A 60,948-nucleotide genomic window follows, 5' to 3' on the forward strand; every position below is an offset into this window, starting at 1 on the left:
CAAATCAGAAGGACAAGCAAACAATGCCTCATGCGTGGCAGAAAGTAAATCACCAAGTTTCACCTTCCTGGCCTCAGTTTCTCCCTCAAGAACTGAAACACTGGCAGAGGTCTTAGACTGTTTTCCTTCCCACGTGCAGTGACTTAGGCTCAAAAGGGTGTCACAGAGCAGGCCACGGGAGGTTGTCACGGGAACGACTGCAGGTCCAGGGCTTCCTAAGACATCCCTGGCCAGCCTGGTAGGGCAGTGTGCCCAGGGAAGTCACCTGAAGTGGCAACTGCCCACTGTGCTTGTGGGCAGTGGACAAGGTCCGGGATGAGAGCGGACGACAGGAGCTTCCATTCTGAATGGAAGAGACACCATTCTCCACTGTCCCGGGACTCAGCAGGTCTGGGGGTCCTGCCAGGTCATCCAGGAAGATGGGGAAGGGTGCACTATTTGGGGAGAAGTCCAGAAAAACCTGCACTCACTGGTGCCTCGGCTCAGCAGCTGTCCTCCGGAGCTCAGACTCAGACCGTCTGCTGGCAGGTGGCACTGCCTGCCCCCCACAGGGGCAAGGAGGCAGATTCACTGATGGGGTGGCATGGAATGGAAGTCAGGGGTGGAGTGGGATGAAGGGGCCCCCGAGATCTGGAGGGAGGGGGTGAGACATAGAAAGCCCTCACCACCAATCCTCTACCCACCCCGCCTCTGGGTCTGTGCTTCCAAAACCCCTTTTCCTCTGTGGGTGGGGTGTCAGGGGCCCAGGGCCCCCTGAGCAGTGCTTCTTGCCCCACCCCCACCTCCCTTATAAGATAAGATGTCCCTCCCCTTGATCATTCCAATGCCCCCTACTCTCTGGACTTTGCCACTTCTGTGACCCCAGGGGCAGTGGAGAGCAGACCAGGGTCAATTAGACTGTCCTCTCTCCAGATCATGCCTCATTCTACCCCTCACCCTCCGCATCTCAGGGGCACCTTCATCCCACTCCACCCCTGATTTCCATCCCACGCCACCCCATCAGTGACTCTGCCTCCTTGCCCCCATGGAGGGCAGGCGGTGCCACCCCCTCTACTTGAGTTCCCTGCCTCACCCCCCGATTCATTTTCAGCTTTTTAAGAAGCCAAACAATTTCTGCGTCTGGTTTCCTCACCTCTGTCTGATCTCCTCAGCCCCTCAGATGTCCTCAGCTTGAGCTGGTCCTGAGCACAGGCTTCTCCTGTTTCCACCAAAGGTCCCCTTCAGACTAAGTCAGGGCAGAGCATGGTCACGGAAAATGTGGGCAGGACCCTCTGAAGCGGTGCCCCTCAAATCTGAGGATGTTACACCTCGGCCACCAGGGGGCACCAGGTACCTGGCATCCAGGGTGACTTTGGCACTTCCTTCCTCCCGGCCCCTAGAGGGGAGCAAGTCTGGCTTCTGGATAGACATAAGAGCCAGGTGGCTGAGGATTCTTGCCTGGATGGGTTACAAGCCAAGCAGAGCCCTCCTCATTCATGCTGGCCTGGGGGGGCCTCCTTTGAGTCCTCACTCATGCCTAGAAACCCTTGGCATCCTCAGACAGTGAAGCTGTGTTTTTCTGAAGGTGGGGTCTGGCGCTGTGTCCCTGTCATCCCAGAGACCCTAAATCTCTAACCAGAGGCCATTGGCAGCTCCTGGTGGCTAAGAGTAAAGGCAGGGCAGTAGGGATGGCTGTTTTTCCTGGCTCTCCCTGCCATTTCGCCAGACATCCCTGTGCCTGTGAGCTAACAGAGCTTAAGGTGTCCAGCTACACACATGGATGGAAGGATGGATGGATGAATATATTGTTGTTGTTCAGTCGCTAAGTCACGTCTAACTCTTTGTGAACCCATGGACTGCAGCTCATCAGGCTTTCCTGTCCACCACCATCTCCCGGAGCTTGCTCAAACTCAAGTCCATTGAGTTGATGATGCCATCCAACCATCTCATCCTCTGTTGCCTCCTCCTCCTGCTCTCAATCTTTCCCACCATCAGACTCTTTTCCAGTGTGTCAACTCTCTGCATCAGATGGCCAAATTATTAGAACTTCATCTTCAGCATCAGTCCTTCCAATGAATATTCAGAGTTTATTTCCTTTAGGATGAAATGGTTTGATCTCTTTGCAATCCAAGGGATTCTCAAGAGTTCTCCAGCACCACAGTTTGAAACCATCAATTCTTCAGCGCTCAGCCTTCTTTAGGGTCCAACATTCATGTCTGTACTTGACTCCTGGAAAAGCCATAGCTTTGACTATACAGACCTTTGTCAGCAAAGTGATGTCTCTGCTTTTTAATACATTGTCTACATTTATCATAGCTTTTCTTCCAAGGAGCAAGAATCTTTTGATTTCATGGCTGCAGTCACCATCCGCAGTGATTTTGGAGCCCAAGAAAATAAAGTCTGTCATTGTTTCCTTTGTTTCCCCATCTATTTGCCATGAAGTGATGGGACCAGATGCCATGATCTTAGTTTTTTTGAATGTTCAGTTTTAAGCATCGTTTTAAGCATACTGTTGTGCCACCTGGACCTAGGATTGTCACCTGGAACAGAGCTGATCAAAACTCAATGTTTTCATCTTGGAACAGGAGGCTCAGCCCTCCCCTCCTTCCTCTCATCCAGACTCATTCAACAAACATTTGTCCTTGAGCGGCTGCTGGTGCAATGGTCAAGAAGGTATGTGCTCATAAGTTTTAGGGTGGAAACAGAAAAACACCAAAGCAAAACCAAAACAAGACCATGGTTTTAAAGAGTGAGGTTGTAACTGATTCTCTGAAGAAAACAGAGCGAAGAACGCCTCTGCGGGACTTGCACTGGAAAGGGGATCCCTTCAGCTTTGCCCATCATTGGCCCCGGAGTCACCTCTCTTGTGCTTCTGAAACGCGTGTGCCCCTCGGTATAAACAGCTGCCTCACACGTGACCTGGCGCCTAGGCTGTGGGGTGAATTATACTGGGTGAGGGTCGGTCCACCTGGTGGGGCAGGTGATACATCCCATCCCGGAGGGAGTTAAAGGACAAAGAGACACGAGTTTAGAGGGGATTGGGGCAGGGAGGGCGGCGGGGGCGTGGTGGGGGCGGTCTGGTACTGAGCTGGGCGGGAAGGGGAGGGCAGGAGGGAGGGATTTCCAGCTGCCACTCAGCTGCCTCCCTGGGCTTGGTCGGCACCGTCTGCAGCCACCAGGGGGCAGTAAAGGCCAGGATTTGGGGAAGGTTCTGGGGGCTTATACTGTCCCACGTGAAGGCTCAACAGGCTTCCCCAGTGGTTCAGTGGCAAAGGACCCAGCTGCCAGTGCAGGAGACTTGGGTTCAATCTCTGGGTCAGGAAGACCCTCTGGAAAAGGAGATGGCAACCCACTCCAGTTTTCTTGCCTGGAAAATCTCATGGACAGAGGAGTCTGGTGGGCTACAGTGCATAGGGTCGCAGAGTTAACACCATATAGCGACTAAACAACGGCAAATGAAGTTTCACCGGCTGCTTCTCCCAGATGCCTTTTTATGTCCCAAAGCATTTGCGCGCCAATAAATTACCTTCAGAAGTGCGAACAAGCGGCCAATGTCTCAGGCTCGGGTCTCAGACTCAGAGCACTGCCGAGAGGGGATGGAGGGGAACACGAGGACTCTCCCAAGAGACGGGGACAAGAAGGAGTTGGGGGTCGAGGAGGAACCCACTGGGAGTTTGGGACAAGTAGAACAGACTATTATCCACTGGATGGATAAACACCAAGGTCCTATGTACAGCACAGGGAATTGTATTCAATATCCTGTGATAAACCGTGTTGGAACAGAACATGAAGAAAGAACGTGTCCGTGAGTATAACCGAATCACTGTCTTCTACAGCAGAATTAACACTACATTGTAGATCAACTATACTTCAATATAATCTTTTGCTTTTTTCTTTTACTTTTTCTTGTTGGCTATGCCTCGCAGTATGCAGGATCTTAGTTCCCAGACCAGCGATCAAACCCGAGCCCCATGCAGTGGAAGCTCGGAGAGCTAACCACGGGAGCACCAGGGAAGTCCCTTCAGTAACAGTTTTCTAAAACAGAAGGAGCTGAGGGGTAATGGTCTCCAGCTCTGCGTGTGACTCCTGGAATGTGGGACAGCTGGATCTTTGAGCCAGCGGGGCCCCAGTTCTCTTCTTTGCAGATCAGCCAGCCCACTGGACGTTCTGGGATTTCTCCCTCAGGAACCACGATGACTTGTGGAAACTTGTGGGGTTCATTCCCCACATCCTGTCATGGACTTGGTCTGTCCTCACTCAACATGTGAAAGAGTTAAATCTCAGGAAGTTCTGCTGTCCGGGGAGGGAGAAGTATCTAGAACAAAGGGCCAGGTCAGAGAGGGTGAGCAGAGGGGGTGAGGAGGGGCAGGAGCAGGAAGCAGATTTGCATGGGGACCCCGCCCTCCTCTGGGGGAGGGGATAAGAGGGATCTGAGGACCAGGCCCAGGGCTGCGGGCTCAGAAGGCAGCGTCTGGAGCGTCTCCACCATGGTCTGGGCTCTGCTCCTCATCACCGTCCTCACTCAAGGCTCAGGTGAGGCCTCCAGGGAAGGGACCCCGGGGACCTGACTGATCCCTGGTGTCTTTGTTCTCAGGGTGACCTGGGCCCCAGCAGGGAACTGACCAGAGCGTGTTTCTCCTCTTTGCAGGGTCCTGGGCACAGTCTGGCCTGACTCAGCCTTCCTCAGTGTCTGGGAATCTGGGACAGACGGTCACCATCTCCTGTGCTGGGACCAGCAGTGATGTAGGGGCTTATAATGGTGTGGGCTGGTACCAACAGCTCCCGGGCTCAGCCCCCAAAACTCTGATCTATAACCTCAACAAACGGTCCTCAGGGATCCCTGCTCGGTTCTCTGGCTCCAAGTCCGGGAACACAGCCACCCTGACCATCTCTGGGCTCCAGGCTGAGGACGAGGCCGACTATTACTGTAGCTCATATAAAAGTGGTGGTACTGTGCACAGTGGTCCAAGCTTATGAGGAAGTGAGACCAAAACCCACCTGAGGTCACAGGCTCCCTGTTGCTCTGACTCTGCTGGCAGCTCGTCTGCATCTGATGTTGAAATGTCAGCAGCTGAGAGGGCACCTGAGGACCCTTCTGAGGGATGAGGAGAAGAGGAAGGGGTGGTTTCATGGTTGTTGTCCCTCCTCTTTAAGCCCCATCTCAGTGGGAGCATGACCCAAGAACATAGTCACGGTTCGTGAGGAAGCTGCCACGTGGGCCTGTGCTGATTCTCCACTGGGCCCCCACCTGTGTTGCCCCTCTTTGCTTCTAGACCAACAACTGCGATCAGCCTCAGCACGTTCCTGGGCTGAGTAGAGAGTATGACCCACAGGAGGGACACTGCACTGCAGGAACTGCTTGGTTCTCCTATTTCACAGGGACAAAAACCCCTAGACCAAACGGGGAGGGGACAGGAAGGGAGGTGGTTAGTGGTGGGTGGAGCATAAAGCTGGATCAGCTGGATTCATTGAGCTGGGCTCCCTTCACTCAGACTCTGCGTTTCACGTTACCTGCAGCTGGCAGGGGTGGCAGAGGGTACAGGGAGTCCCAGCGGTTTTGTTGATTAGTTACTGGAAGCAGAGTCCAAAACGTGATCCTTAGTGAAAGGTTGTTGCTGAGCCATGAAAGACGCTGGAATTGCTGGCCTCCAGAGGAGAGGAATTCGATCCGGGGCCAGTGACGAGGCTTGATTGCTCAGAGCTTTTGAGTAATAAAGTTTTATTAATGTATAAAGAAATAGAGAAAGCTTCTGACATAGACATCAGAAGCAGGCAGAAAGAGTGCCCCGTTGCTAGTTTTTAGCAAGAAGTTATACACCTATGAGCAGGCTGCTAAAAGGAAATGTCTCAAAACTCAGAGAGTGGCACCAGGCCCCTCAACCACAACATGCATTTTGAGATAATATTGGCACAAGGTAAGTCACCGCAGGCCGTAAAACATTTGACGTGATTCTTAAAGAAAGCTAGGTTTCCAGGCACATACACAGTCTCATCAATATAGCTTAAGAGAACATTTGCATGAGTAAAACAGACTGGTTTGTTGAGCCATTACGGTTCTGAGCCTTAGGCGGAATCAACTTGAAGAAAAACAGAGCATAGGGCAAATATATAGTTCATTAACGTAACTTACGAAAAGCATTTCCAGAGAAAAGTTCTGGTGGAACCAGGTGTCGTCATGGCAACATAGATTGTAAAAGAAACCCCCTTATAATTCTGTATAGAGAAGGGAAAACATCGGACATTTGCCGTTTGTTTCCTCCTGGCCCTTAAGAGAGAGAGAAAAAACGCCTGACGCTTGAAGCCATTTCCCCCATTTGGAGACCCACGCCTTCCTTCCTGTTCCCCTCTCACTACTGAGTGAACTAGAAGGCCCAGACCTGTCTGCCTGAACACAAAGGGACTCGACACATAAGGAGATTGGAAGGTTGGAGTAGGTTTGTGCCTTGAGACCTGCTGCCCACCCTTGGAGGGTGTTCCAGGTGGTGCAGTGGTAAAGAATCAACCTGCCCAGCAGGAGACCGAGTTCACTCCCTGGATGGGGAAGATCCCCTGGAGAAGGAAATGGCAACCCAGTCCAGTATTCTTGCCTGGAAAATCCCACGGATAGAGGATCCTGGTGGGTTACAGTCCATGGGGTCACAAGAGTAGGACACAACTTAGCAATTAAACCACCAGCAAACTCCTACTTTGCCCCAAAACCGTCTAGGTCAAGTGAACAAAAGTCTAACTCAAGTCACAGCACCTGGATCAATTTCCAGCCTTGAGCCAGGTTGGTGGTGGTGGTGGTTTAGCCGCTAAGTCGTGTCCTGCTCTTGCGACCCCATGGACTGTAGCCCGCCAGGCTCCTCTGCCAACTTGCCAAAACTGGAGAAAGCCCACTCCACAATGAAAACTTGGTGCAGTCAAGAAGAAATATAAATCAATAAATTTTCTAAAAAAGGGCTAAAAGTGCTTTAAAAAAAAAAAAAAGGCTGAAGCTTATTTTACAGGGAATCAACCAGAGGCCCATGGTCAAATCTATCAGGCCTGGAGTCTGGGGAAAGGAGACTTTCAGACTTTTGAGTAGCAGGGGGCACTGTGAGTCCCTGTTTCCTTCTGTGGGAGCTGGCCCAGCTGAGTGTCTTTTCATCTGACGCCATTTTCATTTCCCTTAAGTGGTCCTCACGCGTGCGTCAGGAGCCATGAGGGCCCTCATGCCCGGGGACAGAGGGTGACAGCCGAAGGAAAGCAGACATGAAGCCCTCACCACGCCCCTCCGCCCACCCTTCATCGGGCAGGGGTCCTCAGCTGGCACCCAGGCCTGGTGCAGGCAGGAGGCTGGGTGGGTGGGGGATGGGCCTGAGGGCCGCTCCTCACTGAAGAGACAGGGGAGAGTTCAAGGTGCAGGAGACCAGCCCCAGCCACGAGGCCCTCAGGAAGCAGTGCATGTAGAAGCATCAGCAACATGTCTTGGACCACTGTCCCCTTCATGGGCCTCTGCACAGGAGAAGGCAGACTCCCTGGGCAGTGCGGAGGGGGCCTGGGCAAGGGGCCTTGTGGAGGAGTTGCCCTAACAGTGGTGCCCACGGGCGTGTCCTGTTCTCTTCGGCCATCAGCTCCCAGCCTGTGGTGACTCAAGACCCTTCCCTACGCTGTCATCCAGGCCGACAGTCAGCCACCTGCATCCACCCCCGTCACTCTTTACGCTCCATCATCCAGGCCGACAGTCAGCCTCCCCTGCATCCACCCCCGTCACTCTTTACGCTCCATCATCCAGGCCGACAGTCAGCCTCACCTGCATCCACCCCAGTCACTCTTTACGCTCCATCATCCAGGCCGACAGTCAGCCTCACCTGCATCCACCCCCGTCACTCTTTACGCTCCATCATCCAGGCCGACAGTCAGCCTCCCCTGCATCCACCCCCGTCACTCTTTACGCTCCATCATCCAGGCCGACAGTCAGCCTCCCCTGCATCCACCCCCGTCACTCTTTACGCTCCATCATCCAGGCCGACAGTCAGCCTCCCCTGCATCCACCCCCGTCACTCTTTACGCTCCATCATCCAGGCCGACAGTCAGCCTCACCTGCATCCACCCCCGTCACTCTTTACGCTCCATCATCCAGGCCGACAGTCAGCCTCACCTGCATCCACCCCCGTCACTCTTTACGCTCCATCATCCAGGCCGACAGTCAGCCTCCCCTGCATCCACCCCCGTCACTCTTTACGCTCCATCATCCAGGCCGACAGTCAGCCTCACCTGCATCCACCCCAGTCACTCTTTACGCTCCATCATCCAGGCCGACAGTCAGCCTCACCTGCATCCACCCCCGTCACTCTTTACGCTCCATCATCCAGGCCGACAGTCAGCCTCCCCTGCATCCACCCCCGTCACTCTTTACGCTCCATCATCCAGGCCGACAGTCAGCCTCCCCTGCATCCACCCCCGTCACTCTTTACGCTCCATCATCCAGGCCGACAGTCAGCCTCCCCTGCATCCACCCCCGTCACTCTTTACGCTCCATCATCCAGGCCGACAGTCAGCCTCACCTGCATCCACCCCCGTCACTCTTTACGCTCCATCATCCAGGCCGACAGTCAGCCTCACCTGCATCCACCCCCGTCACTCTTTACGCTCCATCATCCAGGCCGACAGTCAGCCTCCCCTGCATCCACCCCCGTCACTCTTTACGCTCCATCATCCAGGCCGACAGTCAGCCTCACCTGCATCCACCCCCGTCACTCTTTACGCTCCATCATCCAGGCCGACAGTCAGCCTCACCTGCATCCACCCCCGTCACTCTTTACGCTCCATCATCCAGGCCGACAGTCAGCCTCACCTGCATCCACCCCAGTCACTCTTTACGCTCCATCATCCAGGCCGACAGTCAGCCTCACCTGCATCCACCCCAGTCACTCTTTACGCTCCATCATCCAGGCCGACAGTCAGCCTCACCTGCATCCACCCCACTCACTCTTTACGCTCCATCCTCGGGGGCAGAGCGGCCTCACCATCGCTGGGGACAAGGCTGAGGACCCTTGTATAGTCTGGTCCAATGCACCGGCTTCACACTCACAGCTTCTCACGGGAGCTGGATCAGCCTGGCATAGCCCACTCCATCTTCCTCCCTGCCTGGTCCTTCCAGAGCCCAGAGCCTGAGTCAGCTCCACAGACAGGGCGTCCCTTCCCCATAGGAAGAGCAGCTCCTTTCTCAGCTGACTGTGGGCAGAGCACAGCGGGGACAAAGACCAGATCAGAGGCTGAGCCAGTGATGACCTTCACAGGTCCGTCCAGCCATGCTGATCCAGCGTTTTCAAGCAAGACCTCTTTAACCTGAGACTTCAGGAGAATGCTTTTCAAGGTCCACCAGAAAGAACCTCTTCCTCCCTAAGGGAACTTGGCATTGTTATTCGCTCTCTCAGCCCCTGCCTTTCCCCGTCAAGGCCGCTCCCTAAATCCTGTGCTGCACGCACAGCAGAAAATCTGCAGATATCTGGGGAAGGCATCAATGGTCAGCACAGGGGACAGTAGACAGCGCTCAGGCCCAGAGGACCTTCAGCCACACGCAGCAGCTGAACCTCCTTGAAGATCTTCAGGCCCCGGATAAAGTAGTGAAGGTCAAGGCTGGCCTCAACCCACCTGTGGCAATCCTGCTCCGCTCCTCGGGCGCCATCCTGGGCAGCTGCAAACACCCAGATTTATTACCCAGAAGCTCCCCCGTGCCACTACCTGACCACATGTCACTCCTGCCCTTCGAATTCTTACCTCAGAGGCAATATCACACTGGCCCTGAGCTGCGTCTGAACTCCAGACCCCTCAGGATGTGCCTGTGTGTGGGTGCTGTAAGCGACGAGGGCTACCAGGAACACCTGTTCTGTTTCAAAGTGCTGCCCCAGCCTTGAGAGCAAACACCGCAATTACACCGAAGGCTTGTCCTCCTCTGAGACAAGGTCCGGGGAGGAACTGGGTTGCTACCTGGACAGCTATTGACCCATGATTTGTTGGCCCATGTTTCTCCTTTTGACCTATGTTTTTCCATCACATACAAAAAGAAAATCCAGACCATCACATACAAAAAGAAAATCCAGACCATCACATACAAAAAGAAAATCCAGACCATCTCACTGGTTTGCTCAACAAGCCACTGTCCAAACTCTTAGAGGTGCAAGAGGAAATTTCTGGGTGTCCTACAAAAACAGTGAACTTTCATCCAAAGAAGATTTCCCTGGAGAATATTTGAATCACCATGTGAAGACCTGGACCAGGGGATAAACCTCCTACTTGACCCAGAATTCCAGCGGCTGCAGGGGAATGTCCACATCAGAAATAGAAAAATGTCACCTGTGAATTGCTTTGAAAAGAAAAGGCAGAACTTTCCTCCAGGTACACCCCTGTCTAGCTTGAGAGCTGACGTCTAATATGGAAGATGGAGGCAAAGTGAGGGAAAACTGCCATCAAGAATATTGACAATTCAGTTCAGTTCAGTTCAGTCGCTCAGTCGGGTCCGACTCTTTGCGACCCCATGAATCGCAGCACGCCAGGCCTCCCTGTCCATCACCAACTCCCGGAGTTTACTCAAACTCATGTCCATTGAGTTGGTGATGCCATCCAGCCACTCGTCCTCTATCGTCCCCTTCTCCTCCTGCCTTCAATCTTTCCCAGCATCAGGTTCTTTTCCAATGAGTCAGTTCTTCGAATCAGGTGGGCAAAACGTAGGAGTTTCAGTTTCAGCATCAGTCCTTCCAATGAACACTCAGGACTGATCTCCTTTAGGATGGACTGGTTGGATCTCCTTGCAGTCCAAGAGACTCTCAAGAGTCTTCTCCAACACCAGAGTTCAAAAGCATCAATTCTTCAGCACTCAGCTTTCTTTATAGTCCAGCTCTCACATCAGGTGGCCAAAATATTGAAGCTTCAGCATCAGTCTTTCCAATGAATAGTCAGGGTCGATTTCCTTTAGGATTGACTGGTTTGATCTCCTTGCTATCCAAGGGATTGTCAAGAGTCTTCTCCAGCACCACAGTTTGAAAGCATCAATTTTTGGGGGCTCAGTCTTCTCTGTATTCCAGCTCTCACATCCATATATGACTACTGGAAAAACTGTAACTTCAACTATATGGACCTCTGTTGGCAACATGATGTCTCTGCTTTTTAATATGCTGTCTAGGTTTGTCATAGCTTTCCTTCCAAGAAGCAAGTGTCTTTTAATGTCATGGCGCAGTCACTATTCACAGTGATTTCAGAGCCCAGGAAAATAAAGTCTGTCGTGTTATCACTTTTTCCCCATCTATTTGCCTGAAGTGTTGGGAGTGATGCCAGGATTTAGCTTTTTTAATGTTGAGTGTCAAGCCAGCTTTTTCACTCTCCTCTTTCACTCTCATTAAGAGGCCCTTTAGCTCCTCCTCACTTTCTGCCATTAGAGAGGTATCATCTGAATATCTGAGGCTGTTGATATTTCTCCCAGAAGTCTTGATTCCCGCTTGTGCTTCATCCAGCCCAGCAGTTTGCATGATGTGCTCTGCATGTAAGTTAAATAAGCAGAGAGGCAATATACACTTCTGACGAGCTCATTCCCAATTTGGAACCAGTCCATTGTTCCATGTCTGGTTCTAACTGTTGCTGCTTGACCTCGGGTGACCTGACGCTGGGTTGACCCTGGCCTCTCTCACCTTCTTATCCACTTCTCTTCCCCCGAGCCCTCCCTCTCTCCGGCCCCTCACCCTCCTCCCCTCCCTCCCGTCCCCCTCCCTCGTCACCTCCTTCTCCTCCTCCTTCTTCTTCCTCTTCTTGCCTTCCTCTCTCTCTTCTTCTGAACATGTTTGGATCTCTCCCCAAAGGTTACAGTTTTATTTAAATCTTGCATTACATTTGCATGTTATACATCTGTCCTCTACTCATAAGCTGATCCTCATCGTTTTCCCCTGTCCATTGTGTGTCTGTCTGTCTTTATTCTTTAATGGCCATAACACCAGAAGTAGCCGTGCTGTGACCATCACTGCCCCAGGTGTCTCGTGTGGCAGCCCGAATCCAGCCCGCCAGCTGCAGGACTGAAGCCCTCATTTCCCCAGACACGGGGGTCCACAGCCCCAGATCCCGGTCTTGCTTCTGCTGTAGTCTCTGGCCCCGGTGACTCTCCCATCCCAGTGGCAGGTGCAGCTATGGACCTGTGTGTGGAGCGGGGGATAGAGGCAGGGCCCCTGCCCCCGATTTGAAGGGCTCTTAAGAGCTCACTGGTCGTAGCAAACACCTTCTTCCAGCAACACAAGAGAAGACTCTACACGTGTACATCACTAGATGCTCAACACTGAAATCAGATTGACTATATTCTTTGCAGCCAAAGATGGAGAAGCTCTATACAGTCAGCAAAAACAAGACCAGGAGCTGACTGTGGCTCAGACCATGAACTCCTTATTGCCAAATTCAGACTTAAATGGAAGAAAGTAGGGAAAACCACTAGACCATTGAGGTATGACCTAAATCAAATCCCTTATGATTATACAGTGGAAGTGAGAAATAGATTTAAGGGACTAGATCTGATAGATAGAGTGCCTGATGAACTACGGATGGAGGTTCGTGACGTTGTACAGGAGACAGGGATCAAGACCATCCCCATGGAAAAGAAATGCAAAATAGCAAAATGGCTGTCTGAGGAGGACTTACAAATAGCTGTGAAAAGAAGAGAAGCAAAAAGCAAAGGAGAAAAGGAAAGATATTCCCATTTGAATGCAGAGTTCCAAAGAACAGCAAGAAGAGATAAGAAAGCCTTCCTCAGCGATCAATGCAAAAAAATAGAGGAAAACAACAGAATGGGAAAGACTAGAGATCTCTTCAAGAAAATTAGAGATACCAAAGGAACATTTCATGCAAAGATGGGCTTGATAAAGGACAGAAATGGTATGGACCTAACAGAGGCAGAAGATATCAAGAAGAGGTGGCAAGAATACACAGACGAACTGTACAAAAAAGATCTTCATGACCCCGATAATCATGACTGTGTGATCACTGACCTAGAGCCAGACATCCTGGAATGTGAAGTCAAGTGGGCCTTAGAAAGCATCACTATGAACAAAGCTAGTGGAGGTGATGGAATTCCAGTGGAGCTATTTCAAATCCTGAAAGATGATGCTGTGAAAGTGCTGCACTCAATATGCCAGCACATTTGGAAAACTCAGCAGTGGCCACAGGACTGGAAAAGGGCAGTTTTCATTCCAATCCCAAAGAAAGGCAATGCCAAAGAATGTTCAAACTATTGCACAATTGCACTCATCTCACATGCTAGTAAAGTAATGCTCAAAATTCTCCAAGCCAGGCTTCAGCCATACGTGAACCATGAACTTCCAGATGTTCAAGCTGGTTTTAGAAAAGGCAGAGGAACCAGAGATCAAATTGCCAACATCCACTGGATCATGGAAAAAGCAAGAGAGTTCCAGAAAAACATCTATTTCTGCTTTATTGACTATGCCAAAGCCTTTGACTGTGTGGATCACAATAAACTGTGGACAATTCTGAAAGAGATGGGAATACCAGACCTCCTGACCTGCCTCTTGAGAAATCTGTATGCAGGTCAGGAAGCAACAGTTAGAACTGGACATGGAACAACAGACTGTTTCCAATTTGGGAAAGGAATACGTCAAGGCTGTATATTGTTACCCTGCTTATTTAACTTATATGCAGAGTACATCATAAGAAATGCTGGGCTGGATGAAGAACAAGCTGGAATCAAGTTTGCCAGCAGAAATGTCAATAACCTCATATATGCAGGTGACACCACCCTTATGGCAGAATATGAAGAACTAAAGACCCTCTTGATGAAAGTGAAAGAGGAGAGTGAAAAAGTTGGCTTAAAGCTCAACATTCAGAAAACAAAGATCATGGCATCCAGTCCCATCACTTCATGGGAAATAGATGGGGAAACAGTGTCAGACTTTATTTTGGGGGCTCCAAAATCACTGTAGATGGTGATTGCAGCCATGAAATTAAAAGATGCTTACTCCTTGGAAGGAAAGTTATGACAAACCGAGATAGCATATTAAAAAGCAGAGACATTACTTGGCCAACAAAGGTCCGTCTAGTCAAGGCTATGGTTTTTCCAGTGGTCATGTATGGATGTGAGAGTTGGACTGTGAAGAAAGCTGAGTGCCAAAGAATTATTCTTTTGTACTGTGGTGTTGGAGAAGACTCTTGAGAGTCCCTTGAACTGCAAGGACATCCAACCAGTCCGTTCTAAAGGAGATCAATCCTGAGTGTTCATTGGAAGGACTGATGCTGAGGCTGAAACTCCAATACTTTGGCCACCTGATGTGAAGAGTTGACTCATTGGAAAAGACCATGATGCTGAGAGGAATTGGGGGCAGGAGGAGAAGGGGACAACAGAGGATGAGATGGCTGGATGGCATCACCGACTCGATGGACATGAGTTTGGTTAAACTCCGGGAGTTGGTGATGGACTTGGAGGCCTGGTGTGCTGGGATTCATGGGGTCGCAGAGTCGGACATGACTGAGCGACTGAACTGAACTGAACTGAGCTGAAGAGCTCACCCGTACCAGAGCTCCTCAGGTCCTCCTGCAGGCCTGGCTGTAATGGCCCCCAGGTCACCGTCCTGCCTCCTTCATCCCATCCTTTCACGACAGGCTGGGAGTGGGGTGAGGTGAGTTGTCTTGTATCTAGAATTTCTGCATGCGACCCTCAGAGTGCAATTTAGCTCCAGAGAACTGAGCTCCAAGAGTTCATTTTTTCCTCTTCTTCTTTATGATACTACCCTCTTCTGAGCAGAGACCTCATGTCAGGGAGAAGGGGACTCTGCCTTCCTCAGCCTTTTGTTCCTCCAAGACCCACACGGGGAGGGTCGCCTGCTTCACTGAGCCAGAAGGTTCAATTGCTCATGTCCTCCAGAAACACCCCCCGCCCAGAGACCCCCAGAAATAAATGGAACGGCACCTTGTTTCCCAGACAAGTGGGACACACATTATGAACCACCTCAGTGATTAAAATAGTAACCTCTGTGTATGTGTATTTACTGGAGAAGGAAATGGCAACCTACTCCACTATTCCTGCCTAGAAAATTCCATGGAAGAGAAGCCAGGCAGGCTACAGTCCACGGGGTCACAGAGACTGAACATACACAAGCACATGGAAGTGTATTTTGCAGTATTTTTAAATTTGTTCAGTTCAACATGGAGTACAAGAATTCAAATCGTGAAGTCAATTGACCAAGAAACCAGAAGAAATCACTGTGTTGTGATCTCTGTGGAGGTAACATGGGTACCTGTGCTCTGACCCTCACAGCCTCTGGCTCTCTCTCTACATGTACATACACATATATTTCCATGTATGTATGTATTCGGAAGATTTCACATACGTCTCACCAGTCCACAGCCCCCGCGTTCCCTGATGCCCAGAACATCTGTGATAGCTGTGAGTATTGTCACCAGATAAGATCTTCCAGGTTCCTGCGCTCACATTGGTTATCAGGTCTCTCTGATCCAGCATTTCTCAGCTAAGATTCCTTGTGACTCCTGGCTGCAGAATCTTCTGCAAAAGTCCCACAGAGAGGAGTGTGATCACTGTACACAGGAGGACCGTGGTTCTCTAGTGTGAGAAAAGCTAACTCAGCCCGTCACAGGGACGTGAATGTACCTGAGACAGTAATCAGTTATGCTGAGAAATCAGAGCTCTACTAGAGGCAGCACATGGGGTAGCCAGCAGGGGGCAGCAGAGCGCGGCCAGGAGCCGCAGGTCAGAAGCTGGGCCGCCCAAGCGGGGCTTCAGGGGAACCAGCCCTGCGGGTCCACAGGTGTCCAGGGAGCAGCGCTTGGCAGGAAGTCAGGACCGGACAGGCCATCCCCTCAGGACTAGTGACCACCTCTGAGGGTCACATCCACAGTGAACCCCAGAGCACCATGCCTCAGTCCACGGCCAGGACGCTGCCAGGCTGACCGCCCCACTGGGGAGTCCAGGGGAGACCACAGGCCGGGGGGCTTGGGACAGTGATCATGTGGTCAGACACAGAGAAGGTGACAGTGACCTCAGTCCCTGAGGACAAGTCTGATGTGCAGACGTGAGAAGCCGAGGAGGAAGCTGGGGACAGACAGGGCTGATGGTGTGGTGACCCCGCCTCTCAGTGAGGGGCCCCTGGGGGTGAATTTGCATAAACCCAAACCCTCACTGCCCCCGCAAAGCTCTGAGAGGGAATAAAGGGGCTCGGAGAGCCCAGCACTGCTGCAGGCTCAGAGGCAGAGCTCGGGGCGCGTCCACCATGGCCTGGACCCCTCTCCTGCTGCCCCTCCTCACTCTCTGCACAGGTGCGGCCCCCCAGCACTGCACCCCGGCCCTGGTCCCACAGCACTCAGGACTGGGCCTGCCTCAAACCCAGAGCTCATCCCAGACACAACCTCAGGGAGGCGCCCTTCTCACTTGGGGAAGGGGTCATTCCTTCTCATCCCCTCTCCCTCCTCTCTTCCAGGCTCCGTGGTCTCCTATGAACTGACACAGTTGACTTCAGTGTCAGTGGCCTTGGGACAGACGGCCAAGATCACCTGCTCGGGGGAGCTGCTGGATGAACAATATACTCAGTGGTACCAGCAGAAGCCAGGCCAGGCCCCTAAGCTGGTCATATATAAAGACAGTAAGCGGCGCTCAGGGATCCCTGACCAGTTCTCTGGCTCCAGCTCCAGCAAAACAGCCATCTTGACCATCAGCGGGGTCCGTGCCGAGGATGAAGCCGACTATTACTGTCTGTCGTGGGACAGTGGCAGTTACAATGTTCACAGTGACACAGACAGACAGGGAAGTGAGACACAAACCCTCCTGTCCTGCTCACACTCTCCTCCAGCCCCGGGAGGACTGTGGACACAGCAGGGACAGGCCTGGCCCGGTTCCCCCGGAGCTGAGCCCCCAGGCGGCCCCTCCTCCCGGGCCTCCAGGTAGGCTCTGCACAGGGGCGTCCGCAGAGCATTATGGGCTGGCGGGACCACGGTGTTGATGTGGGGAAACTGACAATACAGACCCATCCATCTTATCATGGCCCCTGGAGCTCTCTCTGTGAAGGACTTGTCTAGGCCATCACCACCTCTCTGTGGCCCTCACGTCCTGACCTAATCCCCGAAACTGCCCTGTGAAGTCTGGGATTCTGATGGAAGACCCAGTGCTGTGGGCACCATTGAATCCCCCAGACCCCTAGTCGGCCCTGAGTGCCCTGCCCGCCGCCACTAGACCCGGTGCCAGCTACCTGCACACGCTGTTGGTTCTAGAATGCTGCCCCCTCACAACCACACCTCTCCTAGAGGATTCAGTTCATCAATCTTGTGGAGTCCTGCTCCACTAGAGATGACCTTGCAGGGCCTGCAGGGCCAGAGTCTCCTAGAGGACCCCAAAAACTCAGTCACAACCCGAGCAGGTCAGGGTCTCCTCCCCTGAGTGTGGCCTCCCGAACCCCCTCCTGACAGCCAGGCCCCAGCTGTCCTCCTCAGAGTCCACGTCCGGGGAAGCTGTGACTGCCCAGGGGAGACCACAGAGGAGGCCAGTCCCCAGGGGTCAGCTGGGCTCCCGTCCTGCCCTCTGACCCCCAGGTTAGGACCCAGCCCTCCGTCCCCAGGGATGCAGCCACCAGCTCTGAAAGTCTGACTCAGACCATGTGCTCATCCCGGCTCTGACCCTGGCCAGAAGACACCTTAGGGGACCCCTCGGAGACGAGCCCTGGGTCTCAGACAAGCTCTGTCTCCCCCTGGCAGCTCTGAGCGCCCCTGGGGCCGCTCCACTGCCGGGGTGCAGACGCCCCTCCAGCTGCTCAGTTCCAGGCAGGAAGCCCCACTCGGGCCTGGACCTGCAGATCCAGGTGGGGCCAGGCGAGGTCCGTCCTGAGTGGCGCCTCCACAGGGATTTCAGACAGACGCTCAGACACTGTGTCCAGGATCACTGCCCCCGACCACCAGCAGGGCCAGGCTGGGGTCAGGGGGGCTGACCACACAGCTCCAGGTCACGGCCACGAGGACTGGAGACACAGCTCTGTCTCCGCCTGGCTCAGGCTCTCCCCTGCTTCGGGACACACCCGTGGGATTGGGCTGTGAGTCCAGACTCTGATGAACTCTGGCCTGTCTCTCACTGCACTCCCCTTCCTCCCTTTCCCCTCGGTGTCCTCCCCTCTGTCTCCCTGCCGCCCTCCCCCTGTTTCTCTACTCTCCTCCTCCTCCTGCTTCTTCTTCTTTCCTTTCTCTCCCTCTCTCCCTCATAAGATGTTTGGATTTCTCCCCATAGATTATATTTAATTTAAATTTTCCATTATATTTGTACTGTCAACTAAACACAGATGCACAGCTGGAGAGCTGCAAGTTAACTTTTATTGGGGGCAAAATGAGGAGTGCAGCCTGGGAGGCGGCATCTCAGACGCTTCGAGAGGTGCCTGGGGCAGTGGGGGGAGGTCAGTCATAAGGTCTTGGTGACAGGGGAGCTCAATACCATGAAGCACTCATCTTACAAAAGGCCATTTGTTAGTCATGAGGATCTGACGTCACCATGAAGGGAGTTAGTGCTTCTCTAGATATAACGAGATGCAAGGATGGAGATCATAATATCTGTTCCTAAGAAGAACTATACAAAAAGATCTTCATGACCCAGATAATCACAGTGGTGTGATCACTCACCAGAGCCAGACATCCAGGAAGATAAAGCCAGGGGGGCCTTAGGAAGCATCACTACAAACAAAGCTAATGAATGGAATTAGCTAAAGTGATAGAATTCCAGTTGAGCTATTTCAAATCCTAAAAGATGATGCTGTTAAAGTGATGCACTCAATACGCCAGCACATTTGTGGGGACTGCACTGCTGCCCTGTCCAATTAAAACACAGTTTCAACCACATATGTGATTTTAAAGTTTCCAAAACACACTTTTGAAAAAGTAGGCAAAATAGATGCTGTTTCCATGATAGATTTTGCTTACTCAATGAGTTGAAAATATCATTTCAAGAGCTTCCCTGGATCATCGAAAAAGCAAGAGAGTTCCAGAAATGCATCTACTTCTGCATTATTGACTATGCCAAAGCCTTTGACTGTGTGGATCACCACAAACTGTGGAAAATTCTTAAAGAGAAGGAAATACCAGATCACCTGACCTACCTCTTGAGAAATCTGTATGCATGTCAGGAAGGAACAGTTAGAACACGACATGGAACAACAGACTGGTTCCAAATAGGGAAAGGAGTACATCAAGGCTGTATATTGTCACCCTGCTTATTTAACTTCTATGTAGAGTACATCGTGAAAAATGCTGGGCTGGGTGAAGCAGAAGCTGGAATCAAGATTGCTGGGGAAAATATCAATAACCTCAGATATGCAGATGACATCACCCTTATGGAAGAAAGCAAAGAAGAACTAAAGAGTCTCTTGATGAAAGTAAAAGAAGAGAGTGAAAAGTTGGCTTAAAGCTCAACATTCAGAAAATGAAGATCATGGCATCTGGTCCCATCACTTCATGGCAAATAGATGGGGAAAAAATGGAAACAGTGACAAACTTTAATTTTGGGGGCTCCAAAATCACTGCAGATGGTGACTGCAGCCATGAATTTAAATGACATTTGCTCTTTGGAAGAAAATTTAAGACCAACCTAGACAGCATATTAAAAAGCAGAGACATTAATTTGCCAACAAAGGTCCGTCTAGTCAAAGCTTTGGTTTTTCCAGTATTCACATATGGGTGTGAGAGCTGGACTATACAGAAAGCTGAGCGCCAAAGAATCAATGCTTTTGAACTGTGCTGTTGGAGAAGACTCTTGAGAGTCCCTTAAACTGCAAGGAGATCCAACCAGTCCATCCTAAAGGAAATCAGTCCTGAATATTCATTGGAAGGACTGATGCTGAAGCTGAAACTGCAATACTTTAGCTACCTGATGCAAAGAACTGACTCATTGAAAAAGACCCTGATACTGGGGAAGATTGAAGGCGGGAGGAGAAGGGGATGCCAGAGGATGAGATGGTTGGATGGCCTCACTGACTCTATGGACATGAGTTTGAGTAAACTCTGGGAGTTGGTGATGGACAGAGAGGCCTGACATGCTGCAGTCCATGAGGTCGCAAAGAGTCGGACAAGTCTGAGGGACTGAACAGAACTGAAGAGAATAATTACACTCACGCTTAGGATAGCTCAGTTGGTAAAGAATCTGCCTGCAATGCAGGAGACACCGATTCGATTCCTGGGTCGGGAAGGTCCCCTGGAGAAGGGAAAGGCTACCCACTCCAGTATTCTGTCCTGGAGAATTCCATGGACTGTATAGTCTGTGGGGTCGCAAAGAGTAGGACAGAATTGAGCGACTAAACTGAACTGAAGACAGTAATTACAGTCATGCTGAGAAATCAGAGCTCTACTAGAGGCAGCACATGGGGTAGCCAGCAGGGGGCAGCAGAGCACAACCAGGAGCAGCAGGTCAGAGGCTGGGCTGCCCAAGGTGGGCTTCAGGGGAACCAGCCCTGCGGGTCCACAGGTGTCCAGGGAGCAGCACTTGGCAGGAAGTCAGGACTGGACAGGCCATGCCCTCAGGACACACAGAACACCCAGGGCAAGGGGCACCGTCCATGCCTCAGCCCATGGCCAGGATGCTGCCAGGCTGAGGGCACCTCTGGGACAGCCCAGGAGAGACCACAGGCTGGGGGGCTTGGGACAGTGGTCATATGGTCAGACACAGGGAAGGTGACAGTGACCTCAGTCCCTGAGGACAAGTCTGATGTGCAGACGTGAGAAGCCGAGGAGGAAGCTGGGGACAGACAGGGCTGATGGTGTGGTGACCCCGCCTCTCAGTGAGGGGCCCCCGGGGGTAAATTTGCATAAACCCAAACCCTCACTGCCCCTTCAAAGCTCTGAGAGGGAATAAAGGGGCTCGGAGAGCCCAGCGCTGCTGCGGGCTCAGAGGCAGAGCTTGGGGCGCGTTCACCATGGCCTGGACCCCTCTCCTGCTGCCCCTCCTCACTCTCTGCGCAGGTGCGGCCCCCCAGCCTCGGCCCCCAAGTGACCAGGCCTCAGGCTGGTCTTAAGCTCAGCACAGGGGCTGCTACAGGGGTGGGGGCCGCAGGGAGAAGACCCTGTTCCTCACACTCCCCTTCCTCTCCTCTCTTCTAGGTCACCTGGCTTCTTCTCAGCTGACTCAGCCGCCTGCGGTGTCCGTGGCCTTGGGACAGACGGCCAGCATCACCTGCCAGGGAGACGACTTAGAATTGCTTAGTGCCCACTGGTACCAGCAGAAGCCGGGCCAGGCCCCTGTGCTGGTCATTTATGCAGATGACAACCTGGCCTCAGGGATCCCTGACCGGTTCTCTGGCTCCAAATCAGACACCACGGCCACCCTGACCATTCGCGGGGCCCAGGCCGAGGACGAGGCCGACTATTACTGTCAGTCAGCTGACAGCAGTGATAATCCTCACAGTGACACAGACAGACGGGGAAGTGAGACACAAACCCTCCCGTCCTACTCACGCTCTCCTCCAGCCCCGGGAGGACTGTGAACACCACAGGGACAAGCCTGGCCCGGTTCCCCCAGAGCTGAGCCTCCCAGGGCGGCCCCTTCTCCTGGCCCTTGGGCAGGCTCTGCACAGGGGGGTCAGGAATGGATTTAGGGCTCCCAGGACCAGGCTCCATGGTGTTTTCTTGACAGTGGTGTGAAATGTAGAACTCAGGTCTCATTTAAAGTCAGGCAAAGACATATGTCCAATGTGGTAGGTTTTTTTAATTTTATTTTTAAAAGAAAAGCTTGGCATTTTTTATTATGTGGGGTTTTAGTTGAATAAAAATACATTTGAATGGTTAGCAACAAATGGGAAGGTCTCAGGAGCGCTCCTCCACCATCAGGAGCTGGAAAGAAGTGGAAGCAAAGCAAGGAATTCGTGTGATGGCCAGAGGTCAGGGGCAGGGAGCTGCAAAGACTGCCGGCTGTTTGTGACCGGCCGTCTCCGGGTGCATTTCTTAGCAAGGAGGCATTACACTCATGTCTTGGTTTGCTAACTAATTCTTACTATTGTTTAGTTGCAAGGTCATGTCTGACTCTTTGCAACCCAGGGACTGCAGCCCGCCAGGCTCCTCTGTCCATGGGATTTCGCAGGCAAGAATACTGGAGGTGGTAGCCATTTTCTTCACCATGGGATCTTCCTGAGCCAGGAATGGAACCCGAGTCGCCTCCTGTGCATGGGGCCTGCTGCCTAACAGGCAGATATTTGACGTCTGAGCCAACAGGGAGGACAGACGGTAATTATACCAACCATTGAAAGAGGAATTACACACTAATCTTTATCAAAATCTTTCAAACAGTAGAGGAGAAAGGATACTCTCTAGTTTATTCCATAAAGTTGGAATTATGCTTATCAATAAAGACATTACAAGAAAAGAAAGTGAAGCCCCAAATGCCTTATAAATATACAAGAAAAAATCTTTTAAGATATTAGCCAACTTAATCAACAAAAAATGTATCAAAAGTCCAAGTAACATTCACCCCAGGAATGCAAGTGTGGTTCAGCCTAAGACAATCAGTCATGAGTATACCACGGAAACAAATTAAAGAGAAAAGACATTAAATCTCACAAATGGTGCAGAAAAAAATTTGGCAATATCGAACATCTTTTCATGACCAAAGGGAAAAAAAGAAACAAAACACCAGAAAATTCTGTGTAGAAAGAATATATCTCAACCCAATGAAGGGCATTTATGAAAAACCCACAGCATACATCACACTCCATGAGAAAGACTGAAAGCTTTCCCCACTGCCATTGAACTCTGTCCTGGAAATTCTAGTCACAGCAACAGAACAAGAGAAAGAAATAACGGCCGTCTAAACTGGTAGGAAGAAATCAAAGCGTCTCTATTCTCTGGGCGCATAATACAATATAGACAAATTTCTAAAGTCCACAAAAATTACTAGAGCTCATAATGAATCCAGAAATGCGTCAGGGCTCAAGATTCAGATGCAAAAATCATCTGGGTTTTGATGCACCAACAAACAATTCCATTAACAATAGTACCAAGGAATTAATTTAACTTAGAAGAGAAAAGACCTGTTTACAGAGAGTTATAAAACATTTGGTGATGGAATTAAATAAGAGTAAATCATATAGAAACACCGTTCGTGTTTTGGAGACCTAATGTCATAAACGTGGCAACACAGAGACGCCTCACGGGGAACCCTGAGCCTCCTTCTCCAAACAGGCCTGCTCATCATTTCACAGGTAACCTGAGACCCTAAAGCTTGACTCTGAGGCACTTTGAGGGCATGAAGAGAGCAGTAGCTCCTCCCATGGGACCGACAGTCAAGGCCCAGGGAATGACCACCTGGACAGATGACTTCCTGGCCTCATCAGCAGTCGTTGCAGAGTGGCCACCAGGGGGCATCAGAGAGTCGCTTAACACTGCACCTGGAGATGAGGCAACCTGGGCATCAGGTGCCCATGCAGGGGCTGGATACCCACACCTCACACCTGAGGACAGGGGCCGGCTTTCTGTGGTGTCGCCCTCTCAGGATGCACAGACTCCACCCTCTTCGCTTGCATTGACAGCCTCTGTCCTTCCTGGAGGACGAGCTCCACCTTCCCCATCTCTCCCCAGGGGGCTGGGGCCAACAGTGTTCTCTCTTGTCCGCTCCAGGAACACAGAGCCAAGAGATTTATTTGTCTTAATTAGAAAAACTATTTGTATTCCTGCATTTCCCCAGTAACTGAAGGCAACTTTAAAAAATGTATCTCCTGGACTTGCCTGGTGGTCCAGTGGCTAGACTCTGAGCTCCCAGTGCATGGGGCCTGGGTTCAATCCCTGCTCAGGAAACTACATCCCACAGGCTGCAAATAAGATCCTGCATGCCACCCGATGCAGGCAAAGAAACAAGTGTTTAGTATGCATGTATTTCACGTGAGGTGTTTCTATAATTTACAGCCAGTATTCTGTCTTACACTTAGTCATTCCTTTGAGCACATGATCGGTCGATGGCCCAGACCACACACAGGAATACTGAGGCCCAGCACCCACCGGCTGCCCAGAACCTCATGGCCAAGGGTGGACACTTACAGGACCTCAGGGGACCTTTAAGAACGCCCCGTGCTCTTGGCAGCGGAGCAGTGTTAAGCATGGCTCTGTCACTCGGGAGCTGTGTCTGGGCTGCGTGCATCACCTGTGGTGTGGGCCTGGTGAGGGTCACCGTCCAGGGGCCCTCGAGGGTCAGAAGAACCTTCCCTTAAAAGTTCTAGAGGTGGAGCTAGAACCAGACCCACATGTGAACTGCACCCAGAAACAGTGAAGGATGAGACACTTCAAAGTCCTGGGTGAAATTAAGGTCCTTCCCCTGAACCAGGATGGAGCAGAGGAAGGACTTGGCTTCCAGGAAACCCCGACATCTCCACCGTGACTCTGGCCACGTTCATGGCAGGGCCCAGGATCCTTTGGTGCAAAGGACTCAGGTTTCCTGGAAAATACAGTCCCCACCTCTGAGCCCTCAGTGAGAAGGGCTTCTCTCCCAGGAGTGGGGCCAGGACCCAGATTGGGGTGGAGCTGTCCCCCCAGACCCTGAGACCAGCAGGTGCAGGAGCAGCCCCGGGCTGAGGGGAGTGTGAGGGACGTTCCCCCCGCTCTCAACCGCTGTGGCCCTGGGCTGAGCCTCTCCGACCACGGCTGCAGTCAGCCCCCACCCCACCCCCCGACCCTGGCTCGGACTGATTTGTATCCCCAGGAGCAAGGGGATAAGACAGGCCTGGGAGGAGCCCTGCCCAGCCTGGGTTTGGCGAGCAGCCTCAGGGCGCCTCCACCATGGCCTGGACCCCCTCCTCCTCGGCCTCCTGGCTCACTGCACAGGTGAGCCCCAGGGTCCACCCACCCCAGCCCAGAACTCGGGGACAGGCCTGGCCCTGACTCTGAGCTCAGTGGGATCTGCCCGTGAGGGCAGGAGGCTCCTGGGGCTGCTGCAGGGTGGGCAGCTGGAAGGGCTGAAATCCCGCTCTGTGCTCACTGCTAGGTCAGCCCTGAGGGCTGTGCCTGCCAGGGAAAGGGGGGTCTCCTTTACTCAGAGACTCCATCCACCAGGCACATGAGCCGGGGGTGCTGAGACTGAGGGGAGGGTGTCCCTGGGGGCCAGAGAATCTTTGGCACTTAATCTGCATCAGGCAGGGGGCTTCTGTTCCTAGGTTCTTCACGTCCAGCTACCTCTCCTTTCCTCTCCTGCAGGCGCTGTGTCCTCCTACGAGCTGACTCAGTCACCCCCGGCATCAATGTCCCCAGGACAGACAGCCAGGATCACGTGTGGGGGGCCCAGCATTGGAGGTGAAAATGTTGAGTGGCACCAGCAGAAGCCAGGCCAGGCCCATGCGCCGGTCACCTATGGTGACGATAACCGACCCACGGGGGTCCCTGACCAGTTCTCTGGCGCCAACTTGGGGAACATGGCCACCCTGACCATCAGCGGGGCCCGGGCCAAGGATGAGGCCGACTATTACTGTCAGCTGTGGGACAGCAGCAGTAACAATCCTCACAGTGACACAGGCAGACGGGAAGGGAGATGCAAACCCCCTGCCTGGCCCGCGCGGCCCAGCCTCCTCGGAGCAGCTGCAGGTCCCGCTGAGGCCCGGTGCCCTCTGTGCTCAGGGCCTCTGTTCATCTTGCTGAGCAGCGGCAAGTGGGCATTGGTTCCAAGTCCTGGGGGCATATCAGCACCCTTGAGCCAGAGGGTTAGGGATTAGGGTTAGGGTTACACTGTCCTGAGTCCTAGGACAGCTGTGTCCCCTGTCCATGCTCAGCTTCTCTCAGGACTGGTGGGAAGATTCCAGAAACAGGCAGGAAACCGTCAGTCGCTGGTGGCCGCTGAGTCAGGCAGCCATTCTGGTCAGCCTACCGGATCGTCCAGCACTGAGACCCGGGGCCTCCCTGGAGGGCAGGATGTGGACTGCAGCCCGGCCCCCACACCGTCACCCCAAACCCTCGGAGAACTGCGCTCCCCAGGACGCCTGCCCCTTTGCAACCTGACATCTGAACATTTTCATCAGAACTTCTGCAAAATATTCACACCGCTCCTTTATGTACATTCCTCAGAAGCTAAAAGTTATCATGGCTTGCTAACCACTCTCCTTAAAAATTCTTCTATAACGTTCATCTTTCCTGCTCCTTAGACGTGTTTTCATTCCACATCTCTTACTACCTTTGGTCTGCTCGTGTATTTTCTTTTTTTTTAATTTTTTATTGGAATATATTTGCGTTACAATGTTGAATTTGAATTGGTTTCTGTTGTACAACAATGTGAATTAGTTATACATGTCCTGAGGAGGGGCGGCTGCGTGGGTGCAGGAGGGCCGAGAGGAGCTACTCCACGTTCAAGGTCAGGAGGGGCGGCCGTGAGGAGATACCCCTCGTCCAAGGTAAGGAGCAGCGGCTGCACTTTGCTGGAGCAGCCGTGAAGAGATACCCCACATCCAAGGTAAGAGAAACCCAAGTAAGACGGTAGGTGTTGCGAGAGGGCATCAGAGGGCAGACACACTGAAACCATAATCACAGAAAACTAGTCAATCTGATCACACAGACCACAGCCTTGTCTAACTCAGTGAAACTAAGCCATGCCCATGGGGCCAACCAAGATGGGCGGGTCATGGTGAAGAGGTCTGATGGAATGTGGTCCACTGGAGAAGGGAATGGCAAACCACTTCAGTATTCTTGCCTTGAGAACCCCATGAACAGTATGAAAAGGCAAAATGATAGGATACTGAAAAAGGAACTCCCCAGGTCGGTAGGTGCCCAATATGCTACTGGAGATCAGTGGAGAAATAACTCCAGAAAGAATCAAGGGATGGAACCAAAGCAAAAACAATACCCAGTTGTGGATGTGATTGGTGATAGAAGCAAGGTCCAATGATGTAAAGAGCAATATTGCATAGGAACCTGGAATGTTAAGTCCAAGAATCAAGGCAAATTGGAAGTGGTCAAACAAGAGATGGCAAGAGTTAATGTCGACATTCTAGGAATCAGCAAACTAAAAGGGACTGGAATGGGTGAATTTAACTCAGATGACCATTATATCTACTACTGCGGGCAGGAATCCCTTAGAAGAAATGGAGTAGCCATCATGGTCAACAAAAGAGTCCGAAATGCAGTATTTGGATGCAATCTCAAAAACGAAAGAATGATCTCTGTTTGTTCCCAAGGCAAACCATTCAATGTCACAGTAATCCAAGTCTATGCCCCAACCCGTAACACTGAAGAAGCTGAAGTTGAACGGTTCTATGAAGACCTACAAGACCTTTTAGAACTAACACCCAAAAAGATGTCCTTTGCATTATAGGGGACTGGAATGCAAAAGTAGGAAGTCAAGAAACGCCTGGAGTAACAGGCAAATTTGGCCTTGGAGTACGGAATGAAGCAGGGCAAAGACTAATAGAGTTTTGCCAAGAGAACGCACTGGTCATAGCAAACACCCTCTTCCAACAACACAAGAGAAGACTCTACACATGGACATCACCAGATGGTCAACACCGAAATCAGATTGACTATATTCTTTGCAGCCAAAGATGGAGAAGCTCTATACAGTCAGCAAAAACAAGACCGGGAGCTGACTGTGACTCAGATCATGAACTCCTTATTGCCAAATTCAGGCTTAAATGGAAGAAAGTGGGGAAAACCACTAGACCATTCAGGTATGACCTAAATCAAATCCCTTATGATTATACAGTGGAAGTGAGAAATAGATTTAAGGGACTAGATCTGATAGACAGAGTGCCTGATGAACTATGGACAGAGTTCATGACATTGTACAGGAGACAGGGATCAAGACCATTCCCATGGAAAAGAAATGCAAAAAAGCAAAATCACTGTCTGGGGAGGCCTTACAAATAGCTGTGAAAAGAAGAGAAGCGAAAAGCAAAGGAGAAAAGGAAAGATATAAGCATCTGAATGTACAGTTCCAAAAAACAGCAAGGAGAGATAAGAAAGCCTTCCTTAGAGATCAATGCAAAGAAATAGAGGAAAACAACAGAATGGGAGACTAAAGATCTCTTCAAGAAAATTAGAGATACCAAGGGGACATTTCATGCAAAGATGGGCTCGATAAAAGATAGAAATGGTATGGACCTAACAGAAGCAGAAGATATTAAGAAGAGGTGGCAAGAATACACAGAAGAACTGTACAAAAAAGAGTTTCATGACCCAGATAATCACGATGGTGTGATCACTCATCTAGAGCCAGACATCCTGGAATGTGAAGTCAAGTGGGCCTTAGGAAGCATCACTACAAACAAAGCTAGTGGAGGTGATGGAATTCCAGTGGAGCTATTTCAAATCCTGAAAGATGATGCTATGAAAGTACTGCACTCAATATGCCAGCAAATTGGGAAAACTCAGCAGTGGCCATAGGACTGGAAAAGGTCAGTTTTCATTCCAATCCCAAAGAAAGGCAATGCCAAAGAATGCTCAAACTACTGCACAATTGCACTCATCCCACACGCTAGCAAAGTAATGCTCAAAATTCTCCAAGCCAGGCTTTCTCCAAGCCAGGCTTCAACAATATATGAACAATGAACTTCCAGATGTTCAAGCTGGTTTTAGAAAAGGCAGAGGAACCAGAGATCAAATTGCCAACATCTGCTGGATCATGGAAAAAGCAAGAGAGTTCCAGAAAAACATCTATTTCTACTTTATTGACTATGCCAAAGCCTTTGAGTGTGTGGATCACAATAAACTGGAAAATTCTGAAAGAGATGGGAATACCAGACCACCTGACCTACCTCTTGAGAAACCTGTATGCAGGTCAGGAAGCAACACTTAGAATTGGACATGGAACAGACTGGTTCCAAATAGGAAAAGGAGTACGTCAAGGCTGTATATTGTCACCCTGCTTATTTAACGTACATGCGGGGTACATCATGAGAAACGCTGGGCTGGAAGAAGCGCAAGCTGGAATCAAGATTGCCGGGAGAAATATCAATAACCTCAGATATGCAAATGACACCACCCTTATGGCAGAAAGTGAAAGAGGAACTAAAAAGCCTCTTGATGAAAGTGAAAGAGGAGAGTGAAAAAGTTGGCTTAAAGCTCAACATTCAGAAGATCATGGCATCTGGTCCCATCACTTCATGGGAAATAGATGGGGAAACAGTGGAAACAGTGTCAGACTTTATTTTTTTGGGCTCCAAAATCACTGCAGATGGTGACTGCAGCCATGAAATTAAAAGAAGCTTACTCCTTGAAGGAAAGTTATAGCATGCTACTGCTAAGTCACTTCAGTCGTGTCCAACTCTGTGCGACCCCATAGACGGCAGCCCACCAGGCTCCCCGTCCCTGGGATTCTCCAGGTAAGAACACTGGAGTGGGTTGCCATTTCCTTCTCCCATGCATGAAAGTGAAAACTGAAAGTGAAGTCACACAGTCATGTCCAACCATCAGCGACCCCATGGGCTGCAGCCCACCAGGCTCCTCTGTCCATGGGATTTTCCAGGCAAGAGTACTGGAGTGGGGTGCCATTGCCTTCTCCAATAAGTTATAGCATACTGAAAAGCAAAGACATTACTTTGCCAACAAAGGTCCGTCTAGTCAAGGCTATGGTTTTTCCAGTGGTCATGTATGGATGTGAGAGTTGGACTGTGAAGAAAGCTGAGCGCTGAAGAATTGATGCTTTTGAACTGTGGTGTTGGAGAAGACTCTCGAGTGTCCCTTGGACTGCCAAGAGATCCAACCAGTCCATCCTAAAGGAGATCAGTCTTGGGTGTTCGTTGGAAGGAGTGATGCTGAAGCTGAAACTCCAATACTTTGGCCACCTCATGCGAAGAGTTTACCTATTGAAAAAGACCCTGATGCTGGGAGGGATTGGGCGCAGGAGAAGAAGGGGACGACAGAGGATGAGATGGCTGGATGGCATCACCGACTCAATGGACATGAGTTTGAGTGAAGTCTGGGAGTTGGTGATGGACAGGGAGGCCTGGCGTGCTGCGATTCATGGGGTCGCAAAGAGTCGGACACGACTGAGCAAGTGAACTGAACTGAACTGAACTGTCCTGAGGAGGGCATGGCAACTGACTCTAGTATTCTTGCCTTGAGAATCCCATGGACAGAGGAGCTTGACCCGCTACAGTCCATAGGGTCACAAAGAGCTGCACGCGACTGAAGCAACTTAGCAAAAGGCAAAGGCGATCCGTATATCCCCTCCCTCTGGAGCCTCCCTCCCACCTCTCCCCGTCCCACTCTCCTGGGCGTCACAGAGCACCACGCTGAGCTTCTGTGCTTTACAGCAGGCTCCCACCAGCTACCTGTTCATCCAAGGCGGTGCATATGCGTCAGGCCTCCTCTCCCACCCAGCCCACCCTCCCCTTCCCCTCGGTGCCTCCAAACCTGCTCTGTTGACAATAGCCAAGACGTGGAGGCAGCCTCAATGCCCACAGACAGAGAACGAGTAAAGAAGACGTGATGCACGGAGCAGCTTCAGCTGCTTGCAACAACTTCTGGCAACTTCTCTTGTCATTTTCCTTCTGTTATAAATATTCTCTAACTTTCCTCACTATGGCTTCTTAGGTACACCCATCATTTAACAGTGGACATTTCATGTCCAAATACATGAGATTGTTTTTTTAAGTATCTTTGCTATCAATTGCTCATTTTGATATCAACTTCTCATTTAAGTGTTTTCTTCTCTGCAATCACCCTCTGTGTTTTTTTCAGTCTTCTGATTTTATTGAGGGTTTCAACGGTGAACTCAAAGCTCTCTCTTGATAAATGTCACATTGCACTACAAAATGTGTGGGTTATTTCCAAATACCTTCTGATATTGACTTCTAACGTATTTCCACAGTGATAAGAGAACAGGCTCTGTGTGATTTCAGTACCTTTAACCCATTAAACTTTTGGACCTTGTTTTGTGTCCCTGGATATGTTCCATTGTCTCCTAGTTCGTAGTCTATGGGAAATTGAATAGAATTTGGATTCTACTGTTGTGGGAAAATTGTATAAATCTCAATTATGTTGAATTGGTTCATAGTGCTTTTCAGGTCTGCACTATCCTTCTACTTCTCTGTATATTCATTCTATTAAGTTTTGAGAGCTCGATGTTGAAACTCCAACTAAAAGTCTTAATTTATCCACTTAAAAAAATAATTGTAACATATAGTGGAAGTAGATGTAAACTTGTTCCGTATTTTCCAAGTCTCCTCTAAGTGTGTTGCTATGCTTTCATCATTTAGAAAACGAAAAAGAAAGAGAAAAATTTAATATTTTTTTAAAGATGTGGTACATACGTACAATGTACTGTACTCACCCACTGAAAGGAACGAGACAGGGTCATTGGTAGAGATGCGGGTCGACCTAGATCCTGTCACCCAGAGTGAAGTAAGTCAGAAAGAAAAACAAATATCATGCATTAACGCATACGTGTGGAATCTAGAAAACTAGCACACATGAACCTATTTCCAGGGCAGGAGTAGAGATGTAGATGTAGCAGATGGACTCAGGCTCGTGTATTTTCATACCCAAGAATCTCGTTCAGTATCCTGCCATACATCTCTGTCAGAACAATGTACATTCATTTAAAAATGTTCAGTGGCACCGTGATTTTTCTCCTACCTTGAATTATTACCCTAACTATTAGTAGCAGAGTTTGACTCAAACAACATAAATGTATTGAAATCTTTTTTTTTTTTACAGTTTATTTACTTATTTTTAATTTTTGGTTGCCCTGGGTCTTTGTTGCCGGGTGGGCTTTCTCTAACCGTGACCAGCGGGGCTACTCTCCGGCTTCTCACTGTGGAATCGTGTCTTGTCGTGGAGCACAGCCCCTAGGCACTCAGGCTCAGTGGTTGTAGCATGTGGGCTTTGCTGCTCTGTGGCAGGTGGGCCCTTCCCCGACCAGGGATCAGCTCCACACTGGCAGGCAGATGCTTATCCACTGTACCACCAGGGACGTCCTGAAATCCTTATGAATAATTATCAACTAGTGTTGATTCATGGATCCATCAATTAGTATAATTTACTTTTACCTCTAGGGGCTTCCCCTGTGGCTCAGTTGATAAAGAACCTGCCCACAATGCAGGAGACCTGGGTTTGATCCCTGGGTTGGGAAGCTCCCCTGGAGAAGGGAACAGCTACCCACTCCAGTGTTGTGGCCTGGAGGAGCCTGGTAGGCTACAGTCCACGGGGTCCCAAAGAGTCAGACACGACTGAGCGACTTCGCTTTCCTTCTTTCTTTCTTTGCCTCTAGAATGAAGTAGGTCCACAACAATGCTGTTCTGGCTTTCGTTTCTACAATAAACCTGGGGAAACTTCAGTTCCACAAACAGGAGTTTTGCAGTAGTGTCCCTCCCTGCTATGAACTCCTTCCTGGTTAGGTGCCAGAAATGATTCGTGCTGGATGGTCAGAAATTGTTTCTCTGAACTATCTGTCAGCTGACAGCTTCAGTTCATACTCTTCTGATTTTGCAGATCACAAAGCACTGGACAGCCTCTGACCTCAAGAGGATTCGAGAGGGGCCCCTTTGATGCACCTCCGGACCGTCTGAGAGGAGGGTTCACTGTCCCATCCACTGGGGGAAACCCCGCCAGCTGGCCCCACCCCAGAGGCAGCGTTTCAAGAAACCAGCTGCTGAGAGGCGTCACCCAGTCACTTTCTCCGTTTCAGGGGTAAACAAGAAAGCTTGAGCAGAGCTTCCTGCTTAAATCTTCACTTTAGAGGCCCCTTGTAGAAGACGTAGTTTTAAAGACTGAGGAAATTTTAAATATCTGTCATCTCAGTGCTTCCCAGGTGGCACAGTTGGTAAGGAACCCAACTGCCAGTGCAGACAAGACAAGAGACGTCAGTTCCATCCCTGGGTTGGGAAGATCCCTTGGAGGAGGAAATGGCAACCCACTCCAGTATTCTTGCCTGGAAAATCTCATGGACAGAAAAGCTTGGCGGGCTACAGTTAGCGGGGTCGCAAGGGTCGGACACGACTTGGCATGCCTGCACGAGTCAATTTCATGCATCTTCGCCAATCCGGTATCTCATGAGGAAAATGCGTGCATCTTATCACGCGCTCTCAGTCAAGGGTCCCCAACCTCTAAGATCTAACGCCTGAGATCTGCGGTGGAGCTGATGCACTAATAATAGAAATAAGGTTCACAATAAATGTAGTTCACTTGAACTAGCCTGAAACCACCTCCCACCCTTGTCCCTGGAGCCAAAAACGACTGCTGCTTTCAGTATATGCTTCCTCCCAAATTGAGGCTGCTGACTTGAATTGTTTAATCGATGGAAGAGTCTAATCTTGTGATCTAACTAGCAAAGCTAGTCCTCCCTGCCAAACGTCCCATTCCGACCAAGTTCTGTTAGAAGCCTTCCCACTGCGTCAGTACAAACAAACGTATTAGTGTGCATTTTGAGGAATATCATAAAATCACTGAAAATTAAACGATGTGTCTGTCTAGTGAAATCAGCATTAAAATTATGTAGATCTTCTATGTTCCTTTACCTACGTTTATAAAAGCTCTTTAAAAACAAGATAAGTCACCAGGCTACTTATCATTCTTAAATTAGCAACAGATACTGTTGGCTGCCATGGATAGTGAGAAATAAATGTCAGGGTGTTTAAGTGTCTGGCGTTTAGAAATAATGAAGTAAGAATCAAATATAAATCACCCTGGCATCATTAGCCATCGGGCGAAGCATTTCCCATGCAAGGAACAAGGATGTGAGAATGTGTCCATCTGAACCACCGTCCCGGGGTCCCAGGAGGACTCACCGAGCTGACGGTTGCCGGAGCAACAGTTAAGGGAGCAGCAGCTGCTACAAAACCACCACCTGCCGAAGTAGGGTCTCCTCTTGCCAGAGTGCGCCTCCAGGGTGTCGGTCCAAACCTTTGGAAAGGACCTGGAAATAAGTGCTACCCACCAGATATTAATATAAACCCACCTGGCCAGGAGAGGCAGGCGCTGCTGGCCCAGGAAGTGTCCCCAGACTCAGTCATCAAGGTAAATAATATTTTGGGACCTCCCTGGAAATCCAGTGGTTAGGACTCTGCGGTTCAATCCCTGGTCGGGGAACTAAGATCCCACAAGTCACAAGACATGGCCAAATTTAAAAAAGAAAAAAGAGAGAGAAATATTTAGTGCAATAGGTTTTAGAATTGAAATTAAGCTCCTGCCCACCCCCACCCCCCAATCCGGATGAATAAAGCATCGAAATAGTAAGTGAAGTCAGGCTCTGACATGCACTGATGTGACTCACCTTAAGCAACCCCCACCCTAGGACTGGTCGGGGTTCCAGGAGTTTCAGGGGTGCCAGGAAGATGGAGTCCAGCCCCTGCCCTCTCCCCCCACCACGTCCTCCACTGGAGCCGCCTACCCCACCTCCCACCCCTCCGCACCCTGCTACCCCCCACCCCTGCCCCCAGGTCTCCCCTGTCCTGTGTCTGAGCTCCACACTTTCTGGGCAGTGTCTCCCTCTACAGCTGGTTTCTGCTGCCCGCTACCGGGCCCGTCCCCTCTGTTCAGTTCAGTTCAGTCGCTCAGTCATGTCTGACTCTTTGTGACCCCATGGACTGCAGCACACCAGGCCTCCCTGTCCATCACCAACCCCCAGAACTTACTCAAACTCGTGTCCATCGAGCCAGTGATGCCATCCAACCATCTCATCCTCTGTCGACCCCTTCTCCTGTCCTCAATCTTTCCCAGCATCAGGGTCTTTTCCAATGAGTCAGTTCTTTGCATCAGGTAGCCAAAGTATTGGAGTTTCAGCTTCAGCATCATTCCTTCCAATGAATATTCAGGACTCATTTCCTTTAGGATGAACTGGTTGGATCTCCTTGCAGTCCAAGGGACTCTCAAGAGTCTTCTCCAACACCACAGTTCAAAAGCATCAATTCTTCAGTGCTCAGCTCTCTTTATAGTCCAACTCTCACATCCATACGTGACCACTGGAAAAACCATAGCCTCGACTAGATGGAACTTTGTGGGCAAAGTAATGTCTCTGCTTTTGAATATGCTGTCTAGGTTGGTCATAACTTTTCTTCCAAGGAGCAAGCGTCTTTTAATTTCATGGCTGCAGTCACCATCTGCAGTGATTTTTGGAGCCCAAGAAAATAAAGTCTGTCACTGTTCCCACTGTTTCCCCGTCTATTTAACGGAGGGAAATTTCCCAGAGCCCCCAGGTTCCAGGCTGGGCCCCACCCCACTCCCATGTCCCAGAGAGCCTGGTCCTCCCAGGCTCCCGGCTGGCGCTGGTAAGTCCCAGGATATAGTCTTTACATCAAGTTGCTGTGTGTCTTAGGAAAGAAACTCTCCCTCTCTGTGCCTCTGTTCCCTCATCCGCAGAAGTGACTGCCAGGTCGGGGAGTCTGTGACGTCTCCAGAAGCCGGAGGATTTTCTCCCCATTTGCTGAAAGAGAGCTCGGGGTGGGGGGAGCTTTTGCACCCCTAGGATCACCAGAGGAGCCGGGGTCTTCAGGGTTCCCGGGGACCCCTCAGTGGGGGCTCAGGAACCACAGAGCCAGACCCTGATTCCAAAAACCTGGTCACACCTCCAGATGACCCTTTGTCCCTCGGCTCCGCCTCAAATGCTCCAAGCCCCAACAGTGAAGCGCTTAAGAGAAGGATCCACCAGGCTTGAGTTTGGGGAGGAGGGAAGTGGGGAGCTGGGGGAGGGCCTGGGCCTGGGAGACAGGAATCCACCGTGGCTTCAGGCAGGGTCTCTGGGGCCTGCGGGGTGGAGAGCGGGCAGGAGCAGACAGAGGTGACTGGACACGACACACCCCTCCACTCCAAGGGAGGTGGGCAAGGGCGGGGCACAGAGGAACAATAGACCCTGAGAAGGGGTCCACCGAGCAGACTGCTGGACCCAGACATCTCTGAGCCAGCTGGAATCCAGCTCTAAGCCATGCTCAGCCCAGGCAGGGTATAGGGCAGGACTGAGTGGAGTGGCCAGAGCTGCAGCTGCATGGGCTGGGAAGGCCCTGCCCGTCCCCTGAGGGTCCCCCAGGGTCTAGCCAGACTCCAATTTCCGACCGCAGCACACACAGGAGGAAGTGGTCGGTGGTGGAGTTGGCCCAGAGGTCTGGGCAGGTGCAGGGTGGGGGAAGGGGGGCAGCTGGAGTCACCCGCTGAGTTCAGGGACAGTCCCTTTTTCTCCCTGAAACCTGGGGCTGTCCCGGGGGTCACCGCAGCCTCCAGGCAGCGGGGGGACCCAGCCCCCAAGATGCGAGAAGAGCAGGTCCCAGGCTGGGGAGAGCGAAGCACCATGGTGGGGAGAAGTTAGACTGGATCGGGGCCCCTAGGGGCTCCCCTGGACCTGCACGGCAGCCGTCAGGGCACCCGCACACCATTGCTGTTCAGTGCTGGCCAGTGTCCAAGGCCAGGGGTGTGTGTGTGTGTGTGTGTGTGTGTGTGCGCGTGTGCGTGTGTGCGTGTGTGCGTGCGTGTGTGCGTGTGTGCGTGTGCGTGCGTGTGTGCGTGTGCGTGTGTGTGCGCGCGTGTGTGTGTGCGTGTGCGTGTGCGTGCGTGTGCGTGTGCGTGTGTGTGCGTGCGTGCGTGCGTGTGTGTGTGCGTGTGTGTGTGCGTGCGCACGCGCAGCCCAGCCTCAGCACTGGACCAGGCAGCCTGGGATTCCTCCAAAACTGCTTTGTGAGTTTGGTCAAACCGTGAGGCTCTGATCATCGCCATCCATTCGCCCCCTCCTGCCCCCCTCATCACCGTTGTTGTCATTATCGAGAGCTGTGGAGGGTCTGGGAGGTCATCCCACCTGCCAGCTAAACCGTGAGGCTGCCGCAATCGCACTGATGCGGGCAGACCCGAGACGCTGTGCCGGAGACGAAGGCCAGCTTGTCACCCCGCCAGAGCGGCAGTCGGGCCACAAGCATCATCCAAGCAGTGGTTCTCTGAGCCCGACAGGGTGATGCAAAGGAGCCAGGAGACACCTGTGCGTCCAAGCTGGGGGACCCCAGGTCTGTTATGCCGGACAGTAAACACGTTCAGCTCCAGAGGGAGAGGGTTCCCCTACCTTCCAGGGTTTCTCATTCCACAAACATCCAAAGACAATCCGTACCGAAGGCGATCCGTGCCTTTGCTCCTGAGACGTGCGGAAGCACAGAGATCCACAGACACTGTCTCCCAGGATCCTATGTATGTAAAGGAACCGAAGTCTCAGGCTGTGTGTCTGGTACCACATCCCACGGAACAGGCTGGACTGATTTTCACCAAATGTAGCAGAAACGTTAAGGAGTATCAGCTTCAAAATATGAGGGCCAGACGTGTCTGAGAAGTCCCTTCCAGAAAAGTCCCTTTGGGGTCCTTCCCCAGAGTTGCTGAAACAGAGAACCGGAAGGGCTGCAGAGCTGGACTTAAGTGGACCTAAGCAACTGGATTGCAAAGGTCCGTCCCATCAAAGCGATGGTTTTTCCAGTGGTCATGTATGGATGAGAGAGTTGGACCATAAAGAAAGCTGAGCGCCGAAGAACAGATGCTTTTGAACTGTGGTGTTGGAGAAGACTCTTGAGAGTCCCTTGGACTGCAAGGAGATCCAACCAGTCAATCCTAAAGGAAATCAATCCTGAATATTCATGGGAAGGACTGATGCTGAAGCTGAAACTCCAATACTTTGGCCACCTGATGCAAAGAACTGACTCACTGGAAAAACCCTGATGCTGGGAAAGGTTGAAGGCAGGAGGAGAAGGGGTCGACAGAGGATGAGATGGTTGGGTGGCATCACCCACCCATGGACTCAATGGACATGGGTTTGAGTAAACTCTGGGAGTTGGTGATGGACAGAGAATCCTGGCATGCTGCGGTCCATGGGGTCATAGAGAGTCAGACACAACTGAGCGACTGACAGAACTGAAGCAACTGGCAAGCCGGAGGGTAGGTGCCGGCTGCGATGAGCGGGAACGTGCAACCTGCCACGTGGAGCTCTTCCTACACCCAGAGTCCTGACGGCACTGGGACCCTAGCCCTCCACGGCCTCTCCAGGGCCACGGGACACCCTCACAGAGCAGAGAAGCGGAACAGAGCTGGTGTGCAGAACCAGGCCCCGGGGGTGGGGCGGGGCTGGTGGGCAGGCTTTAGTGAGAAGCCCTTGAGCCCTGGAACCAGAGCAGAGCAGAACAGTTGGCAGAGGCCCCCCCGGGAGAGGCCCCCCGCCCAGAGTACCGGCCCTGGGCCCTGGGGGAGAGGGCGGTGCTGGGGGCAGGGACAGAAGGCCCAGGCAGAGGACGGGCCCCGTGGGACGGGGCGCACCAGAACGGCCCCTGCCAGCAAGGGGAAGCTGGGGCACTTTCAACCCCCTCCAAGGAGGAGCCCACACCAGCGCATCTGCCCAAGGTGCCCTTGGCCCTGGGGGCACATGAGGCCCAGGCCAGGCCAGGGGGCCCATGAGGCCCCCAGGGGTCAGTGCAGTGTCCCCAGGCAGCCCTGGCCTCTCATCCTGCTGGGCCTGGCTTCTTATCCCGTGGGCGCCCACGGCCTGCTGCCCCCGACGGCGGCGCCTCAGAGCACAGCCCCCCACATGGAAGCCCCGTCAGGAAAGAGCCCGTGGAGCCTGCGGGACAGGTAAGGGCCGAGGGAGTCATGGTGCAGGGAAGTGGGGCTTCCCTTCGATGGGACCCAGGGGTGAATGACCGCAGGGGCGGGGAACAAGAAGGGAAACCAGCTGGAGAGAAGGGGCCTGGGCAGACATGGCTGCACTCACAGCGCTGACACTGGGCCCAGTGTGCCTTTGTGTTGGGTTTTATTTTTAATTTTGTATTGAGATGCTATTTATCTCGTGGAGCTTTTGGCGCCCTGAGATTTTGCACCCGTGGCTGGTGTCCCTCTTGCCTCACCCCGGCCCTCTGAGCAGGGCAGACACGGCGCAACGGGGCAGGGCGTGCCCAGGAGGCACTGATCATTTTGGGGGCAGCGGCCCCACAAGGCAGGTCTGCCTTCCTCCCCTTCTTACAGGCAGCGACAGAGGTCCAGAGAGGTGAGGCAAGCTGCCCAATGTCACACAGCACACGGGCGCAGTCCCAGGACTGTAGAAATCCCGGGACTAGACAGGCACCAGAGTGTCCTGTGTTTTAGGAAAACGGTCCGAGAGAAGAGGCAAGTCTGCAAGGCGTCCCGGGAAGGCAGCAGGGGCTTGGCTCGGTCTCCCCAAGGAGGTCAGCTCCTCAGCGAGGTTCCTAAGTGTCTAACGGAGCCAAGCCTGAACCAAGGGGTCACGCGCAGCTATGGGACACTGACCTGGGATGGGGGAGCTCCAGGCAAAGGGAGGCCGAGGAGGAGAGAGGGGTGCACAGGCCTGCAGGGAGCTTCCAGAGCTGGGGAGAACGGGCTTCAGACCACGGGGGTCATGTCCACCCCTCCTTTATCCTGGGATCCGGGGCAGGTATTGAGGGATTTATGTGCGGGGCTGTCAGGGTCCAGTTCGTGCTGTGGAAAAATTGTTTCAGATCAGAGACCAGCGTGAGGTCAGGTTAGAGGATGGAGAAGAAGCTGTGAAAAGGTGATGGAGAGCGGGGGGACGGTCCTCGGTGATCAGGCACCGAGATCGCCCATGGAATCCGCAGGCGAATTTACAGTGACGTCGTCAGAGGGCTGTCGGGGAGGAACAGGCACTGTCGTGAACTGGCTACAAAAATCTAAAATGTGCACCCTTTTCGGCAATATGCAGCAAGTCATAAAAGAAAGCACATTTCTTTAAAATTGCGTAATTTCGCTTTTAGGAATTCATCTGGGGGCGGGGGAACAATCAAAAAGATGTGACCAAAGGTTTACAAGCCAGGAACTCAACTCGTTAATGATGGGAGAAAACCGGAAATAACCTGAATATCCAACAGAAAGGGTGTGATGAAGCACAGCATGGCACATCCACCGTAAGGAATCCTAACACAAACTTCCAAAATGATATTTCTGAAGTTGGGTTTTTAAAGCATGCGTGCACTTTCAAAAGCTTGTCAGAAAACATAGAAATATGACAATAATGTGTCTCTAGCCAGATTTTTTAATTTTTGCTTTATAATTTTATAAAGTTATAATTGTATGAAATATAATAATAAAATTATAAACTATAAAAAAGTTATGAAAATGTTCACAAGAAGATATACACGTAATTTTATCTTCTACAATACTTTTTAATACCAGAATAACGTGCTTTTAAAAAAGATTGAGCACAGAAGCGTATAAAGTAAAAATTGAGAGTTTCTGCTCACCAACCACACACGTCTTACCCTAAAACCCATTCTCCAGCGAGAGACAGTGTCATGTGGGTCTGTACACTTCTGGCCTTTCTCCTAGGCATGTATGTCCCTGAAAACTCACACACACGGCTAATGGTGCTGGGATTTTAGTTTTCAAAACGGGCTCATACTCTGCCTATGAGCCTGCAACTACCTATTCAGTCTGTTGAGATTTTCTGTATCAGCCCACATGGATCCCGCATGTTCTCTGAATGGCTCTGTATGAATTCAAAGTTTGGAAGAAGCAGCGTGTCTTTAATCATTCGCCTATTAATGGATGTTTGGGGTGTTTCCACTACAAAACGTAAATTACGAGAGATGCTACGTGGAAACCCCCACGTGCGTAGCTATGTGCCCGTACTTTGTGTCCCTGGAAAGATGCCTAAAAATGGGGTGCTGAGTCAGAGAGAACAGGCTTTGGAATTTTCATAGGAGACGCCAACGGTCCTCCCAAAAGTCTGCTCCAGCTCCCGTTCCCTGCAGCCAGGGACAGTGCTTTTTCCTCTCCATTCTCGCAATGATGTGACGTTTGGATCTTTTTTTATTTTCGCGTTTTTCCTCTCCATTCTCGCAATGATGTGACGTTTGGATCTTTTTTTATTTTCGCGTTTTTCCTCTCCATTCTCGCAATGATGTGACGTTTGGATCTGTTTTTATTTTCGCATTTTTCCTCTCCATTCTCACCAATAATGTGACATTTGGATCTTTTTTTATTTTGCGCGTCTGAAGAGCAAAAATGAGAACAAAACTGTTTGCCGTTTGCTTGATTGTTAGTGAAGTTTATTTTCCTTTCATATTTTTATTGATTGACTTTATTTCTTCTGTGAATGTACCGGTTGTAATTTTATCTGGTTTATTTTTTGTTCGGTTGGTTGTACTTTATAGAAACTCTTCATCCATTTGGGATAGTAACCCCTCGTTAAGTATGTATGTGCTAAATATGTTTCCCTGATCTATTTTTCAGTTTCATCTGTGGGGTCTTTCAACACTAAGGCTTTTTAATTTTTACATGTCAGATCGGTTGTTTTTCTTTATGGTGTTTGTGAGCTGTGGCAAGCATAGGAAAGACATTTCTATTTTGATTTTTTTTTTAATTTTATTCAGGTACTTCTATTGTTTTGGTGTTTATTTTTACTTCACCTGAAATTTATTTTTGTGTTGGTAGAAATGTATCCTTATATATTTTCAAAATGGGAAACCAGTCGTTCTGTATTGCTTGAATACAAGCACAACTTTCATCAAATCCTGAATTACTGACATATCACATCCTCGCTGTGGTTCTAACCATCAGTTCCCACCTCCCTTCCACCATGTTTTAATGATGGTAGCTTTACAGTGTGTTTTGGTACCTGCTAGAGAACAATCCGCCGGTGTTATTCTCAATCAAAATATCTGTGTCTATTCTCCACCACTGAGATGAGATGGTTGGATGGCATCATCGACTCAGTGGATGTGAGTTTGAGTAAGCTCTGGGAGTTGGTGGTGGACAGGGAAGCCAGGTGTGCTGCAGTTCGTGGGGTCACAAAGAGTCGGACACGACTGAGCGACTGAACTGAACTGAGCTCCACGATTATTCTTACTGTTGGACTTTGGACCTGGCTCACTGATTTTTTAAAATATTTATTTGGCCGTGCTGGGTCTGAGCTGCAGCACTCTGGACCTTTAGTTGTGACTTACAGACTCTCAGTTGCAGTACGTGGGTTCTAGCTCCCTGACCAGGGGTCAAACCCAGGCCCCCTGCATTGTGAGCTTGGAGCCTCAGCCACGGGACCGCCAGGGAAGTCCAAAATTATTCCTTTGATGTTGTGCTTGTAATTTTATGGAGCACCTGGGTTCACTGGAGGGGAACTGACGTCTTTGCTGCTGTGTCCGTTCATTAGGTTGTGCTATATTTTATCCTCACAGATCTTGTACATTCCGTGTTAAGTTTATTCCTAGGGCTTTTAATAGAACTGTTATCGAGGTTGTAAGCGCTTCCGCCGTTTTGTATTCTCAATCATTACTGCCTGTATAGAAGAAAACCTGCTGAGTTTTGCCCAGCCTGCTTGTATTCGATCACAGGTTAACTCTTGTACCAGTTCTAATAGTCCTTCAGTTCATCTTGAGCTTGTTTTTTTTTTTTTAAAGTAAACTAGCCCATCACCTGCAAAAACCAATTTTATCTCATTTTTCCTAACACTCACACTCTTCCCCCCATTTTGTGTCATGGGCTTGAATCTGTAGCATATATTAAATAATAAAAGTAAGCGTGGGAACCCTGGCCTCTAAAATGGTTTTGCCTTTAAATGTGAAGCATGCTGTAAGTTTCAGGAGATACTGTTTATTAAGTTGAGGATGTTTCTTTAGTTAATTAACTTAGTAACAGGCTGGATATTTGCTTTCTTTAATCAGAAATAAGTGCTGAATTTACATTGCTGTCCTGTTAAATTTTGCTTCAAAAATCGTATGCGCATTCCTTAAACACAATCATGACCCAAAAGTTCCACTGCTGAATTAAAAGAATGCTGGACCCAGTGCAGTACGGGTTACCTTCCTACTTAGATTCTCTACGTAGGGAGGTGAGGGCTCGATAAAGGACAGAAATGGTATGGGCCTAACAGAAGCAGAAGATATTAAGAAGAGGTGGCAAGAATACACAGAAGAACTGTACAAAAAAGATCTTCACGACCCAGATAATCACGATGGTGTGATCACTCATCTAGAGCCAGACATCCTGGAATGTGAAGTCAAGTGGGCCTTAGGAAGCATCACTACAAACAAAGCTAGTGGAGGTGATGGAATTCCAGTGGAGCGATTTCAAATCCTGAAAGATGATGCTGTGAAAGTGCTGCACTCAATATGCCAGCAAATTGGGAAAACTCAACAGTGGCCACAGGCCTGGAACAGGTCAGTTTTCATTCCAATCCCAAAGAAAGGCAATGCCAAAGAATGCTCAAACTACCGCACAATTGCACTCATCTCACACGCTACCAAAGGAATGCTCAAAATTCTCCAAGCCAGGCTTCAGCAATATGTGAACCGTGAACTTCCTGATGTTCAAGCTGGTTTTAGAAAAGGCAGAGGAACCAGAGATCAAATTGCCAACATCTGCTGGATCATGGAAAAAGCAAGAGAGTTCCAGAAAAACGTCTATTTCTGCTTTATTGACTATGCCAAAGCCTTTGACTGTGTGGATCACAATAAACTGTGGAAAATTCTGAAAGAGATGGGCATACCAGACCACCTGACCTGCCTCTTGAGAAATCTGTATGCAGGTCAGGAAGCAACAGTTAGAACTGGACATGGAACAACAGACTGGTTCCAAATAGGAAAAGGAGTACGTCAAGGCTGTATATTGTCACCCTGCTTATTTAACTTATATGCAGAGTACATTATGAGAAACGCTGGACTGGAAGAAGCACAAACTGGAATCAAGATTGCCAGGAGAAATATCAATAACCTCAGATATGCAGATGACACCACCCTTATGGCAGAAAGTGAAGAGGAACTCAAAAGCCTCTTGATGAAAGTGAAAGTGGAGAGTGAAAAGTTGGCTTAAAGCTCAACATTCAGAAAACAAAGATCATGGCATCTGGTCCCATCACTTCATGGGAAATAGATGGGGAAACAGTGGCAGACTTTATTTTTGGGGGCTCCAAAATCACTGCAGATGTTGATTGCAGCCATGAAATTAAAAGACACTTACTTCTTGGAAGGAAAGTTATGAGCAACCTAGATAGCATATTCAAAAGCAGAGACATTACTTTGCCAACAAAGTCCATCTAGTCAAGGTTATGGTTTTTCCAGTGGTCATGTATGGATGTGAGAGTTGAACTGTGAAGAAGGCTGAGTGCCGAAGAATTGATGCTTTTGAACTGTGGTGTTGGAGAAGACTCTTGAGAGTCCCTTGGACTGCAAGGAGATCCAACCAGTCCATTCTGAAGGAGATCAGCCCTGGGATTTCTTTGGAAGGAATGATGCTGAAGCTGAAACTCCAGTACTTTGGTCACCTCACGCGAAGAGTTGACTCATTGGAAAAAACTCTGACGCTGGGAGGGATTGGGGGCAGGAGGAGAAGGGGACGAGAGAGGATGAGATGGCTGGATGGCATCACTGACTCGATGGACGTGAGTCTGAGTGAACTCCGGGAGTTGGTGATGGACAGGGAGGCCTGGCGTGCTGCGATTCATGGGGTCGCAGAGTCGGACACGACTGAGTGACTGAACTGAACTGAGGATTCTTGTTATCATAAACTCTGACAGTGCAATCTGGGTGCTTTTTTTGTTCTTCTGAGATTTTTAAGGGTATGTTTTGTTATGGTAGGACACAGGGGCTGACTCAATGAGGGGCAGGCATTATGGGATGAGTCCAGGCCTCTGGCTTGTGGAGAAATCTACCGAATTGAGAACAATGCGGGGGACCAGGTCTGCAAGGACCTGGGAGCAGTTTCGATGGAAGATGCTGAGTCTGAGGCGTCTGTGGGACACTCAAGCTGAGACGCATCCAGGAGGCAGAATGTGTATAAATCCAGAGCCAAAAAAAAGAGGTCAGGAAGGAAACAGGGACGCGAGGGTCCTGGGTGGTCGTCTGAGTGCACAGTGTGGGTCAGAGGCAGAGAGAGTGGAAGAGCACTGGAGGCTGCGGGGGGACCTCAGACTAGACAGGATGGGACCTTGTTAGACTTGACCCCAGAAGTTTCAGGGAGAGATGGGGTGGGAGGGCGAGGGCTCCCCCCACCAAGTCCCAGCGTGTGAAACAGGGCTTGGCAGACGGGTGCTTGATGGCCACTGTTGGACAGACAGATGCAAGATGGACAGATGGATGGACAATGGATGGAAGGATGGATGTTGGCTGACAGATGGATGGCTGGGTGATGGATGGATGGATGGATGTTGGATCGATGGTTGGACAAACAGATGTACAGAAAGACAGTGATCTGACAGCAGAGAATGTTCATTGAAGAGAACAAACTGAACTGCATCTCCGTGGGTAGAGAAAAAGGGCAGGGTTCCCCACTTGGGGCCTGAGGAATAGCCCGGTGTCCACAGCCCCAGGAAGGAAGCTGCCTGGCTGGACTGTGAGGAACTGTGGGGAAGGAACACCCAGAGGCCTTACAGTGAGGCCAGGAGCGGCTGGGCAGGTCCAAGCCAGGCCGGTACTCCTCTGCCGCCCCGCACAGACGCGGCACTCCACGTCTCCCTCAGCGCTGAGGCGTCAGTGGTGGCCAGGACAGCCTCCGAGTGAGGGGGCACTGGGTGACCCCAAGGTGTATGTGGCTGCTGCCTCGGCCAGGGGGCTGGGCACAGGGCACCTCCAGGACACAAGGTCCCGGGGCCTCTGGAAGGCTGGCTCCACAACACCCCTCAGCAGAGGACACAGCCCCACCGGCTGCCGCCCTGTGCCCGTCACACCCAGCAGGTTCCCGCTCGGCCCAGCCCCCCCGGGGGACAGGCCCCAGGCGCTGGCCTGGCGGGTTTTGGTCCGAGACTTAGTCTCTGTATTTTGTCTTAGGCGGCGGGACCTGGGTCACCGTCCTGGGTAAGTGGCTCTCACCCCTACCCCAGCCTCTCTCACCCTCTGCTCTCTCGGGAAAGTCACTTCTCTTGCTCTGGGGGCAGCTTCCTCTCTGTCCCCCCGGCCTTAAGGGCCGATCCCCACCTTTCTCCGTGGGGCCGGGAGGGGAGGCGGGTTGGTCTTGGGGTAACCAGCAGGAGCATCCAGTGGCCGACCGTCCAATGGGGCCAGTCGGGGCGCCGGGGCTGGTGTTTGGTCCAGGAATGCAGGGACTTGTTCCCCTCTTGCAGGGCAGACGCTGGGGTGCGGGCCAGAGGCTGGTGCTGACTAGGGGCATCTCCAAGCCCCGGGCTCTGTGCTGTGAGCTCCATGCCCTGGCCGGGAGACCAGACAGGAGCTTGGGGGCTCGGCGGGGGCTATGACCAGGACCCAGGAACACAGAGGGCAGCCTGAGGGAAGGCCCTGGAGGGCAGAGAGAGAGGGGTCTCGCCCGCTCTGGGCTGAGGGGCCGGGTGGGCACAGCTGAGACGGGGCAAGCTGACCAGAGGATCTCAGGACAGCGGTCAGAAAGGAGCGGGTCCCCTGGGGCAGAAACTCGTCAGTCCGGGAGACCTGATCCCCTGGGACCCAGGGGTCACACCTGTCTGAGGGTCGGCCTCCGCTGGCCTCGAAGCGAGCGTTGGACTTAGGAGATATGAACAGGGCTCTGACTCCCACAGAATCGGGGTCTTTGGAGGTGCTGTGTGGGGGCACCGTCCCCTGAAGGCAGGTGAGGCGAGGGGCCCTGCGCTCAGGCAGGGGGGACGGTAGACAGGCAGGACCTCAGAGGAGCCCCGGGCTTTGGCCAGGAGAGCTGAGGCTGGGCTGGGCGAGGAGAGGGAGGCCCGGGCCCGGCTCTGCACATGACCCTAGCACGCTTGTCCCCACATCTCCCATCAGGACCGTCCTGGCAGGTGGGCGGGGGGACCCGGGTTCACCGAGGAGGCACCTGGGCTGCATGAGTGGAAGGTCACGGAGGGGTCTGGCAGGGGCTGAGGGCTCAAGGGGTCAGTGCCAAGAGCAGACACAGACTCCCGGGGCCAGGAGGATGGAGGAGAGCAGCCCTGGTCGCAGCCGGGGACTCTGAGGCCACGCTTGGCCAGTCACTGGGAGAGTGGATTGCAACAGCTTCTGAGGGGCTGTCTGCCGCCCAGGGGCTGAGGGCAAGGGTCGGAGGGCACAGAGAAGGCAAACAGGGCTACGTGGGGACAAGGTCAGAACCTCCCTGGCGTCTTACACCCTCTCCTCTGTCCACACGGGTCAGCCAAAGTCCGCACCCTCGGTCACCCTGTTCCCGCCCTCCAAGGAGGAGCTCAGCGCCAACAAGGCCACCCTGGTGTGTCTCATCAGCGACTTCTACCCGGGTAGCGTGACCGTGGTCTGGAAGGCAGACGGCAGCACCATCACCCGCAACGTGGAGACCACCCGGGCCTCCAAACAGAGCAACAGCAAGTACGCGGCCAGCAGCTACCTGAGCCTGACGGGCAGCGACTGGAAATCGAAAGGCAGTTACAGCTGCGAGGTCACGCACGAGGGGAGCACTGTGACGAAGACAGTGAAGCCCTCAGCGTGTTCTTAGGGTCCTGGACCCCCACCCTCGGGGGCCCTCTGGCCCACACCCCCTCCCCCAGCTCTCCATGGACCCCTGAGCCCCGCCCAGGTCGCCTCACACCAGGGGCCTCTCTTCCCTCCCTGTTCCTGCTTCTCCTGAATAAAGACCTTCTCATTTATCAGCCGACATGTCTGAAGTGCTTTCTGGGTCTGGCCAAGTGTCGGGGTTAAGGGTCATTTCCTTAGGGAAGGGACAGGTGTGACCTGAGAGTCCATCCACTTGTCATCACCCCAACCCATCCCCAGGGACCAGGGAGCTCTGAGAGCCAGGGGAGCGGTGACCCAGAGACGGACATTGTCAGCGGCATAGGCTCGGGGGGGCAGGCTTGCCCTCCCACACACCCCATCCCCCCAGGAAGGGACAAGGGCCTTGAAAGGCGCAGGGGATGCCTCTGGGGTTGGGGGCTGAGATTGGGAAAAAATGAGGAGGGTTCCAGGTGAAACTGAGCCTCACACGGCAGGCTTGGGGCCTAGTGGGGAGCGGGGCCTTCCCGCAGGAATAATAATCCCCCAGGTTCTTGTTGCCTGGATCGCAGGTCATCAATTCAGGAGGACTGTAGACATCTGAAGCCAGGCCAGGGGTGGACTTAGCTCTGGGGGGCATCTGCAGGAAACGGGTGCCATCTTCCTGTATGGTGGAGGCGGGGGGAGGTGGTCAGGGGAGCCGGGTCAGCGGAAAAGGACACCATCGGGGATAAAGAGGCCATCCAGTGACTGCCGCATAAATAGAGTCCATTGGAATTCAGGAGGAGAGTCAGACCGACGAACCCAGCTCTTGCCAGGCTTAGAGTGTGGGCAGAGTGCTCCCAGAAGGTCGGGCTCTCGGAGGAGTCGCACCCCCGATCCCTGCCCAGGGCGCCTCCCCCATCGCCTACTGGCTCACCTGAGCACACCTGCAGCTGGACACACGGGCTCAGGGCCCGGGGCGAGGGGCCATCGCTCAGAGCTGCAGCCCCACTGGCTCTGTCGTCCTCAGGACCCCGGCCTCGCAGCCCGCCTGTGCCTCCAGCTTTAGCCTCCAGCAGACAGCCGCGTCAGCCCAGGGACAAAGTCCACATGGACAGAGGACTCTGCGGCCTCCCTGCGGCAGAGGAGAGAACCCCGCCCCCAGGTCTTCATCCCTGGTACCCTGACCCAAAATCACAGACGAGGAGCTGAGAGAAGCTAGGGTGGCGGTGTTCCATGGCTGCCGCCTGATCCCATTTCCATGATGAAAACTAAGACCCCAAGGGAGAAGGGGACCACCCAGGTCACCCTCATCTTGATGGCCCTGCTGGGCACAATGCCACCGGGTCCCCCACCCAGAGTTGTGCCCGCCCAAATCTAACTCCCCTGTATTGTCATACGTTTTCATCATGAGGAATCGAGAACATTACATGAGAAAGCAGAGGAATAATAATACTCCCAGGTTCTTGTCACCTGGATCGCAGGTCATCAATTCAGGGGCTGCCAACTCCTGCCCACAACAGAATCCCTCCTCCCCAGTGGGGGCCTCGGCCGCCCATCCCCCACCACGTCATCTCACCTGAAAACATGTCGCTCGTGGCCTGGAAAGAAAGAACCTAAGCTGTAACTAAATTATCATGAGCAAACTCAAACAGAAATCGTCCATAATTCCTGAAGCCCGGAAAACAGCTGCTCATGACGTGACTCACAATTGTCATAGAATATTTACTTGGTTGTGTTTTGTTTTCATTCATTTTTTCTAATCTCTTTTTTTTTTTCTGGTAATTTTTCATGTTAATAGTGATTAGTTTTTAAACTCTTCCTTTATTTTATCATATTCATTTTTGGTGTTGCTGGGTCTTCACGGCTTCCTAAGTTTTTTCTCTGGTTGCAGTGAGCACAGCCTGCTCTGTCCTTGCAGTGTACAGCCTGCTCATTTCAGTGGCTCCTCCGGTTGCAGAAACAGGCTCTGGAGCCCAGGCTCAACAGCTGTGGTGTGAGGACTTAGGCACTCCGAAGCCCGAGGGATCTTCTCAGATCACGGAAGATCAAACCCACGTCTCCTGTACCGGCAGGCGGATTCTTAACCACTGGACCACCGAGAAAACCCAGTGTTCACTCATTTTTATTGAGCTACGGTTGACTTACAGTGTTGGATTAGTTTCTGCTGCTGCTGCTAAATCGCTTTAGTCATGTCCGACTCTGTGTGACCCCATGGACTGCAGCCCACCAGGCTCCTCTGTCCATGGGATTTTCAGGCAGGAGCACTGGAGTGGGGTGCCATTGTTTCTACTGCACAACAAAGCGAATCAGATATATATATATACACACACACATGTACCCCCACTTTTTAGATTCCTTTTCCATCCAAGTCATCACAGAGGACTGACTCGCCTCCTCTGTGCTGTATGGTAGCTTCTCATGAGTCGTCTGCTTTATACACAGACCTTATAAGAGCAGCATGTGTATGTCAATCTCGATCTTCCAGTTTATCCCTCCCCTTCTGTCCCCCTTGGTAACCAGAATTTTGTTTCCTACATCTGTGAACTCATTTCCGTTTTGTATATCAGTTCCTCTGAACCGTCTTCTTAGATTCCACATTGAAGCCGTATTGAGAGCTATTTGTCCTTCGCTGTGTGACTTCACTCAGGATGACAAGCTCCAGGTCCATCCATGGCTCTGCACATGGCATTGCTTCATGCTTCTTTACGGGTGATCATATTCCCTAGCATGTATGTACCACATCTTCTGTATCCAGTCATCTGTCAGACATTTAAGCTGTTTCCACGCCCCGGCTATGGTAACAGTGCTGCAATGAACACGAGAGTTCACGTGTCTCTTTGAATGGTGGTTTTCTCGGGGTGGGATTGCTGGATCACATACGGTACGCTAAGCAGCCTTCATGCTCTTCTCCCTAGGACCTGCGCCAGCTGACGTTCCTGCAAGCAATACAAGAGTGCTCCCTTTTCGTCACAGCCTCTCCAGCATCACTCTTCGTAGACATGTGGATGATGGCCATTCTGAGCATTTGGAGGTGTGCTCACTGTAGCTTTGACTTGCATTTCTCTAATACTTAGGGATGTTGAGCATCTTTCCATGTGCCTCTTGGTTACTTGTGTTTTGCGCGCTGTTTGACTTGGTGTATTTTGTGTTCTTTCCAAGAGGCTTGGAAAGCCTTGAGCCTTTGATTGGTGGGTGTGTCTAGGGCCTGGTGGGTCCTTCAGTCTCTCCCAAATCGCTCTGGCTTTTCCTAGCTAGAAGAGGCTGCAAGAGTGCGCTTGCTGATGCAGGACTCCCCCAGGGTAGGGGTGCAGCCCCCGGCCCCTCCACCTCCAGCTGTATCTGGGAAGTTCTCACTGCTCTACGTGCCTGCAAAGTGGTTCTAGCTAGAAAGGGCTGGCAGGGTTCTGGGGGATATTTTGGCCAGAGGCAATCCTAGGACAGTTGGCCATTTCCCTCCACAGTGCCCTTTCGGGATCATAGGTCACTTAGCCAAGTTATCTTCCGTGGGTGCTCCAATCCCAGGTCCCTCAGGTGGGATGGGAAGCCAGGGGCAATTGTAGTTCTGTCCTTCTTGCTCTAGTGAAGCAGTAAGTGAAAGAAAGCGAAGTCGCTCAGTCCTGTCTGACTCTTTGCGACTCCATGGAGGCTCCCCTACCCATGGGGTTTTCCGGGCAAAGCTACGGGAGTGGGTCGCCATTTCCTTCTCCAGGAGTGAAAGCAGCAATTGCTCCACAAAGGGAGGCCTGTCACACGCTCTTCACTTCTCCAGGAGTGGTTTCAGGTCTTATTTCTGCCCTTTATGGGAGCACTTTTACAAAATAATGAGTGGTCTCTGCCATCTTCTCAAGGCAAACAGTCCGTCGTATCACGGGGAAGTCTAGGGTACATGCAGGCGATGTTTGAATCCGCCCTGGTTATACCCTCTTGGTGCTGGAGTTCCCACCTTTGTCCAGGGCAGCCTCCACTGGTGGCCCCAGGTCCTCCTGCTCAGGCACAGGAGACTCACAACTTCCTGCGTTCTGTGGGGACCGTGTGTTCCAGGCCCATCTGGTGCCTGGCCCAACTCAGGCCTGGGATAGCCCATGTAGCCCAGCAGCCTTATCTCTAAAGAGATGCTGTCTCAGGACCAGAGCGAGGGGCTTGCTCACATCTCTGTTCTGAATGCACCCAAACGTCAGATGAGACCCTGAGGCCTGGACACTGTGCAGTCCTCCCTGCAGACGGAGGCCGGACTTGGGGCAACCAGCCCTAGCCCCGCTAGAGATGCCCGTTTGAAGCCGGGAGAACCCCGAGGAACTGGGGCTGAGCCCCTGGAGCCCCAGTTAGGGTCAGATGCAAGATGGTCACAGCAAATCCATTCCACCCGGGTCCGTGGGGGGATGGGGACGCCCCTGCCCTCAGCCTGTGCTCTCACCACGAAGTCAGGCTGCTGCCAACTCCACAGACAAAAGAAGCGGCTTCCTCTCCGGGGCACTTCGCTCTTCGGGCAGTGAAGGCTCCTGTTCCCACCTATTATTCCATTCCCACCCCTTGCCGCCTGGTGGGAAGACAGTATCCAACACGCAACCTGCTTAGGGAACCTACCTTCCAAGACTCCTGCTGCTTAGCACGGGTGCCCTGTCCTGTCATCTGCTAAAGGAGAGGGTGCTGAAGCCCCTCTGTGAGCAGATGGCAGCCTGGGGCGGTGACCCACGTCCTCCAGCGCAGCTGCAGGTGGGGCTGGGGCGGGCCTCCCAGGGAGGGGTTTTTGTGCCAGCCTGTGTCACTGTGTGATCTTTTCGGCGGCGGGACCAGAGTGACCGTCCTGGGTGAGTCTCCCTCCTCCCTTCTCTCCCTCTTCTTTCCCCGAGGTTTAGACACTTTTCTGTCACTTTGCTCTTTTCTGTGCCCAGTGTCAGCCTGTGGTCAAGCCTTCACCCAGGACCCACCTCTGGGGCCCTGACCTCTTCCCTTTCCCTGACCCCAGGCTTCTCCTACTTGGCACTGAGGTCCCACCAGAGCCTCCCCTCTGACCCCAGAGGCAGGGGAATGAGCAGGCTGACCTAAGGACTTGTCTGTCTGGCTCCCGATCCTCGCTCTCCTCTGTGCCCCCAACCCCCAGTCTGGGCTCTATGCTGACCCAGCTTTGTCTCTGAGGGTCACTTGGGTTCCCCATCTCATGGGGAAGAGGGAACTGGACTGCAGATGAGGAAACATGGGGAGACATCAGAGGGACACAGAACCCTCAGGGCTGGGGACCGAAGTCATAGGGCCAGGACACTCTGGGACCTTGGGTCTAGGGATCCGGGTCAGGGACTCGGCAGAGGTGGAAGGGCTCCCAAGGCCTCCATGGGGCGGACCTGCAGATCCTGGGCCGGCCAAGGACCCAGGGAAAGTGTAAGAGGGAAGACGGGGGAGGAGAAGGTGCTGAACTCAGAACTGGGGAAAGAGATAGGAGGTCAGGATGCAGGGGACGCGGATGCCTGAGTCTGCAGGACACACTCCTCAGAAGCAGGAGTCCCTGAAGAAGCAGAGAGACAGGTACCAGGGTAGGAAACCTCCAGACCCAAGAAGAATCAGAGAGGAACCTGAGCTCAGATCTGCGGATGGGGGGACCGAGGACAGGCAGACAAGGCTCCCCCTCGACCCAGCACAGAGGCTCCAAGGGACACAGACTTGGAGACCAACGGACGCCTTTGGGCAAAGGCTCGAACAGACATGTCAGCTCAAAATATACCTGGACTGACTCACAGGAGGCCAGGGAGGCCACATCATCCACTCAGGGGACAGACAGACAGACTGCCAGCCCCAGGCAGACCCCGTCAACCATCAGACGGGCAGGCAAGGAGAGTGAGGGTCAGGTGTCTGTGTGGGAAACCAAGAACCAGGGGGTCTCAGGACAGCGCTGGCAGGGGTCCAGGCTCAGGCTTTCCCAGGAAGATGGGGAGGTGCCTGAGAAAACCCCACCCACCTTCCCTGGCACAGGCCCTCTGGCTCACAGTGGTGCCTGGACTTGGGGTCCTGCTGGGCTCTCAAAGGATCCTGTGTCCCCCTGTGACACAGACTCAGGGGCTCCCATGACGGGCACCAGACCTCTGACTGAGTGATCTTCTTCCCCTCGCCCACTTTGCAGGTCAGCCCAAGTCCCCACCCGCGGTCACCCTGTTCCCGCCCTCCAAGGAGGAGCTCAGCGCCAACAAGGCCACCCTGGTGTGTCTCATCAGCGACTTCTACCCGGGTAGCGTGACCGTGGTCTGGAAGGCAGACGGCAGCACCATCACCCGCAACGTGGAGACCACCCGGGCCTCCAAACAGAGCAACAGCAAGTACGCGGCCAGCAGCTACCTGAGCCTGACAGACAGCGACTGGAAATCGAAAGGCAGTTACAGCTGCGAGGTCACGCACGAGGGGAGCACCGTGACGAAGACAGTGAAGACCTCAGCGTGTTCTTAGGGCCCTGGACCCCCACCCTCGGGGGCCCTCTGGCCAACGCCCCCTCCCCCAGCTCTCCATGGACCCCTGAGCCCCCGCCCAGGTCGCCTCACACCAGGGGCCTCTCTTCCCTCCCTGTTCCTGCTTCTCCTGAATAAAGACCTTCTCATTTATCAGCCGACATGTCTGAAGTCCTTTCTGGGTCTGGCCAAGTGTCGGGGTTAAGGGTCAGTTCCTTAGGGAAGGGACAGGTATGACCTGAGAGTCCATCCACTTGTCATCACCGCAACCCATCCCCAGGGACCAGGGAGCTCTGAGAGCCAGGGGAGCGGTGACCCAGAGCAAGGCATTGTCAGCGGCCTAGGCTCGGGGGGGCAGGCTTGCCCTCCCACACACCCCATCCCCCCAGGAAGGGACAAGGGCCTTGAAAGGCGCAGGGGATGCCTCTGGGGTTGGGGGCTGAGATTGGGAAAAATGAGGAGGGTTCCAGGTGAAACTGAGCCTCACACGGCAGGCTTGGGGCCTAGTGGGGAGCGGGGCCTTCCCGCAGGAATAATAATCCCCCAGGTTCTTGTTGCCTGGATCGCAGGTCATCAATTCAGGAGGACTGTAGACATCTGAAGCCAGGCCAGGGGTGGACTTAGTTCTGGGGGGCATCTGCAGGAAACGGGTGCCATCTTCCTGTATGGTGGAGGCGGGGGGAGGTGGTCAGGGGAGCCGGGTCAGCGGAAAAGGACACCATCGGGGATAAAGAGGCCATCCAGTGACTGCCGCATAAATAGAGTCCATTGGAATTCAGGAGGAGAGTCAGACCGACGAACCCAGCTCTTGCCAGGCTTAGAGTGTGGGCAGAGTGCTCCCAGAAGGTCGGGCTCTCGGACGAGTCAGCACCCCCGATCCCTGCCCAGGGCGCCTCCCCCATCGCCTACTGGCTCACCTGAGCACACCTGCAGCTGGACACACGGGCTCAGGGCCCGGGGCGAGGGGCCATCGCTCAGAGCTGCAGCCCCACTGGCTCTGTCGTCCTCAGGACCCCGGCCTCGCAGCCCGCCTGTGCCTCCAGCTTTAGCCTCCAGCAGACAGCCGCGTCAGCCCAGGGACAAAGTCCACATGGACAGAGGACTCTGCGGCCTCCCTGCGGCAGAGGAGTCCTCCACCCAGGTCGTCATCCCTGGTACCCTGACCCAGAATCACAGACGAGGAGGTGAGAGAAGCCAGGGTGGCGGTATTCTATAGCTGCTGCCTGATCCCATTTCCATGATGGGAAAACTAAGAATCCAAGGGAGAAGGGGACCACCCAGGTCGCTCTCATCTTGATGGCCCTGCTGGGCACAATGCCACCGGGTCCCCCATCCAGAGTTGTGCCCGCCCAAATCTAACTCCCCTGTATTGTCATACGTTTTCATCATGAAGAACCGAGGACATGACATGAGAAGGCAGAGGAATAATATCCCCCGGTTCTTGTCGCCTGGATCGCAGGTCATCAATTCAGGGATGCTGCCAACTCCTGCCCACAACAGAATCCCTCCTCCCCAGTGGAGGCCTCGCCACCCATCCCCCACCACGTCATCTCATCTGAAAACATGTCGCTCGTGGCCTGGAAAGAAAGAACCTAAACTGTAACTAAATTATCATGAACAAACCCAAACAGAAATCATCCATAATTCCTGAAGACCGGAAAACAGCTGCTCATGACGTGACTCACAATTGTCATAGAATATTTACTTGGTTGTGTTTTGTTCTCATTCACTTTTTTTTAATGTCTCTTTCTTTCCGGTAATTTTTCATGTTAATAGTGATCAATTTTTAAAGTCTTCCTTTATTTTATCGTATTCATTTTTGGTGTTGCTGGGTCTTTACTGCTTCGCAAGTTTTTCTCTGGTTGCAGCGAGCACGGCCTGCTCTGTCCTTGCAGTGTGCAGGCTGCTCGTTCCAGTGCCTCCCCCTGTTGCAGAGCTCAGGCTCTGGAGCCCAGGCTCAACCACTGTGCTGTGAGGACTGAGGCGCCCCGAGGCCCGTGGGACCATCTCAGATCAGGGAAGATCAAACCCACGTCTCCTGCACCGGCAGGCAGATTCTTAACCACTGGACCACTGAGAAAACCCAGTGTTCACTCATGTTTATTGAGCTACGGTTGACTTACAGAGTTGGATTAGTTTCTGCTGCACAACAAAGTGAATCAGATATGTGTATATATACACGCACGTGCACCCCCACTTTGTAGATTCCTTTTCCATCCAGGTCATCACAGAGGACTGACTCGCCTCCTCTGTGCTGTATGGTAGCTTCTCATGAGTCGTCTGCTTTATACACAGACCTTACAAGAGCAGCATGTGTATGTCAATCTCGATCTTCCAGTTTATCTCTCCCTTTCCGTCCCCCTTGGCAACCAGAATTTTGTTTCCTACATCTGTGACTTCACTTCTGTTTTGTAAATCAGTCCCTCTGACCATCTTCTTAGATTCCACATTGAAGCCGTATCGAGAGCTGCTTGTCCTTCGCTGTCTGACTTCACTCAGGATGACAAGCTCCAGGTCCATCCACGGCTCTGCACATGGCATTGCTTCATGCTTCTTTACGGGTGATCATATTCCCTTGCATGTATGTACCACATCTTCAGTATTCACTCATCTGTCGCCGGACATTTAAGCTGTTTCCACGCCCCAGCTATTGTAAACAGTGCTGCAATGAACGCTGGAGTTCACGTGTCTCTTTGAATGGTGGTTTTCTCGGGGTGGGATTGCTGGATCACATCCGGTACGCTAAGCAGCCTTGATGCTCTTCTCCCTCGGGCCTGCACCAGTTGATGTTCCTGCAAGCAATACAAGAGTGCTCCCTTTTCGTCACAGCCTCTCCAGCATCACTCTTCCTAGACATGTGGATGATGGCCATTCTGACCATTTGGAGGTGTGCTCACTGTAGCTTTGATCTGCATTTCTCTAATACTTAGGGATGTTGAGCATCTTTCCATGTGCCTCTTGGTTACTTGTGTTTTGGGCGCTGTTTGACTTGGTGTATTTTGTGTTCTTTCCAAGAGGCTTGGAAAGCCTTGAGCCTTTGATTGGTGGGTGTGTCTAGGGCCTGGTGGGTCCTTCAGTCTCTCCCAAATGGCTCTGGCTTTTCCTGGCTAGAAGAGGCTGCAACAGTGCGCCTGCTGCTGCTGGACTCCCCCAGGGTAGGGGTGCAGCCCCCGGCCCCTCCACCTCAAGCTGTATCTGGGAAGTGCTCACTGCTCTACGTGCCTGCAAAGTGGTGCTAGCTAGAAAGGGCTGGCAGGGTTCTGGGGGATATTTTGGCCAGAGGCAATCCTAGGACAGTTGGCCATTTCCCTCCACAGTGCCCTTTCGGGATCATAGGTCATTTAGCCAAGTTATCTTCTTTGGACACTCCAATCCCAGGACCCTCAGGTGGGATGGGAAGCCAGGGGCAATTGTAGTTCCGTCCTTCTTGCTCCAGTGAAGCAGTAAGTGAAAGAAAGGGAAGTCACTCAGTCCCATCTGACTCTTTGCGACTCCATGGACTGTAGCCTCCCAGGCTCCCCTACCCATGGGACTTTCCAGGCAAAGCTATGGGAGTGGGTCGCCATTTCCTTCTCCAGAAGTGAAAGCAGCAATTGCTCCACAAAGGGAGGCCCTTCAGACGCTCTTCACTTCTCCAGGAGTGGTTTCGGGTCTTATTTCTGCCCTTTAGTGGAGCACTTTTACAAAATAATGAGTGGTCTCTGCCATCTTCTGAAGGAGAACAGTCCGTCGTGTCGCGGGGAAGTCTAGGGTACATGCAGGCGATGTTTGAATCCGCCCTGGTTATACCCTCTTGGTGCTGGAGTTCCCACCTTTGTCCAGGGCAGCCTCCACTGGTGGCCCCAGGTCCTCCTGCTCAGGCACAGGAGACTCACAACTTCCTGCGTTCTGTGGGGACCGTGTGTTCCAGGCCCATCTGGTGCCTGGCCCGACTCAGGCCTGGGATGGCCCATGTAGCCCAGCAGCCTGATTCTCTTTAAAGAGATGCTGTCTCGGGACCACAGCGAGGGGCTTGCTCACATCTCTGTTCTGAATAAGATGCTCCTAGATGCATCCAAACGTCAGATGAGACCCTGAGGCCTGGCCAGGACACTGTCCAGTGCTCCCTGCAGACGGAGGCCGGGCTTGGAAGGCAACCAGCCCAAGCCCCGCTAGAGATGCCCGTTTGAAGCCGGGAGAACCCCGGGGAACTGGAGATGAGCCTCTGGAGCCCTAGTTAGGGTCAGATGGAAGACGGTCACGGCAAATCCATTCAACTCGTGTCTATGGGGGGATTGGGACGCCCCTGCCCTCAGCCTGTGTTCTCACCAGGGAGTCAGGCTGCTGCCAACTCCACAGACAAAAGAAGCGGCTTCCTCTCCGGGGCACTTCGCTCTTCGGGCGGTGAAGGCCCCCTCCCCCCCTATTATTCCATTCCCACCCCTTGCCGCCTGGTGGGAAGACAGTATCCAACACGCAACTTGCTTAGGGAACCTGCCTTCCAAGGCTCCTGCTGCTTAGCACGGGTGCCCTGTCCTGTCATCTGCTAAAGGGGAGGGTGCTGAAGCCCCTCTGTGAGCAGATGGCAGCCTGGGGCAGTGACCCACGTCCTCCAGCGCAGCTGCAGGTGAGGCTGGGGCGGGCCTCCCAGGGAGGGGTTTTTGTGCCAGCCTGTGTCACTGTGTGCTGTTTTCGGCAGCGGGACCACACTGACCGTCCTGGGTGAGTCTCCCTCCTCCCTTCTCTCCCTCTTCTTTCCCCGAGGTATGGACACTTTTCTGTCACTCTGCTCTTTTTTGTGCCCAGTGTCAGCCTGTGGTCAAGCCTTCACCCAGAACCCACCTCTGGGGCCCTCCCCTCTTCCCGTCCCCTCACCCCAGGCTTGTACTACTTGGCACTGAGGTCCCACCAGAGCCTCCCCTCTGACCCCAGAGGCAGGGGAATGAGCAGGCTGACCTACAGACTTGTCTGTCTGGCTCCGGGACCTTGCTCTCTGCTGTCCCATCAACCCCCAGTCTGGGTTCTATGCCACCCAGCTTTGTCTCTGACGGTCACTTGAGCCCCCATCTCATGGCAAAGAGGGAACTGGATTGCAGATGAGGGACCGTGGGCAGACATCAGAGGGACACAGAACCCTCAAGGCTGGGGACCAGAGTCAGAGGGCCAGGAAGGGCTGGGGACCTTGGGTCTAGGGATCCGGGTCAGGGACTCGGCAGAGGTGGAGGGGCTCCATCAGGCCTCCTTGGGGCTGCCGTGCAGATCCTGGGCTGGCCAGGGACCCAGGGAAAGTGCAAGAGGGAAGACGGGGGAGGAGAAGGTGCTGAACACAGAACTGGGGAAAGAGATAGGAGGTCAGGATGCAGGGGACACGGACTCCTGAGTCTGCAGGACACACTCCTCAGAAGCAGGAGTCCCTGAGGAAGCAGAGAGACAGGTACCAGGGTAGGAAACCTCCAGACCCAAAAAGAATCAGAGAGGAACCTGAGCTCAGATCTGCGGATGGGGGGACCGAGGACAGGCAGACAGGCTCCCCCTCGACCCAGCACAGAGGCTCCAAGGGACACAGACTTGGAGACCAAAGGACGCCTTCGGGCAAAGGCTCGAACAGACATGTCAGCTCAAAATATACCTGGACTGACTCACAGGAGGCCAGGGAGGCCACATCATCCACTCAGGGGACAGACAGACAGACTGCCAGCCCCAGGCAGACCCCGGTCAACCATCAGATGGGCAGGCAAGGAGAGTGAGGGTCAGATGTCTGTGTGGGAAACCAAGAACCAGGGGGTCTCAGGACAGCGCTGGCAGGGGTCCAGGCTCAGGCTTTCTCAGGAAGATGGGGAGGTGCCTGAGAAAACCCCACCCACCTTCCCTGGCACAGGCCCTCTGGCTCACAGTGATGCCTGGACTCGGGGTCCTGCTGGGCTCTCAAAGGATCCTGTGTCCCCCTGTGACACAGACTCAGGGGCTCCCATGACGGGCACCAGACCTCTGATTGAGTGATCTTCTTCCCCTCGCCCACTTTGCAGGTCAGCCCAAGTCCGCACCCGCGGTCACCCTGTTCCCGCCCTCCAAGGAGGAGCTCGACACCAACAAGGCCACCCTGGTGTGTCTCATCAGCGACTTCTACCCGGGTAGCGTGACCGTGGTCTGGAAGGCAGACGGCAGCACCATCACCCGCAACGTGGAGACCACCCGGGCCTCCAAACAGAGCAACAGCAAGTACGCGGCCAGCAGCTACCTGAGCCTGACGAGCAGCGACTGGAAATCGAAAGGCAGTTACAGCTGCGAGGTCACGCACGAGGGGAGCACCGTGACGAAGACAGTGAAGACCTCAGAGTGTCCTTAGGGCCCTGGACCCCCACCCTCGGGGGCCCTCTGGCCCACACCCCCTCCCCCAGCTCTCCATGGACCCCTGAGCCCCTACCCAGGTCGCCTCACACCAGGGGCCTCTCCTCCCTCCCTGTTCCTGCTTCTCCTGAATAAAGACCTTCTCATTTATCAGCCGACATGTCTGAAGTGCTTTCTGGGTCTGGCCGAGTGTTGGGATTAGGGGTCAGTTCCTTAGGGAAGGGACAGGTGTGACCTGAGAGTCCATCCACTTGTCATCACCGCAACCCATCCCCAGGGACCAGGGAGCTCTGAGAGCCAGGGGAGCGGTGACCCAGAGACGGACATTGTCAGAGGCGCAAGCTCCTGGGGGGCAGACTTACCGTCCCACAAACCCTGTCCCCCCGGGAAGGGAAAAGGGCCCATGAAAGGGGCAGGGGATGCCTCGGGGGTTGGGGGCTGAGATTGGGAAAAATGAGGAGGGTTCCAGGTGAGACTGAGCCTCACACAGCAGGCTTGGGGCCCTAGTGGGGAGCGGGGCCTTCCCACAGCAGGACTGTAGGCATCTGAAGCCAGGTTAGGGGTGGACTTAGTTCTGGGGGGCATCTGCAGGGACCAGGTGCCATCTTCCTGTATGGTGGAGGCGGGGGGAGGTGGTCAGGAGAGCCAGGTCAGCAGAAAAGGACACCATCAGGGATAAAGAGGCCATCAGTGACTGCCGCATGGAGAGAGTCCATTGGACTTCAGGAGGAGAGTCAGACCGATGAACCCAGCTCTTGCCAGGCTTAGAGTGTGGGCAGAGTGCTCCCAGAAGGTCGGGCTCTCGGAGGAGTCGCACCCCCGATCCCTGCCCAGGGCGCCTCCCCCATCGCCTACTGGCTCACCTGAGCACACCTGCAGCTGGACACACGGGCTCAGGGCCCGGGGCGAGGGGCCATCGCTCAGAGCTGCAGCCCCACTGGCTCTGTCGTCCTCAGGACCAGGCCTCGCACCCGTCTGTGCCTCCA

At 52.6% G+C, this 60,948-nt stretch overlaps 3 protein-coding genes and 3 gene segments (V, D, J or C); all 6 read left to right on the forward strand.

Annotated features, from left to right (window-relative positions):
- The first annotated feature begins 4,404 nt into the window (after positions 1-4,404).
- Positions 4,405-4,971, forward strand: LOC133229131 (immunoglobulin lambda variable 2-14-like). The segment is given in 2 exon segments: positions 4,405-4,512; positions 4,628-4,971. Coding segments are annotated over 2 exon segments (375 nt in total).
- Positions 4,972-16,150: 11,179 nt separating this feature from the next.
- On the forward strand, positions 16,151-16,900 carry LOC133229129 (immunoglobulin lambda variable 3-25-like). The segment is given in 2 exon segments: positions 16,151-16,260; positions 16,422-16,900. Coding segments are annotated over 2 exon segments (510 nt in total).
- Positions 16,901-20,827: 3,927 nt separating this feature from the next.
- On the forward strand, positions 20,828-53,791 carry LOC133229136 (immunoglobulin lambda-1 light chain-like). Its single transcript, XM_061385486.1, has 5 exons — positions 20,828-20,925; positions 21,064-21,337; positions 29,951-29,969; positions 45,584-45,629; positions 53,317-53,791. The coding sequence occupies exons 1-5, from the start codon at positions 20,880-20,882 to the stop codon at positions 53,634-53,636; spliced, it is 705 nt and encodes a 234-aa protein (XP_061241470.1). The 5' UTR covers positions 20,828-20,879; the 3' UTR covers positions 53,637-53,791.
- Positions 37,253-46,806, forward strand: LOC133229123 (proline-rich protein HaeIII subfamily 1-like). Its single transcript, XM_061385482.1, has 2 exons — positions 37,253-38,445; positions 45,603-46,806. The coding sequence occupies exons 1-2, from the start codon at positions 37,775-37,777 to the stop codon at positions 45,631-45,633; spliced, it is 702 nt and encodes a 233-aa protein (XP_061241466.1). The 5' UTR covers positions 37,253-37,774; the 3' UTR covers positions 45,634-46,806.
- Positions 45,827-47,379, forward strand: LOC133229257 (immunoglobulin lambda constant 2-like). The segment is given in 2 exon segments: positions 45,827-45,965; positions 46,781-47,379. Coding segments are annotated over 2 exon segments (582 nt in total).
- A 934-nt stretch (positions 53,792-54,725) lies between the features above and the next one.
- Positions 54,726-60,120, forward strand: LOC133228433 (immunoglobulin lambda-like polypeptide 5). The gene is made up of 6 exons (XM_061383861.1): positions 54,726-54,819; positions 56,747-56,867; positions 57,482-57,588; positions 57,947-58,018; positions 58,247-58,336; positions 59,641-60,120. Exons 1-6 carry the CDS (start codon positions 54,726-54,728, stop codon positions 59,958-59,960), a joined length of 804 nt encoding a protein of 267 aa, XP_061239845.1. The 3' UTR covers positions 59,961-60,120.
- The last annotated feature ends 828 nt before the right edge of the window (positions 60,121-60,948 follow it).

The sequence above is a fragment of the Bos javanicus genome, chromosome 17, assembly GCF_032452875.1.
Source record: "Bos javanicus breed banteng chromosome 17, ARS-OSU_banteng_1.0, whole genome shotgun sequence".
NCBI lineage: Eukaryota > Metazoa > Chordata > Mammalia > Artiodactyla > Bovidae > Bos > Bos javanicus.

Bases quoted from the DNA above. Each gene is read 5' to 3' on its own strand.
- LOC133229136 (XM_061385486.1), top strand. From the start codon at position 20,880: ATGGCCTGGACCCCTCTCCTGCTGCCCCTCCTCACTCTCTGCGCAG. The intron at 20,926-21,063 runs GTGCGGCCCCCC...CCTCTCTTCTAG, and splicing joins CCTCCTCACTCTCTGCGCAG to GTCACCTGGCTTCTTCTCAG. The intron at 45,630-53,316 runs GTAAGTGGCTCT...CCCACTTTGCAG, and splicing joins GACCTGGGTCACCGTCCTGG to GTCAGCCCAAGTCCCCACCC.
- LOC133228433 (XM_061383861.1), top strand. From the start codon at position 54,726: ATGGACAGAGGACTCTGCGGCCTCCCTGCGGCAGAGGAGTCCTCCACC. The intron at 56,868-57,481 runs GTGCTAGCTAGA...TGGTGGCCCCAG, and splicing joins CTCTACGTGCCTGCAAAGTG to GTCCTCCTGCTCAGGCACAG. The intron at 57,589-57,946 runs GTAGCCCAGCAG...TGTTCTCACCAG, and splicing joins TCAGGCCTGGGATGGCCCAT to GGAGTCAGGCTGCTGCCAAC.
- LOC133229123 (XM_061385482.1), top strand. From the start codon at position 37,775: ATGAGCGGGAACGTGCAACCTGCCACGTGGAGCTCTTCCTACACCCAG. The intron at 38,446-45,602 runs GTAAGGGCCGAG...ATTTTGTCTTAG, and splicing joins CCGTGGAGCCTGCGGGACAG to GCGGCGGGACCTGGGTCACC.